This window comes from Henckelia pumila, unplaced genomic scaffold (assembly GCF_033568475.1).
Source record: "Henckelia pumila isolate YLH828 unplaced genomic scaffold, ASM3356847v2 CTG_461:::fragment_3, whole genome shotgun sequence".
NCBI lineage: Eukaryota > Viridiplantae > Streptophyta > Magnoliopsida > Lamiales > Gesneriaceae > Henckelia > Henckelia pumila.
This window is the reverse complement of record NW_027331831.1, coordinates 6,929,858-7,000,817: the sequence shown is the minus strand read 5'-3', so window position 1 is coordinate 7,000,817 and position 70,960 is coordinate 6,929,858. Positions and strand designations below refer to the sequence as shown.

Below are 70,960 nucleotides of genomic sequence, written 5' to 3'. Positions count from 1 at the left end.
TTTTTACTAATGGCTAAACATAGGGAATTAGGGAGGGCAAAAAAGAACGGAGGAGGGAAAAAATAAAAAAAAAGGAAAATAAAAATTACGAATAAACAAAATTTGAGAAATAAGGGGAGGAAGAGTAACACTCTTGTGAGACCGTCTCATCCATGAGACGGATCAACAATATCTATATTTATAATAATAACTAATAAGTAATACTTTTGACATAAAATGTAATATTTTTTAATGGATAACCCATATAAGAGACTCGTCTAAAAAAATGACTCTTGAGATCGTCTCGTAGGAGTTTTTGTCGAGGAGGAATTGAGGAAATGGTGGAGTTTTCCATGTTGTGCTGTTATCTATAGACTGTAGGATACCGTTTGGTTTCATAGATGAAATGTATGAGAGATGAATAGAAGTGTAATAAAAATATGATCAAATATGGATAAGCAATACATAGATATGAACAATATGTTGTTTTGTATGTTTTTAATTTTGTAGGATTGTTGTGTTTATTACTATAGAATCTCTTAATTGTCCTTTTTAATTTCTACTCATCCTCCATTAATACCATGAGTTAGAAGAAATTTTTCATCAAGCTCACATACAATGTTATATCGGGCCATGAAATGACATTGGGTTAACAAAAAAATGAAAAAAAAAAAAATTAAATGAGTAAAAATTTGTGGATCATCTCACTTTCATCCAATGTACCAAACGGTATCTAGAGGATCTGAACCCGAAAGAGTTACTTCATTTGCGGAGACCTGGAAACTCACACGCAACGCTTTAATTTTAGGTGACGAAAATATTATATATGGGAGTGTTATTTATACTTCAAATTTGGTTAATCATAATCCACCTACCTTTTTAAATTCATAAGGTGATCCCATAATATCCTTTATCACTCTAATTAATTTTTGACATAAATAGAATTATAAAAAAACTCCAATAAATACTTTCCATTTTAACAAATATAATTCCATAATATGAAAATTCGTTTTTCTTTCAATTACTTTTTTCTCAATTTAATATCAATAATAATTTTTCCTAATTTGACGTGTATGTAATATATGTAATTATTATACTACATGATATCATATTCAGTATTTGTTTTATATTTTAATATAAAATCACGTCATTTGTGTTCCAGATCTTATTTAACTCTTACTTCGTTTTTTTATTAGCTAATGTGTGTCATAACTTCTCAACTTTTTGATTAAAAAATATTTTTGAAATTATATCCGATTAATTAAATCATAATTTTTATTGAGTTTAAAGTTTTTTTCATTTAATAAATTTTATAATTTCTTTGTCATTTTTATTATTCATTAAATTTAATTTAATTTTTATAATTCTAAAATTATTATTCTATTTTTATTGAAAATTAGAGAAATTATTGCAAAAGAGCTAATAATTTAAATATTAAAATAGATTTAAATAAAATTTATAATATTAAATAATATTGAGGATATTAATATTATCATTTAATAAGTATATATATTATATGGACATAATATTGGCATGTTGTAAAAAATATTTTTGGTTATAGTACATTGGGAAAAAGTAAATGAAATAAATAAAAATCATGTTATGAAATTTAATTAATAAAGTACACGGATATTTTCAAAAAAATTTATTGGTTGTATTTATGGAAAAGAATTGATTAGAAGGAAAAATTGTTTTTTTGGTCCTGTATATTTTTCACTTTGCGATTTCAGTCCTTTATATTTTCAGATTTCAGTTTTAGTCCGCTATCTTTATTTTTTTGGCAATTTTAGTATTTTTTTCCTACGTGGCGCTGATGTGGCACCAATTCAGTGCTGATGTGGAGCTGACGTTTACAGTGCCACGAAATAATTTTTGAATAAAAAGGACCGAAATTGCCAAAAATAAGAACATGCAGGACTAAAACTGAAATATGAAACATAAAGAACCAAAATCGCAAAGTGACAAACATATATGACCAAATTTGCAGTTTTTTCTTGATTAGAATGATAAAGGATATTATGATAATCTTATGAATTTAAAAATTGGGTTGGAGTGTAATTAACAAAATTTGAAGTGTAAATAACATTCTTCATTATATATATCTTTACTATATTATAATTGATTAACCCATTAGAGAAACTAACTTTGGCCATTATAATAGATTTCCAAATTTATCTTTATAATGCTTTCAAACATATTCAATGATTAAGAGGTAAAAATGTAATTTAGGATTCAAAAACTTCTTACCTCTTATTTCCCCACCCCTTACGCCCCCCCCCCCCCACGGATTTATTTAACTAAATAACCTCTGTTTGACCATGATTTGGAAATATAACCTTCTTAAATTTTTCATTTGTTTTGTTTTTGCATTTTCTTTGTATATATTTGAAGGTCATTTTGCAAATTGTTTTTGACAGAAGGTCATAAATCAAAAAATTTGGTTGGCCAAGGTCATTTTTCAAACTATATATATATATCTATGTGTGTGTGTGTGTGTGTGTATAACAGTTTTGATCTCACGCACTCTAGGGTGCGGGGATCCACGTGCACCCATATCCAAAACAACTGCAATTGTCTTGAAATTGGCACGGTAGGATCGTCTCGAAAATGCGAATCCAACTATATATCATATGATACAAATTTCAATCTCGGTAGTCGAAAATGTGAAGATTGTCAGAAATTGCATATTGCACCTAATTTCCGGCCATCTTCACATTTTCGACCACCGATATTGAAATTTATATCATATGATATATCGTTGGATTCACATTTTCGAGACGACCTTACCATGAAAATTTCAAGAAAATTGGAGTTGTTTTGGGCACGGATGCACGAGGATCCCCGCATCCTAAGGTGCGTGGATTAAAACTATATATATATATATATATATATATATATATATAAATTTATCTTTCTCTATATATATAAAGAATCTCACCCTTAAACAACATCTTTTGTTTTACCAAAATTACCTTTTCTCTATTTTTTTAAATTTCAATATTTAAATCGCATTTTAGTCTCTCAATAAGTTTTATAATTATAATTTAGTGCCTCGATAATTTTTATATCACATTAATATAAAAATAATATACAAGCACGCATCGCGTGCACCAACGACTATTATATATAATACACTCCGCCACTCGATCCCCTCGCTAGCTCATTCATATTTAAGCTCTAACGCAATGATAGTTTTTGTAAGGGAATGAAGTTGCACATAAACAGTTTGAGGTGTTGTCACAAGGTGTTGACAATACCTAAAATAACACCTTGAGTAATTTGCAGCGAAAAATAATTAAAGCGTGAATAAAATAAACAAACAACCAAATAAATAGACTCAAATTTTTAAGCAAGAGTATAAAATACTCTTGCAGTGCCTCAGGGCAAAACTTTCACTAGAAAAACAATTCAAAGAGTTTTACAAACCCTAAAACTAGTGATTATTGTAAAATTCAATTTCTCAACACAAGTGAGAAAATAAAAAGTAAAAGTTCTCCTAAAAATTCTATATGAAATAGAATAATGAAAAATGAAATAAAGAGAAAAATCTTGAAGTCAAAACACGTAAGCAGCACAGTACTTCTCCGATCAATGATCTTCAAGCGTTCTACACGGCTTCAAGCAATCATGACCGATACAAGCTTCAGAAAATCTTCAGTTTTCTCTCAACATATGTATGTGAAGCAATTAAGTTAATCTCGATTGGTTCATCCTTCTACTCGGTCGATTGTGCTTAATAAATAAGTCTAGAGAATCCTTCCTTGTAGATGTGTCCTAGTAAATATGGAATCCTAGATCTTGTATCTTTTTTATCAACTCAAATCTACAATACAAAGAGAACAAATCATTTGAGATAAGATAATAAAATATTATGACAAGATTAAGTATATCTCAAATCTAAATATCTTCAAAAACGATTTAAAACTTAAAGCACAAGAAAAGCAAAAAATCATATTTAATCTTTTTAAATTAGAAAAGATTTAAGGAATAAATATTCCTTTCATTCTCCCCCTTTTTGCATTTTTGGACAAACCCCAATTAATTCAAAAACAAATCAACTTAACTCCTCTTGATCAAAACTCCCCCTGAATAGATTCTCCCCCTAAGTATAAGCAGAGGTGTTGTCATAGGATGTTGATAACATCTAGCTACAACACTCCAGATCAATAAACATATATAAAAGGAGAAACAAAAAAAAACATATCAGAGCTAAAATCACAAAAAACAGTTTAGATTAGTAGCAGAGTAAATGAAATGTCTACTACTAATAAATGCGGAAAACTTTTTTTTATAACTAGAAATATTACTATACATATACGCCCATACATATATGTATAACTTTAGAAATAATACTACAAATAAATTATTTTATTAATGACTTAAATAAATAAAAAAACCATTAATAAATAAAAATCCTGACACATGCAATATTAATAAAAATATGTAACCCAAATTTAAAAACCCATGCATTCTGTAATAATCATAATTAAAACTTGAAACATGTTTAAAAAGCCATAATAAAGTATCTAAAAATAATAATAACTCTGCCATGCGACAGTCACGGGGCCACTGTCATGCTCACTCATACGTCCTCGCCACCGGTAGGAGCAACATATGAATCATCGTACTCACCTGCACCATATAAGCGTAGTGAGCCTAGGGGCTCAACATGCCTAAACCTTTTTAACAAAGGTTAAAATAATGCATCACATAATCATACTAATACATATAATCATCATGAATATGCATGCATGCTCGTAAAATAATGCACCATAAATTCTTGCTAGCCATAACTATGATCATCATACATACATCATAACTAATCATACATAGCATAATTGAGCATGTCATAATCATAAAAACTGAGTATGGTCATATCCATGAATGTGACTAATAACTGTGCCGACTGATCAGTCTAAGAACCATCGTACGTGGCGGTGGATAAATCCACCTCTATGCTGATAGTAAACTACCTCTGTGCCAGTGGTAAAACCACTTCTATGCCGGTAGTAGAACTACCTATGTGCCGGTGGTAAACCACCTCTGTGCAGCCACATCACTTCAGTTTTCATAAAAATATTTTTCATGCTCAATTCTTAATCATAAACACATCATAAAATATTTCATGTATGCATGCACTTAAAATATGTCCGTAATATATATTTAATTAATTTTCATAATAAATTACTTATACTTAAAATAAACTTCATGCATAAAAATAATTAAATATATATTCCGAACTTAGTTAATTTTTCATGGGTTGGTCCAGACTGCTGGTCACTCACTCTAAGCCCATTAAACTTAAATAAAAGTCCAATAGAAATAAATTCTTAATTAAATGTCATTATTCATAAATGGGCATAAATAAAAACATTTAAGCCCTTTAACTTAATCTAAGCCCAAAAATCATATTTTAGCCCAAATAACTTAATTAAACTTAACCGGGCCTAAATAAAATATTTAAGCCCATTAACCTAATTAAACCCAATAAAACTCTAGACTGGCCCAAAGATCCACTGACTGACCCAAAAATTCTCATGGGCTCCCAAACTCATAAAAATCATTGGGCTAACTTAAATAAATTATTTAAGTCCAAATAAAATTATTTGGAGGCCCAAATAATTTTTTTATTAATTTAAAAGTCCAAAAGTCAATTAAATAAATAAACACTTAAAAATTAAAATACCCAAGCCCGGCCCACCTAACCCGGACCTGGACCGACCAAACCCGACCCATGACTTTACTGACTCGACCCAAACCCAAAACACCAAGCCCGGCCCGCCTAAAGCCTAGACGCAACCTTAGCCTTTCTTTCCTTAATCCTAACTCACGGTAGCCCTGAGCGATTTTGGAAAAACTGCCCGTGCCGCCTGATCCGGCCACCTTTGGCCGTGAAACTACTGCCATACTTAGCCAACATCCAGACAGTTCTAACCCAACAAATTTTACTTCAAACGGAGCTCTGTAGAAGGAGAACGAACCAAAACAATCTACCCCTAGTTTCTACTCACGCGCAGAACGCGACCAGAAACTTCAGGCCATTCGGCCGCCAATCTCCGGCAACCAACGGCCGAAGGCCCACATGTAATACCTTTTTCTCTGTCTTGCGGTTCTAACCCAACTAGAACCAAGCCTAAAGTCGACCTGTGGACCGAGAACGAGTCATTTTACGCTGACCGCTCAAACTGCGACCTGTTGTGCATCAGAAGCAAAGGGCTTCTGTTCCAGCCCATTACAGCCCCAAACCCTGACCAAATCGACCCTAGGGACCCTAAGGAAACTCCTCTGGAACTGTACCAGCAGCCATGCTTGTTCCATGACAAGAAAACGTGAGAGATGCCACCAAACATGAAAGAAAACGAGTTGCTCCAATATACAATTTAATATCTTGCATGCATCAGAAAAATCGAAGTAAAAACCTTATAAATCTGTCATGAAACATATATACAGCTTATATGGTGAGGAAGGAAAAGATTAAACATGCCTTTTGATTTATTAACGAAGGTAACCGCGTGTACAACTCCGCGACGACGAAACGACGAACAACTTGATAAACTCCAAGGATCGGCTATGGTGCTCTGGAAATCTGCTGTTGGTCAATGGAATGGAGGGGGAAAAGAGAGTGGAGGCGGCTGATAGGGTTTACGTAGTGTAGGGAATGATTTTTGGGATAAAATTTTGGGTAGAAAATAGGTTAATAGATAATATAAATTAATTAGGTAGATAATATAACATAAACATAAAATTTTAAACTTTTAAAAATACATACTAATCTGATATAAAACATAAATCCCGAAATATTAATTTAAGGGAGTTTTAAAAATTAATAAAAGTTATTAAAATGACTTATTTTGCTAAAAATGAACTTTCTAAAATACATAAATAAAATATCATAAATTTTGGGAATAAAATCTTCCAAATAATTATTTATGGCCACTAAAAGTCTTCTAAAATATTTGGGATGTAAAAAAAAAAATACTTTGTCCGTCCACGGTCCCGTCTGCGCAGTCAAATAACTTATTTTCTCAAAATCTAAAAATACAATAATTGCGGGTTAAATGCTAAAAATAAATTTAAATCATGCATATAATTCAAATAATAACACATAAATGTCATTTAACCCAAATATAAATTTTAAATAATTATTTTCCCTAATTATGCATGCGAATTTACGTATAAAAATTTCCGGGTGTTACAGTAAAACAAAAAATTAGCAGCAAAAACAAACAACAAATCTAAAATCAAACTAAACTAAACCAACTAAAGAAATCTAGAATTGATTGCTCTCAGATGAGCCATCAGCTCCAGCTTCTTTTTCTTCTCCAGCTTCACTTTCTTCTCCCCTTTTTTGTTCAGAAGGGCCAGCTCCACTTAGTAGTGACTCGTAGTGAGCCTTCAACCCTTCATAATAGGCAAGATCAGCCTTAACCTGTGCAATCTTCTGCTCAGCATGCAACAATTGAACTTGAACAAATGTAGGATCATTATTCTGAGTAGCAGAGGGGGGGTACAAAAATTTCAGTGGCGGAGGAGGTGTTGGCAACATCTACCACAACACCTGCAGCAACACCTGATTCAGACCAAGGTAGGTCTATCTTTCTGTTTCCTCGTAGCAGAGCAGGTGCTGTGACGCCCGGGGCTAAAGAGGCGAGGAGTGATCGCCGGTGCCAAGAGGTTGCACGGACAATGAGCGGCTCCTGGTAGGCTTCTAGGCGGAGGGAGACATGAATGAACCGATCCTGCCGGAATGAGAGGGCTTCTGAGACTGTGTAGGTATGAGACTGCATAGTTGAAGAGAGTTTAAAAGATTTCATATGTAGTACTCATATCAATAAGGTGTATCTTTTTTTCGGGAGCTCATCATATAAGAACTCCAAAGTTAAGCGTGCTTGACTTGGGGAAATTATAGGATGGGTGACCTCCTGGGAATTTTCTAAGGGTGCGTGTGAGTGAGGACATAAGCACGCTAGAAAGACTCGTCTTGATACAGTTGGTCGTTACAAATGGTATCAGAAACGACCTTTCTTAGTACGGTATGGTTCGGGGACGAACCAAGCGGAAGCTGGTAGGCATGTGACGCCCAAGGCTAGGGAGGCGAGGAGTGATCGCCGGTGCCAAGAGGTTGCACGGAAGGCTTCTAGGCGAAGGGAGATATGAATGAACCGATCCTGTCGGAATGAGAGGGATTCTGAGACTGTGTAAATATGGGACTACATAGTTGAGGAGAGTTTAAAAGATTTCATATGTAGTACTCATATCAAGAAGGTGCATCTTCTTTTCGGAAGCTCATCATATAAAAACTCCAAAGTTAAGCGTGCTTGACTTGGCGAAATTATAGGATGGGTGACCCCCTGGAAAATTTCTCAGGGTGCGTGTAAGTGAGGACATAAGCACGCTGAAAAGACTCGTCTTGATACAGTGGGTCGTTACATATTGATTTCCCTTTATCCTTCTCTTGTGCTGTAAGATTCATCTCAAAAACTTGAAGGATACTAATCAGTTCAGTCATCATCTTTGAGGTGTCTTTTACTTCCTCAAGCGCCCAGATCTTCCCATTGAATCTCTTTGGCAAAGATCGAAGAACCTTGTTTACCATATTCTCACTAGCAATAGGTCCTCCAAGAGCATGCGCCTCTGTAGCTATCTCCCTAAGTTTCTTATCATAACCAGCAATAGTCTAATTCTCATCCATCCTGATATTCTCGAATTTTGCGTTCAGCAATCTCAGTCTTGTTCTTCTCACACTATCAGTTCCTTCACAGTGTTCTTGAAGAGCTTCCCATGCATCCTTAGCAACAGTGCAGTCAGCTATGAGTCCAAACATTCTCACATCCACAGATGAAAAAATTGCATTAAGTGCTTTAGCATTGTAGCTTGAACTTTATGTTTCCTCGATGGTCCAAGTTTCTTCTGGCTTGATAATGTATTCTCCATCTTGATCTAATGTCTTTGGAGGATTTCAACCAGTCAGAATGCATTGCCAAGCACGAACATCCATCGCTTTGATAGTATATCTCATCCTTGTCTTCCACAATGCATAATTCGTGTCATCAAGAACCGGAGGTTTCAAAAACGAGTTCGCAACAGACGATGAGTCCATCTTATTTCCTTTAATGAAATAAACAAACCAGGATCAGTTCTTAGTGTATCAAGAATATGACTCTGATGCCACTTGTAAGGAATGGAGGTTGCACATAAACAGTTTGAGGTGTTGCCACAAAGTGTTGACAATACCTACAATAACACCTTGAGTGATTTGCAATGAAAAATAATTAAAGCATGAATAAAATAAACAAACAACCAAATAAATAGACTCAAATCTTTAAGCAAGAGTATAAAATACTCTTGCAGTGCCTCAGGCAAAACTTTCACTAGAAAAACAATTCAAAGAGTTTTACAAACCCTAAAACTAGTGATCATTGTAAAATTCAATTTCTCAACACAAGTGAGAAAATAAAAAGTAAAAGTTCTCCTAAAAATTCTATATGAAATAGAATAATGAAAAACGAAATAAGGAGAAAAATCTTGAAGCCAAAACACATGAGCAGCACACTTCTCCGATCAATGATCTTCAAGCGTTCTACACGGCTTCAAGCAATCACGACCGATACAAGCTTCAGAAAATCTTCATTTTTCCCTCAACATATGTATGTGAAGCTATTAAGTTAATCTCGATTGGTCCATCCTTCTACTCGGTCGATTGTGCTTAATAAATAAGTCTAGAGAATCCTTCTTTGTAGATGTGTCCTAGTAAATATAAAATCTTAGATCTTGTACCTTTTTTTATCAACTCAAATCTTACAAAATTACCCTCAATTAATCATTCCATAATTTTTAAGACTAATATATCCTTATTTATATATCTATATCTTTTCAATCGATCTCACCATATTTATAGGGTTACATAGAGAATCTTACATTTCCTTTTCAAAAATATTTCTTCAAAAAAAATAGAGTGATAAGAACATCAATAAAATATAATATTTTCATAAATGTAACACGTCATTTGGAAAAAAATATTTTAAATTTTGATTAAAATTTTGTATAAATTTGGAATGCAAAACAATTTCATTGGCATAAACTGTAAAGATAGTAGTTTTTTCACAGCCACGAATCCTATTATTATTTATTTTATTTTTATTGTTATACTCTAACAATCTAAAAATTATTCTTTGATCTCAGATAATATATTTCCAGTGATATAGTTTTTTACTACTCTCTTAGAACTATCAAAGCATCATAAAAATGTAAAAATTATTCTTTGATCCCATACAATATATTACGAGTGATATAGTTTTTCACTACTACCTTAAAACAATCAAATCATCATAAAAAAATAACTATAAAAGCACATAACCAAACTAGAAATATTCTGAAATAACAAAAGGCCCCAATCGAACAGCATAAACCAAAAAACTACTCAAAATGAAAGTTCAAAATCTCTAAAGACTGATTTACTTGAACTAAAACTTTAGTAATTCAACTGGCTTCAGTTCACATTTGAATTTTCTGCGATTAAAATAACAAGATAGATGTCAATACGTAATATTTAAAAATAAATTTTAACATTGTTTTGGATTAAAAAGTGTGTAATTATGTACGTAATATAAGTAGAAAGTAAAACTAAAAATAAAAAATTGCAATATATTTACCGATTTAAAATAGAGTGTTTGGCTCGTCAATAGATTCCATTGCTCCGGCGACTTCATCTTGGCTGTCAAACAAAGAAAAAGATAATGCATAATTTTCAGTGTTTTGTGAGCATGTACGAGTATTATGTCCCAGACCTCTACATGTACCACATTTTCGAGACTTCTAAACTATTTCAAATTTACTAGGATCACGTCTTGTAGAACCATCATTTTTCTTTTCTTTAGTGCTCCGAATGGACGTCCCCTACATGAATGAATTTTTGGTTCTTGAACCATTAGAGAGAGTGGTGCATCCACAAGCTGAGAAATTTGTCTCCGGGTGTTGTCTTTTTGAGTAAGATGCATTGTTTTATATGCACTTTGAAAATCTTTCAACAGACTATCATCATGATCATCCTTAAACTTCAATTCTTCTTCAGAACTTATAAATGACTTTTTTTCTATCCTCCACTGCGGATGAACATTAATAAGTTCCAATTTTCCGTTCATCATACCTCTTATTTGATGTGCACAAGGAAGGCCCATGGTATGCTGAAAATGACCAGTACACTTGGCTGACAATTTCCCAGAAGTAGCCAATTTATGCTGCTATAGAATTTGCTCAAGTGCATGATTAGAAACATTTTCAAGAAGATTCTGAAATAGAGAAATGCAAAAATAATGCGGTACTCGAATTTTTTCATTTTGAAACAGGACCTTGATTTCTTTAATCTGATTTTCAATGGCAAGACATATTTTTTTCTTTTACATCACGAAGGTTACCTATTGAGACTTGGAGGTATTTCTTGAGCAATGAATGAGCACCCTCAGCTCTTGATGTCACATGGTTCCCAAAATGCAAATAGTGTTCAGACCATGCAAAAACAAACCTCTCTTTATAGGGAAGCCAATTGTTTTTAATATAATCAACAACAATCGACTTTTCCTTGTACTGATTTTCAAAGAGATGTCATGCGCTATAAAAACTTGGTTCATCAAGTGAATACACCACATCAGTCCAAGTCGACAAAAACTTGTCAAAATCTTCTTTTTTGTCAAAAAACTTCTTGCATTGGACAAAAAAAAATTTTGTATATGCCATATGCACAAGAGATTTGTTGTTCTTGGAAATACCTTGTTGATAGCATTCATCAATGCTAATTCTCTATCTGTAACAATTACTTTTGGACATTCATCAACTCCTAAAATTTTCTTGAATCTCTCTAATGCCCAAATGTAATCTTCCTATTCCTCCCTCTGCATAAACACAAGACAAGAATAAAATGATGTGTTAAAACTCGATATGCCAATGACATCAAGAAGTGGCATGCTGTATTTGTTGGTCTTGTACGTGCAATCCATAATGAAGACATTCGAGAAATTCTTTGTTAATGCCATTGAGCTCGGGTGTGAGAAAAACAAATGAGACAAGTGATTATCTTTGTCAAACTCGATGTCATAGATAAATCCCCCTTCGCCAAGTTCTTCTACCAAAGCTTCAATCACTGTTCGCCCTTTCAACTCTTCTTTTTTTTTTTTTATCTTGGATCTTGCATTGTACATGGTTCTTGAAATAGCATGAACCATTGGTTTACTTTGTCGTAGTGAAGTAAGAATTTCTCGTGGGGCAGAACCAGCCATTGACATAGTTCTAATCATTTGCATGTCCTCTTTGGAAAATACACATAGGATGACCTGACAAATCAGTTGAAGGCTCGTGATTATGCGATGAATTCTTAATCTCTATTTTCCAAACACCGTCTCTCTTTTTACCCCATATTTCAAATGGACAATCTATAAGGCGAGTTCCTGTGCTCAATCTTTTCCTTTGCTCAGTTGGAAATTGGGTAGGTCGATATTTCCCTCCTCGATCACAACCAATGATGACATAATATTTGGGCTTGGACCTTTTAATGACTGTTATATATCCCTGTTTTAGAGCAGCATTCCGAATACTTTCTTAAAACTCTTCACGTCATGCAAAGGTTTTACCCGATAAAGAGAGCAAAGGATTGTGATCTTCAAGACAATTATTCTCCTCGTTTTGTGTTTCTTTCCCTTCTATCAAAATTTCATGTTCAATCTTATCCATTTGTTGCAAATCTAAATCACCTAAAAAAATTAAATAATAGCAATCGATCTAATCAAATTTTGTAAACAATAATATTCAGAATTTCCAATAAAAAAATATTGAAAGTATTATATGGAGAGCAGCTAGCTGAAAAAATTAATAGAATTTGTTTTTTTACTACAAATTAATTTTTATATTGAAGATTTATCACCATAAATTTTTCAATTCAAAATTTCAGAAAAATCTCAACTAGGAATTACATTGCAAATGCAAGAAATCAATAAACAAAAAAAACTATACTTGAAAATTAAATAATTACCATCCATTGGAGAATGACAATAATCTTCGTTGGAATTTTCTTCGATATTTACTGGAGTTGGTAATTTTATCGTTCGATCAATATCATCACCAAACTCTAAATATTGAATACCATCATTCTTCTCCATTGTTAAGGAAGCAAAAGAAGAAAAAAAAAAGCGTGAACTTTTCTAATAAAGCTAATGAAATAAAATAGGAAATGTGAATAAATTGTAGGATTGATGAGGGCATACTAGTCTTATAAAAATATGGAAAAATTTAAGAAGGGGTAATTTTGTAAGAAAGCACATAACTATCAAAAGTGGAGTGTAATTATAAATTTTTGGAGTGTAAATATCATTTCCCTAAAATATTAGGACAAGATTAAGTATATCTCAAATCTAAATATCTTCAAAAACGATTTAAAACTTAAACCACACTTATTAAACTAGAAAAGATTTAAGGAATAAATATTTATCCCTTTCAGTTTTCTTGGCTAAAATCGTCGTTTCTTGATCTACAAGTGTGTGTAATTGATTTGGGTTTTGATATATCTGCGGGAAATTAATTAAGGGGTGAATATCGGGGAGCTCCCAAAGCGTGAAATATATTTCACGCGTTTTAAACCAATATCTGGCTGGTTTTGGGTTTTGATCGATATATCGATACAACTAACCACAATAAATTCGGTCATTTCACCTAACAGTTAGGGTTTTGATCGATATACCGATCTTTGCATGCAATATATCTGCGGGAAATTAATGAAGGGATGATCGGATTCGGGTGGGAGGATATATACAAGATAGTGGAGGCGATGCTGCCGCTGTACGTGGCGCTTGCTTTGGGCTACATCTCCGTCAAATGGCTGCGAATGTTCAAGAGCAACGAATGCGACGCAATCAACAGATTCAACTGCTATTTCATCATCCCATTCTTCACATTCAACTTCACGTCCGGGGTGGATCCGTACCACTTGAATTTCAGGTTTCTTGGAGCAGATGTGATCGCCAAGGCGATTGCGGGAGTGGGTTTGGCTCTGTGGATTCATTTCTCCAAGATGGATTACTCGTGGATCATAACTTCTTTCTCTCTTTCCAATTTCAACAACACTCTGGTGGTGGGAGTGCCTCTGCTCCAGGCCATGTATGGGGGATTAGGTGAAAACTTGGTGGTGCAATCATGTGTCATCCAATCCCTCCTGTGGCAGCCCATTCTCCTCTTCATGTACGAATTCCGGCGTGCGTGTGGTTCCAAGAATAATATTAGTGACAAGCAGCTGCAAGAAGCCACCCAACCAGTACCACAGTCGTCGTCTAGCAGCACTGTTGCGATTGAAATCGTCGACCAGGATTATGATGATGACAATACGCGGGTTAAATCAGCGGGCGCGGACACGTTAGCGCTATCGTCTACTCGTTTTCTGTCATTTATGAAGAAAATTTGGGTTGGGCTGAGCAAGAATCCAAATAACTATGCTTGTCTTCTTGGCCTCACTTGGGCTCTCTTAGCAAACAGGTACCATCCATATGTACATTTTCTGGCTTGCCTTCTGTGTGTCTCTCTCTATATATATATATACATATGTATAGGTTTGATCTGATACATGTACAGATGGAATCTGAAAATGCCTGGCATAGTGGAAGGATCGATACTCATAATGTCGAAGGCCGGAAGTGGAGTGGCCATGTTTAACATGGGTAAACAACTAGCAAATATATTCGGGCGCGCGCACACACACAAACACACAGTTAAATTTAGTGGTGTCATTTGTACTACTAAGAGCTGCATGAATGAATGTGCATGGCAGGACTGTTCATGGCACTACAAGAAAGTGTACTAGGATGTGGAGTTGGCTTATGCATGTATGGAATGGCTCTGAGGTTTGTGGGTGTACCTATGTCTACTGCTGTTGGATCTCTAGCTTTAGGCTTGCATTCGAATGTGCTTCGAATCGCGATCATTCAAGCAGCATTACCACAGGCTATAAGCTCGTTCGTGTTCGCTCAGGAGTACGATTTGCACGCTAATCTACTCAGCGCGCAGTAAGTATTCCACATATATATATATGCATACTACTCCTTTATGTATCTTTGTCGTCTAAATATTTTGATATATGTTAACTTGTTGATTTTGTTATAATATTGATCGAATGATCTGTGTTGTTTGCAGGGTAATTTTCGGCACAATCATATCCCTTCCGATCTTGATTGTCTACTATCTTACTTTAAATCTTATTCATTGATGTCGTACTAATTAAAGTAAAAAATGTAGGTAAGAACTTGACGTCACTGATTTTTATTTTTTGAAAATAAACGTAAGAGTGTATAATTAATAATTAATACATATTTTGTTGAATTTACATTTTTTAAACCCATTTTCATTGTAGGTAGCTTGAGGTTTGATTAATCTTATGATCCAATAAAACAAAAAATGGAAGAACCGTACCAAAATAATTGATGAAGATTAATAAGATATAAATAAGCATAAGGTTAATAAATAAATGAAAACTGGATTTGAAGGTTAAAATTTGAATTTAATGGGTGAGAATCGCAAGAGATAGGAACATATCTGGTCAAAAAAGGGATGAAATCCTCTGCTACATTTGTTGCTACGTACAAATTTAACTGTGCTATACTTTGTTAAAAACAACGCCGTTTGCACAAATTATTAAAAATTAAATTCATTAAACAACATGGATGAACAAAATATAATTAATCATTGATAAAATGTTCGATTCACCTATTTTTTTCAATTAAAATAGACAATAAATTGTGTCCCAAGCACGATATATGAGTAAAAAAATTTATTGATGATTTTTTTTAATTGAAAAAATAGGTGAATCGAAAATTTTATCAATGATTAATTATATTTTGTTCATCCATATTGTTTAATGAATTTAATTAATAATTTGTGCAAACGGGGTTGTTTTTAGCAAAGTGTAGCACGATTTATAGCACCAAGTGTATCTGTAAACTGATATCAATTGAAATTTAAAAATCTTGAAATAAAATATAGATTGCATACATAAATTTAAATTTAAATTGATCTAGATAAAATCAAAATAGATTTTTTTCGATCTCTTCTCTTTCACTCTTAATTTTCAAAATATAAACCACAAATGTAAATTGGCATCCTAATTTTCAAAATTTAAACCACAAATGTAGATTGAGTGGATTCCGAAAATCAACACAATTTTTGTAAAAAAAAAAATTCTAAAAAATCAATTTAAGCCACTAATTTTTTTTAAAAAAAATGCTTCAAATAAAAATAAAATGTGAGAAGTGTAGATGAGCATACAAAAATTGTTTCACTAAAATAAAAGAATTAGAATATATATATATATATATATATATATATATTACATCTGTGAGTTAAAATTAAACTAATTGAAAGCAAATTAGAGTAGATTTGTTCCTATCGATGCTCAATCATTAATTTCAAATTTCAAACGTGAAATTCAGTTTATTGAATTTTAAGTTTCCAAATTTATGTTGATATTGATAGCAATATAATTATTGTTCACAAAAAATACGTAGTAAACCAATAATTTGATCTAATATGAGTATTTATCATACACTGCATTTAATATAAAAAAGAACACCATATTAAATTATATAACAAATTTTATTCATTACACACGTGTGTGTCTCGGTTGCTAGTTAATATTAAAATTTAATATTTTATTTCCCCTAAGGGTACGTCAGGGAAAGGTACGCCATCAACAATGTTTGAACGAATGCATGGGTGCGAATTGTCTTATGTGATCTTTCATTAATTGAACTAATATTTTCATAATCGGATCGATGATCGAATTGATCTATCTTGAAAAAATGGTTTAATCTATCAGAATTATTTAACCGAACGGTCAGATCGAAAAACCGTTTAAATTATATAATATAATTAATAATATATTTTATTTTAAATTTCAAAAACTTAAAAGATGTATATTAATAAACAAAAATATATATTTATCATAGTTTGAAAAATAAATAACTATAGAAGTATATTCAAAATATTAATTAAAATTATATATATATATATATATATTTAAATTTGTCAGGATCGAGATGCTACTGCTACTAGACGAGTAATGAGCTACTACTATTCTATAGAGGCAGTAGCTAATGCTGCTAGTGAGTTCAGTAGTGTGAGCCAATAAACTCTTCTTTATCTTGAATCTCCGGGAGTCAACCAACAAATATACTTGTGCGGAAAGAGGCCAACTTGAGATTGGACTGCATCATCTGGCTCTATTAGTGCGAGTGTAAAAAGCAATAAATTACACGGTGGATTGTTTTTGGATGTTCGGAGACTCAACTTCTCCTACGTCACCTTTTTTTTGGTTCTGCTAGAAGGTACTACTAAAGACTTTGAGTATTACAATCCTTTGCAACACCCCACCTCAGCTAGGACTTACCCTACTGCCTTAACTGAGACTCCTAGACTCAACAAATCGGTTCTAGACTGATTTTACAAGAGTGTTTTGGTCAGCTCACTCAACTGATTAGTTTAAAAATAATGTACAACTTAACACATAGCACAGTATGATCCTGTCTGATCTGATATGCTTGATGTGTGTGTTTGGTGTTCTTCGGCTTGTGTATGATCTTCTATGTAACTGTTTGAACTCTTCTTGTGTAGATATGAACAATTATAAGTGTTTGTGAGTTCTTGTAAGCCGGATGCATCTCTTCGCATCTTATGGTCTCTATTTAAAGGCACAAGATAACGGTCATCTAGATTCAAATATGTATCAGTTGGATTGGAGCCGTTGTCTTGATTTGAAGCTTTACTGACATGAAGGTACACTGTTATGCGGCTGGTCAGTACGGTGTGTAGTAGTGTACAGAAGTCTTTATCCAATGGTTAAAGACTGGTTCTGCTGGCTACTGGTGAGCGGCTACTAATATGCTTCTGCTCGAGTTCTTCTGTTTTGCTTTATCTTCTCTTCTTCATCTACTGCACTTCTGCTTCTACTGCTTTATTCACTACAAGAAAACACAAAAAGACAACGAATTTTATCCAATGTCGTAGAGGGTTAAAAACTAATGTAACTGATAGTGTTTTTAACGAAACACAAATTTCAAATAATCATTTATATATAATATAATATTAAATTTAAGTTTTAAAATTAAAAAAAACTAATTTTTTCCAAAAAAAAAATAAAAAAAATCTGAAATCCCGTTCTTGGCCGATTCAACCAATTTTGACCGGTTATGAGCGGTTCAACCGTTAAAACGGTTTTTGGCAGTATTTCGGACCGGACTAGTGACCGGTTCCCGATCGAACTGGTCGAACCGGCCGGACCGGTCCGATTTTGAAAATATGAAATTGAACAATCTCGTTTCTAGGAAATTAATCTGCTGATGGCAGAGACATAAAAAATCATGTGAGACGATATTACGGGCCAATTTTATGAGACGAGTCTCTTCGCCAATGAAAAAAAAATTTATATGCCAAAAAAATTGCTTTTTATTATAATACGGGCAGGACTGACCCGTCTAAAAAATAAATATTCATGAAATCGTCTCACAAAAGATCTACTTTTGTGGGGATCGAAAGAAGAAGAGTTGCTCTGATTGTGGAATCATCCCACGATATTCTTAAACTGTACATTGTTTCTCCTTTAACCGATATTTGTCTGACCGAAAAATTAGTAATCTAGCTCAAATGGGCATAGGCGAGTTGGTAAAGCCTGAGGTGATGTGGGAAAAAATTTTCCAGTAGTTGCGGGTTCGATCCTCGTGTGGAGCATATTCTCTGCTGAAATATTGTGGGGGTATGCTCTGGAGATTGTCAATGTTGCTCCCTCCCTCAGGTCTCTGCCGCTCGTGCATATCCCTTGATTTAACCCTACATGATCCAATGGACCTCTGACTCATGTCGGATGGGGTCCCCTTCATAGTCAACCCTTTTAAAAGAAAAATTACTAATCCAACTTATTTATTTTACATGACATAAACAGGTCTAGTTGGCAAAACCCCTTTTGACCGTTCTATTTTGGGGGATCTGGAGATTGAATTTGTTAGATTAGAATTATTAAGGAATAAAAATCAATTTGGCACACAAACTTTGTTGTGTGAACTTTTTTAATGACCTAATTGATATATATTGAACAGACTCGGGCCAAATTGAATAAATTTAATCAGAACGACTAATTTACCCTTTAATCACAAAAAATGACTTATTTACTATATCGTATGCAAAGTCCATGTACCAATAAAATATATAAAAATTAGGGGTGTCAATTCGGGGTGGGTCAGATGGGTTCGGGTCAGGTCGGGCTGGCGAAAGACCCTTAAAAAAAGTTCTCGACCCGAGCCCGAACCCGATCCCGTTCCTGATCCCGATCCCGTATCAACCCGAAAATGGCCAACCCGAACCTGAACTCGGCTAACCCGACTAACTCGATCAATCCGAATCAATTTTTTTATTTTTTTATTTTTTAACAAAATAATTAAATAAAAACCTACAATAATAATAGTAATATTTAATTTAATCACATTAACAAAAACTAAGCTTATATATAATTTAAATTTGAAAGTCTAGTTGTAGAAAATTTAATATATATTTTCAACAAAAAAATAAAAATTATTTAAAAAAATAAAAATTATAAAAAATAAACATTAAATGACGAAAATTTATTATATCAATGTACAATAATTTTTTTTTTGAAAAATACAATGTATAAAAATGTAGCAAATCTTTCTTAATTTATATGAAAATAATGATAATATCGGGTCAACGCGAACCCGATTAATTTTTTCAGATTAGCTTTCGGGTCAACCCAATTCGACCCGAACCAAAAAACTCCAACTTTAACCTGATATTTTTTCGGTCGACTCATATTGGGTTGGCGGATTGGGTTGAGTTTTGACACCACTAATAAAAATCATTCTATATGATGTACTCAACGAGTAATTTTATTACTGAGAGTTAAATTACATTGTCAATTCTTGACAAATTTGATAATTGTATGAATGGGATATAAACATTTACTCGCATCATTTTGAGCTTTTTAACTTCAATTTTGTTCAGATAGTTGTTTTTAACAATATCAACTCTTGTTAGAAGTGTATGTAGATTGAAGACTTGAAGTAACGGAAATGACTGTCGAGGCAAAGAGTATAATTCTCTTTCCGCAAGACGAAGTTGCCCGATTACAATGTGCGAAACCGGTATCAGCAATCATCTCTTATAAGATACAACAATTTTTTTATCAAGCAATCGAAGCACATCAATTACTTAATTTCTGCTAACTCGTATATGCGGAACTTTTAAGTAAACTAGAAAATTGCACGTGCAACGCACGTGACACATTATAATAACTTTATTAATTGTTTGCTTAGCTTTTATAATTAAGTGTTATATATTTTACTATCAATTTCAAACTTTGGTTATAATGATTTGATCTCTAATTAGTTATTGAAGTGAGAACATTATGTCTTTAATTTTTTCTCTTTACGATCGATTTGTGGTATCTAATCGATGCTTTTATGTTTTACACCTTGGATTCAATTTATTTTTTTAATTAATGACTTTAAAACAATAACATATGTTATATATTTGTCGAAAAATGTAAAAAAAAATACATTGATTTTTTATAAACCGTAAGACTGAGCGTTTGCATTTTATTAAAAGCTATATATAGTTGATATATAATTGTGCAATTCAAATATTTTAATATGTGTAACAGTTCAAACACTACATTTTGATTGTTTTACATAGCAAAGAGATAATTATTGTACCCAATAATCTCCTTCCCAATAATTATGCTCGCAATCAATGTGAATCGAAGTCATGACCTTCACTTTGATACATATTGTATGGCCGAATGCTTATTGCATTTTCAATAATTATAGTCATTGGTATTTGGTAACAATACTAATCCAATATTTTAAACTATGTTGTATCTCAAACATCATGTTTCGATTGTTCTTCTCAGTATGAATAGTTATTGCACTTCAACAAAAGTAATATCTGTTAAATAATAATTTTACTTCTATTAATTTGTAAGTTAAAACAGTAATTTATTTGAAAGTTAAAACAATAATTTATTTGAAAGAAAATAATTTTTTTAGTTCCATTAACACATCACATTTTACTTTTTAGTCAATTGATTTGTCAAATTTAAGTTTTAATACACTAACTTTTAATTTTGACTATTTTTAATCCAATTGTTGACGTGACATCTAATAAGTCAAAACTTTTTTAAGTTGCATCATTATTATAATGCCCATGTCAGTATTTTTCGATGCAAAATAAAGCATTTTCCAGTGTCACCACAACAATTAGGTATAAATAGATTAAAATAAAATTTAGTATACAAAAAACAAATTTTGAAAACTTAGTGACCAAAACCTAAAATTTAAGAAGTTAGTGAAAAATAATAATAATTTTTTAATTTAAAAGTTTTAGTTGAAGATAAAATTTGATCTTCTATGAATAAAGTGTATATAAATCATATATATTTTTTACGTCTGATAAAACATGATTTCTATATGACTTGCTTTGATTTTCAAGTTTTTTGCTCATGCATAATACATTCACAAGTTTGTGTATATTTTTTAGCGTATTGAATAACTTTGTTTCGTTAGCTTTGAAAATCAAATTTAATATACATTGAATAATATTTAACATATAAAATAATTAATGTCCTAACAAAAATACAATACAAAATAAATTTTTCTAACATAAACTCTTATGTTAAAGTATTAACAAATTTATGCCAAAAAATTAATTTAGTCGTACAATTATTTATTTAATTAATGATAAACATAATTGTTTCATAATTTTGTCATAATCTTATTTTAAAATAAAAAATATTAATATGTAAATGTCTCTTTTTTTTACCTTTTTCTGAAAAATCATATACATATAATATGCAATAATCAAGGTAAACTTTTTTTATTTTTTCAAATCTTGTAATATTTTTTTCAGTGAACTATCATAGTTAGATTAGTCCTACAATCTAGAATACCAAAATTTTAGTTAGATTACTAAATTAAAAAAAAATAAACGAATTAAAACAATTTGATTGGATAAAATATGAGAATATCTTTCATTTATATGTGAAATATAGTCTCAATTATTTATGATCTGATTTACTTGCCTTGAACCAGATGACTAAATTAATGATTCTATTCATTTTTTTTCGCGAAACTATAATGACCGAAATATTATGTTAAAAAGTTTAGAAGACTAAAACATAGCGATGGTGATAAAAGTTGAAAGTAAGTTTTAAAATTAATATATATTTTTTAGATTAAAATAGCTTTCAATTAATAAAACTTTAACTTTTGAACATGAATTAAATATTAATAATTAATTCACATAAATAAATAAATAGACATAAATTAAATACTCATTGAAAAAGCTACAAAATGACATAAAATAACCTTGAAAATGACAAAAAGTTAGTCATTAAATGAAATAAAATAAATACAAATTAAACTGTAAATTCATAACTAAATAACCACTTTTATATAAATAAATATTATATTATAATGTAGTTCAAACATCAACAAGAAAGTTGGTTATAATTATATATTTTTTAATTTGGACAAAAAAATATCAGTGTTGATTACACTTTTAGTTCAACACTAAAATATTTTTAATCCCAAATTTTTTTTAAAGGATTACAGAGTTAGTTACAACATTATTTTTGTAGTCCCCCTTCTTAAAAAAATGGAATTCCAAATATTTTTGTTAGCTTACCAAATGCAAAAAATAAACTAATTGATTGAATAAAAGAGGGTAATACATTTCTAATAAAGTGAAATAAAATCTCGATTTATGATATGATTTTATTTATTTTTAACAAGTCGATAAAAGTTAATAACTCGATTGAAATTTTTTGTTTTCTAAAAGTTTAACACTAAATTATGTTAAAAATTTAAAAGACTAAAAACATAGCAATTAAGATAAAACTTGAAAGTAAGGTAAAAAAATTAATAAATTTTTTAGATTTATAGACAAATTAAAAATATTGCTTTCAATTGATAAAATTTTCTTTTCGAACATGAATTAAATATTAGCAATTAATTTTATCTACAATAAATACATAGATATATACAAATTAAATACTCATTGAACAAAACTATACAATGAATAAAAAACTTCAAAAACCTTAAAAATGACAAAACTAATTATTAAATTCATAAATAAAGTGCTACTTTTACCTTCGATTCGATAAAAAGTATAAATGTTGTTGATTACACTTTTAGTTTATCACTGAAATATTTTTTTTCCTTAAAGTTTTCTAAGATATTACTTAGTTAGGCATCATTGTTAATTTTATAGTTATTCTTCCTAAAAACAGGAATACAAGAAATTTTAGTTAAATTACCAAATTCCAAAAAAATAAACAAATTGATTGAATAAAGTATGAGATACGTTTCCTATATAAATAGAATACAATATCGATTTATGATTATGATATGATTCTACTTGTTTTGAATCAGATGATTAAAATTAATGATTTGATTTAATTTGTTATTTGTTTAAAAGTTTAATAATCAAAATATTATGTTAGAAGAATGAAGACTAAAAGCATAGCGTTGAAGATAAATGTTGAAACTAATTTCACAAAATAAATAAATTTCTTTGATGTAGAGAAAAAAAAATTTAATATAGCTTTCAATTAATAAAACTTTAATTTTAGGACATAGTTTTTAGGACATGAATAAAATAAATAAATAGTGACATGCAAATTAAATATGCATTGAATAAATTTATTGAATGACCTCAAAAACCTCAAAAAGTTTTGGAAATGACAAAAAAATTAACTATTAAATGAATTAAAATGATGATAAAAATGTAAATTAACAACTAAACTTTAATTTTAGGACATGAATTAAATATTAACAATTAATTTTACCTAGAATAAATAAATAATGACAAATTAAATATGCATTGAATAAATCTATAGAATGACATAAAAAACCTCAAAAAGTTTTGGAAATAACAAAAAATTAATCATTAAATAAATTGTAATGAGGATAAAAATGTAAATTCACAACTAAAGTGACACTTTTATATATATAATAGATAGAAGAGAAATTATGCAGAATATGTATGCTCTAGTTTTTTGTATATTCTATAATGCAAACAGGGGATTGTTTTTATAGACAGTCAAGATTGTGTTCAAACACGACTTTTTGTTGAAGAACGCAATTTTATGTGGAAAACCTCTTATATCGCATACTGATATTGTTCTTATGCACCTTAGAATGGTGTATATATTACCACAACTGTCATTTCATCAAGAGCGAAAAACACGAGAAATGAAGTTCATTTGCATAGCTGCAGCCAAACATAAACCAAAACAAGCAGCTCATAATCGAGTCACAAGACAGAAAACAAAATTGAAAAAAAACTGTAATTCCATCATGTATGAAATAATATCCCGAAAAGATGCATTCATTCCGAGGAAACCACTACCCGGAATCTCAGGCAGCATGGCTCACGCTCCAGCGCAAAACCAGGTGCTGGAGCACGTCCAAGCGCGCTGGAGCGCGAAGTTTTTTGCCTGGCCCTCTTTGCTTGGGCCCAGCGCGCTCGAGTGTGCACTTTCGCATGCTCAAACGCAACCTCTTCTGTCCGAAACGTTTTCCAACTCAATTTTGTGTACCTTTTCATTCAATTTTCCAACAATAGTTTCTATCAATTTTTGGCTGCCCAATTGAGACAGTTTTTTATTTCTTTTTCGTCGCTAGTAACGACGATCTTCATATACATATGCGTCGCAGGTAGCGACGATCTGTATTCTTGATTACGTCGATATTAGCGACAGTTTATTATGGTCCTTCGTCGCTAATAGCAACGGTAATAATGTAAAGTTCCCTCGCTATTAGCGACGGTTTCTGCAGGTACTTAGTCGCTACTAGCGACAGATTTTGTGATTAACCGTCGTTAACTTTGAGACAATATTGATTTTAAACCGTCGCTAATATAGCGACGGTTTAGTTTGTAAGTCGTCGCTAAATTGAAAAATAATATTCAGAAAATATTCTCGAATCAATTGGTTATTTTTATATTAATTTGTTGTCTGATTGTGTTGCATTTATTAACTATATGCACAAAATTTTCATCGACGCACGACATAAAATATGTTTAGTTACAAACACACTACAAGTTTTCTGTCACCTGAATAAATGTTTAATTGTTTTTTCAAACCCTGAACATGGAATTTAAGGGGCATCAGATACTAAGGGGTTTGTGTCTCATCATCATCATCATCATCATCATCATCATCATGGCCATACACCAGGCAATCGTCGTCGGCGGCGGCGTCATTTCCATACGTGCCATACACGTGTGTGAAATGGGCAGCTGGAGCGGATCTTCTTCTTTCCAGTGTCCAAACTCTCTGTGCAGTGGCCTCTGGATACAGACTGGCCGCCTGGGTCCCTACCTCTGCACACCACCAGCTACATGCAGATATATCTGGTTCACATCTGCACATGTCAGGGGTGTGGCCTGAGAGGTTGATGACCTCATCTAAAGCTTGGATCCAATCTAAAAGAGTGTGATTGGCTCTGAGTATAATACAATTGAAGCCATGCATGCATAGACGACAAACTAAAGTTTGGATCCAATCATAAGGAGTGGGATTGGGTCAGGAGGATAATATAGAATCATGAAGTGAGAAGAGGAGCAAAGGATTGGAGAGGAAAGTTGTAGAATCAAAACAAGAATGGAGAAGTGAAATTGGAAGTTCGGTGTGCCGAGGAAGCAAATGGAGCAGGAGCTCGCCCAAAGTGGACGAACCTCAGGAGGGCGAGCCTTGAGGCTCTGGTCTCGCCCTTGTGTCGTGGGTTAACCTAGGAGGGCGAGCTTCAGATGAATCACATGCTTGGTCCCCTATAGGGTATGTGTACTAATTTTTTTTGTAATTAATTAATTTCGTCCTAAGAGGCGTCAATTTAGGGACAACCTGGCCCCGTGCTAAACCAGCCCTGGACGGGACTGGTTCAAACACAATCAAACGGATTTCGGGACGGGGCGAGCCCAGGTCAATGGGTCCGAGGCAGGTCTCGAGTTTGGATGTATCCGCCCCATATATACCGTAATATACTATACTATATTGTATATATATATATATGGAAAAATACTTTTTTTGGTCCATTAACTTGTTCATGTTTTGGTTTTAGTCCATTAACTTTTCCGATGGGGGTTTTGGTACACTAAATTTTTTATTTTCCGTTATTTTTGGTCCAACTGCATAAGTGTCAGCTTCTGATTGGTCCACGTCATCATTTTGGACCAATCAGAAGCTGACACGTATGCAGTTAGACCAAAAATCACTGAAAATAAAAAGTTAATGTACCAAAACCCACATCGAAAAAGTTAATGGACCAAAACCAAAAGGAGGTAAAGTTACTGGACCAAAAAACTTATTTTTCCTATATATATATATCTATATATAATATATTATATTATGTATTTAGTATATATAGAAATTTTCAGTTGTCCAACCAATGATGTTCAACTCGTCACTGACCACTAAAACCCGATATCGTGTTTTAGTTATCCGAAAAATAAAATTAAAAAAAAAACAACTAAAATCCGGTATCGGGTTTTAGTGGTCGGAGACGAGGTGGAAAAATATTGTTGAGCAGCTAAAAAGTTTTCTATATATATATTTAAAATATATATGCAGTAATATATTGTATATATATATATATGTATGAATATATATTATAAATAATATTTTATTTAAGTTTTTTTAAAAAAAAAATTAAATATTAACTGGTTCACGAGTCCAAACCCAATTTGGACCCACCGGGTTTTGAGACGGGGTGGGGCGGGTTCAAAAAAGAGGTGGGAGGGGTCCGGATCTTATTTTTTCTTGGTGGGGGATTTTTTGGGTCTGACTTGAGGGTCGGATGGACTATACTGGGATATCCTCCAGGTCCACTCTAACATTATTTGTTCGGTTTCAGGTTCACTTCGAATTTGAAACTTTGGGCTCGAAGTAGATTCAGATCTCGGAAAAGAATCCTCAAATTTTAGTGAGTATCGATGACAGTAAAATATATTTATCGAGTAGTACTGCTAACCCGCCGTTGTAAAATCTTTTATGCAAATTATACAAAATGTTTTTTTTTTCAATGATAATACAAAACGTTACTATAATAACTATGCAGTAACGTTTAAAATTAAACTTTTTAATATATCTCCTGAATTAATTAGCATTTTTCATGTGATTTGTTTATTCATAGACCCGCAATTATTGGCACTAAAGATACCGCAGGATTTTATAACCGTATGCGTTTGCATTGAGGGAATAGTGGTGGGCAACTCATTTTCTTGATCGTTTACTGGCCGATCGATTCTTTCTATTCTTTTTTTTCTTTTCCCAACCATTTTTCTCTCTTTCTCAGTGGCTGCAATTTATTGGATTACGATAATGATTCAACATTTTTTCAGTTGCAACCGTGGATCATTTGTAGATGAAAAGCCATCACGTGTTTGTTGTTATTGTAGTTATATGCATTATTAGGCGCAGTAAATTTCTTGGCTAATGCATGATTGTAGTATTTTTGACCTCTTCGACACAAATTGTACGTATAATTTGGAAGATGACGAGTTTCTCCGATCTTGTAAGTCGGTTTTTCCTTTGTTTCAGATCCGTTATTGTATGAATGCATTCAGATTCACTGCATGCACATAAATGTATATGTCAAGTTTGTGACGAATGTGGGTGTTGGAATGGATTGAATGTTTTTGGGATTCATTCAACCGAATTTATGATCTTTTAAATTTGGACAATAGTTTTCTGGGATTCATGTTAAGGAGTGATGATGATTACAGGAGAGCAAATTTAGAAACTTTTTAGTGAATCTGATATTATTGTCTTGCCAGCCGCCAATATGCAGATATCAAAAGGAGAGGAGAACCTGTATCTACACCCTCTTTCCCATAGCTTCTCTACTGTTTCTTGCACTGTTTTCATGCTTATGGCTTGCACAAGACAATCAGCAGGTATGAGTTAATGCGTTAAGAGCACCGGCAAATATATATTTCCCGATTTTTCGGAATTGGCTTGGTTAAAACTATCTGAGCTATGATGCAGAAACTAATAGAATCGAACTCACAACAGAGAAGTGAGCCTGAGAGTAGAAGAAGCTGTGAGGTATCTGTTTTCTTATCTCAAATCTTGATCGAATAAATTTTTGTTCTTTGATTACGATTAAACCAAAAATAAAATATAATTTTAATGCATGTGTCGTAGGATGAACGCAGTTGCACGCCACCTGGAAGCGAATCATTGCCTAAAGGGATAGTAGTCAAAACATCTAACTTGGAAAGACGACCACTATGGGGTTCTCCAGAGGTATTAACCAACTGGAACTAAATTTAGAGTTTTATCCTTTATATTGTGAGGCACTACTATATTCTTTTGGCCTTGTGCAACAAGCAGAAGAGGAGTTCATCGATGAGTTTGTTCGCTGTTCCTGTTGGAATAAAGCAGAAGATAAATGTAGATAAGCTGGTTCAAAAGGTAAATAATGGTCTGTATCTTCTATCTATCAATACATCAGCATAATCATAATACATAGAATCTCAAAATTGCAGTTCCTAGCAAGCAATTTTGATGTGATGCTTTTCCATTATGATGGCATGGTTGATATGTGGAAGGATTTTCTATGGAGCAATCAGGTCATACATGTATCTGTTGATAACCAAACTAAATGGTAAGCCTAGAAATTTTTGCCACTCGCAAATGTGCACGAATGTACTGGGTGCTATGCATCTACACCTGTATATAACCTAAGGGAGTTTATCCGTCCACACGCAAAGTAACAGATATATCTATGGAGGGTCTCAACTGGCCAGTATCCATGAACCAATCAGGACACATGAAATAAAAGGACATGGTGGGCACGGAGTTTGACATAGTTGTTGGGCACCATAAAAGAACTCTATATATATATATATATGTAATGTATATATATATATATATATATATATATATATTACTTTGAGAAAAGTTTTAAGCTGCCCAACAATTCCTGCCCACCTCGTCCTCGACCACTGTACCGGGTTTTAGTTGTTTTTATTTTTTATTTTTCGCATCACTAGAACACGGTACCGGGTTTTAGTGGTCTGAAACGAGTTGAGCATCATTGGTTGGGCAGCTAAAAATTTCTATTTATTTTGATTCGCAATCCTGGATTTTTGGAGATGGATGATAACTCTAAAGAGCATGTCATTGACTAGGTGGTTTGCTAAGAGGTTCTTGCATCCGGATATAGTAGCAGCTTATGATTATATTTTCTTGTGGGACGAAGACTTAGGAGTTGATAACTTCCACCCTGCACAGTATGCAAAATCCATATCTATTCAAGACTTACTTTTCACATATTACTAGTATTAGTTTTGAAATCTAGGCATTGGGTGTGCAGATATTTATCAATTGTTAGAGATGAAGGATTAGAGATATCACAACCAGCACTTGAAATAGGGGAATCTGAGGTGCATCACCTTATAACTGCACGATGGAAGAGATCAAAACTACACAGGTTTGTTCATGCCTATTTCGCTTAATAGCATATAATAAGCATTCTAAAATCTATGGAAAAAAGTGAATGAAACCATTTTTATAAGAAGACAAATGCAGGTACTATATACAGCTAAATAAATGATAGTGCAGGAGGACTTACAAAGTTGGTGGTAAGGAAACTCAATGTGATGATAACAGCACTCATCCTCCATGCACAGGGTACAACAAATTCAGAGTCACGCACACGCACACACATATGGAATACAAGAATTTTAATAGAGATTGATATGATACTGTTTTCAGATGGATAGAAGTTATGGCCCCCGTGTTCTCCAAGAATTCATGGCGTTGTGTATGGCATATGATCCAGGTATCATATATATACATATATAACTGAAATGAAATTATCATACAGATTTAATCCCTATTGGTTCTGTTACAGAATGACTTGATACATGCCTGGGGACTTGACATGCAGCTCGGTTATTGCGCACAGGCAATTAACTCTCCTCATAGCTTATACAAATATTCACACAAGTATCCATAATGCATGTATAAACACCGTATTGATCCTCAGGGAGATAGGACAAAAACCATAGGAGTTGTGGATGCTGAATACATAGTTCACTATGGCTTCCCAACACTAGGAGAAGAAGAGGTATTTAGTTGCATTGCAATTTGCATGCATGATAAGAATTTGTAATGAACTTTAATTCGATGATTGATGCAGCATACACAGGGAAGTTCGAGCGCAGAAAAAATAAACAAGAGAGTTGAGGTGAGAAGACAGTCGTATAATGAGTACAAGGTATTCAAAAGGCGATGGGAGAAAGCAGCAAAGGAGGATCAGTGTTGGATAGATCCATATCCACATCAAACTCATTAAATTGCCCATCCAATAGCTAGCTATTATTTGCCAATTTTTTGCTATTCAACTACCAACCACAACCTTAATTCATAGTAGTAGGGTTAATTGGTGTAGCTGTCACGTGTAAAGCAAACCAACCATTCTTATACCATTACTAATTAACACACAAATATTTTGTTGGACTTCTACTTTTAAGAAACCGAAATTAAGATGCCAAATTGCCAGTGCTTTAGTTTCTTCTCGAAAAATTAAAACGAATGGCCCATGGACCACCCTCAAAGATAGCAGCAATAGCAATAACAATAGCAATAGCAATAGCAATAGCAATAGCAATAGCAATAGCAATAGCAATAGCACTCCAACAATCTATTCATGTTCTAAAGAAACACAACACACCATCCTGTAAGTAACCTTCATCTACACAATTACTGCTAAATCATAAAACAACAATATACATTAAATGAAAATTATCCTCTTCTGTGTTTCGCTAAACAAGGATGGAATAATAGAAATTTCATGGATCTTTTCCCAGCTCCTAAATCCTCCTATGTCCCTCATTTAATTCCTACCTATAAACCCCACATCTCTTTTCATCCTTTTTCCACAAACAAAATTCAAGGGAATCGAAACTAGATATGGCATCCCAAGCAATTACAAGTCTTGGGAGTGAAAGAACAGTAGCCAAAAGGCCTGTTTGGGATGTTGCAATTGATAGCATAGCAACATGGAGATGCCAAACAGTATCTTTTCACTGTACCCGTACCTCCTCCACAGCAAGTGCACAATGCACAAACCTCAAAGCTTCCGGCCAGATTTCTCCGGCTCATCCTCAACTCTTCCTTCCCTTCTGGCACCATCTCCGTCCCCACATTCGAGCCAGTCGTGAACCCATTTGCCTGCAAATCCACAAGTCTTGGATTTGTAATCAAGACGCAATTTTTAACAAGAATATTGATGGGATCTGCGCGTGTCATAACAAATAGTACACTGATAAAAATACTCACAAGGGGTGAAAATATAACTCCACCGAGACTAAAGGCGAGCAACAAAAGGAACAGTGGCCAAAAAATCCCACTCCCACTTGCGCTCATCTCTTATTGTTTCTTGCTTATGGAGAGGATGAGAGATTGCAAGGAAAAAGGTTGTATTAGCGTAGATTAGGTATGAGCGCCAAATAAATGATAAGGATACCACAAAAAAGGGTGGGGTTTATATTTAATGGCCATTCAAGTTCCAACTGAGACAAAAGAAGACGTCACTTTCGGGAAATGGACTTGAACTTGGTTCCATATTTCTGCTGGCACCATTTTCAATTTGTCAAACATTTCACACCATATATTTCTTGTACCAACACCGTCGCAAATGTATAAATTTATTTGTTTTTTTACATCGATTAAACATAAGAAAAAACAAAATTTACGAACAAACTTTTAATTTTAACAAGAAATGCAGATGGTTCGTAACTTGTGGCATTTCAAATAGGAGTATTTTACAACTCGGTTTGATTATCATAGCAATTTGTTTCGGTACAATACAACTGGCTTGATAAATTCAGCAAACGAGTTAAAACAATAAAATGATAAATAACAAGACGAGTGACCCAAAAAAAGAAAACAATAATTAGTTGGTTATTTCAAGATATAAACGAGTTAAAACAATAAAATAATAAATAACAAGACGAGTGACCCAAAAAAAAAAAACAATAATTAGTTATTTCAAGATATTTTGTTAGGTATTGGTAATTTTATTGAATTGATTTATTTCAAACAAGAATCATAATAGTTGTACAAGAATCATTCCCAAAAAAAATAATTAAAAATTTAATTAAAAATAATAATACTGCACTCTTTAATAAGACTTCCCTAGGCCCTTGTTTACAATTCAACCCAGAAATTCACGAACATATGGACCACAAAAGATTCATAATATGTTGATTTCCACTTCAGCCATTCGCCCCCTACTTCCCACATGTGTGTGTGCTCGCGCGCTCCGTGAATTCATGCTTTCCGGCTTTCAAATACTTAAAATTAGGTCTTAACTGCATCAGCCAGAAATATTTTTTGTCCCTTCTTTGGATGCATTGCTGAAAGTCTGCATGCTTTCTTTCCCTTTTCCTTTTATGTTGACCTGCATATCAGTGCATTCCTACTTCCATGCTTATTTTCTGTTCCAATGTTGAGCGATCGCGTTGGTTGGTTTTGCTCAGATGCTCCATTCAATCCTATAAACATAAATTAACTTCATCAGCATTTACAAGATGAAGTAACAAAACTCAAGTTCCACTGCCTAAATTTATAAATATTAGAAATTTACAAAACTTTTCAAGTTTATTACATGGTATCGATACAAAAAAGACTCAAAGTCAAGCCAACATAAGACACAATTCCACGTGCAAAATTTACAAACATGATGAACGATTGTCCAAGCATGCGATAAGCCGAGCATCAAGATTAGACCCTGTATCTTGTGAAGTATGTACTGCCAGATTAAAAAGCTAATACTGTCCCACCAAAGTTTTAGATACAGTTTTGACAGCACATTAGCACCATTTGCTCCATTGTCATCATTGGCAGCTTACTGCTTTTGTTCCAGTTCTAAAAATGAAGAGAAGATCGGCTGCAAGCAACATCCCATTCTGCAAGTTTAGTTCGCAGTTAGCAAGCCAGTGTGGGTCTGCTCCATCGAATTTATCTTATCTGGCTAATGATAACCAACAGATGATAAACAAACAAGCATGGATAACTGTTTGAATTTTCTACATACGAACTTAATCTTGCAGTTACATTTCTTTAGCAATTTTTCCATCAGATTCCGCCCGACAACACTATATTAATGCGTGCACAAGTGCATGTGAGATGTCCATATTTAGACCTCATTCCAATTTCACCTTAAAAATTATGAACTGCCTATGAAGTAAATGTGGATTAAGAGGCAGAAAAAAGGTTTCTTCTATCTTCACACGACTCTTGTACAGTATAATTGCCTCCATCTCAAGGGCGAAAAGGTATTTCAATCATGCACTTCTATATGACGGTTCTGTAGTTGTCAGAGTATCGTGCAAGAGCATATTCTTAAAAAATTAAAATAAATTTTCATTTCATCCATAATTTAATTTCTGCCTTGGTGATGAAAATGGTGAAATAAAATGCTGCGTAAAAGTGTTGAAAGAGGTGTTGCTCTGACATGTTCATTCAGCATTGTTGAGCCTCTATGGTGTTGATGTTTCTTTATTTGACAAAACACTGTTCAAATATTCCCAGTCAAGGTCGTTAGTATCACTTTCAGGCTCATCTCTCAGCCACGAGTTCTTTGTTTTGGCAGGCAAGAAATGGTCTGAGTTAATACAAAAATCTTACTCTGTTCAGATACTCGTATCTATCAAAATTCAAATCCATTTAATATGAGAGAATATAAAGAATCCAATTGATCCCCAGCAAGGGTGGCATTCCTTTAAATTGGCACATGCAAGGTAGAAACAATATTCCTTTGTGATGCTTATGTACAGGAGATACAGAAGACCAGAAAAGGCAAGTACTAGGGAAATAAATTCATTTGTCTTGGTTTCGAAAAATACCTGTTACAATTGCTTTTGCTGGCATTTCCGGCGAGCATACTGATTGTCAATGAGAGACGAGAACAAACAAAAATTTATAATGTAAGCTTCAACTGTTCTCAGATTCAACAGTAGATGCAAGCCAAATCAACTAATGATGTTTCCTAGGGAATTGGAAATAGAGATGAGCTTCAGTGGTTTCAGAAATTGTAGCCAACTAGAAAAAAACAAACTGTTACCCAGAAAATCATCCCTGAATTACTTACTGTCTGCAAGCCCGTTCTAACACGTCATACATTTCCATTCTGCAATAATAGATCACTTATCTACGTATATAAGTTGTGATTGATGTTTAACCTAAAGTCTAAGCATTCAAATTCCGCTGTAAACAAAACTATTTGTTCATCAGGTAGCATTCTCTCAGTTTTATTTCCACAGCAAGCTTCAAATCACTAAAGAATTTTCCTTAGATGTTGTAATCACTCAATCTCGTTTCAGACAAATTTCTGTCACGTAATCAGTAACATTTCAAGAAAAATCACTACTTGATCTACATTATCATTATATTTAAGCATCCAATTCAAGTGTACTCCTCCCAAAGAACCATGATCAGAAAATGGAAAATAGTGTCACAGTTCTAGGTTACATTCAATTGTCTGGTTCAAGATCCCAAATACATAAATAATGAGAATCATTTCTGGTTTAGTTGGATGCAAAGGAGTCAATTTCGGCAGTTTGACTCCCGGCACTTCACTACCCAATATGCCTTATAAACAAAGAACTTGTAAAAGAACCAACCTAGAAATAAAGCAAATCCATTTAGAAGATCAGACCAAAATGCTAATAGCACAAATCACTTAACTGATATGTCATAGCGAATTATGTTAAACTCAAAACAGATTGAGCAATAGCCATGGCACAATCTTTGAAGAATCTCCTCCCTCCAGACACCTAATAGCAAAAGTGAAGCAGCAAAACTGATAGTAGCGATACATGGATGGTATAGGTGTGATGCTCATTAATTTTGGCAATTCTGATCATTACCATGATCACAGGTGATGCAAGCATCAGATGCTAGACAGGTAGGAAATAACCATGGTCATTATAAATGTTCGAATGAGAAATAATTCAGGTACGTTTGAGAAGAAATATGTTGAGCCAGATGTATCCAATTGCAAAAACTAAAGTTCGGAAGATTGTCATAGTGGTTAAAAGAAGAAAGAAATATGGCTGTCAGAAAGATGTTCATTATTGACTTGAACAAATGTGACAATAGTTGCAGATTTATACAATGCACCGTTTAAATGTTAGTCTATCTTTTCAACTGACTCTATCCTCAGCAGAGAAGATTGACACAGAATTAAAATCTGTACATCTCCAAGACTCCAACCATGGAAATGAATTTACAGCAAATTCTTATTCATCTTCCAAATGATTAGAAAGGTGATAATTTAATCGCATTTGGAAGTGTTAAATCACTCGGAGTCAATGTTATTATCACCAGATGGTTTCTGTCTTGCCTCCACTAACCCATCTGTAGCTAAACTTAATGCAACAGCTCCAGTCGAAGCCAAAAAACGGCGAACGGCTGGGGGGTCAGTCGATGATGATGCGGCCGTGTTGTATGCAAAAGCCCTCATTGGGTGGTCAAACTTGCAGCTTGGACCAAACTTGCATATTCCATATCGAGAATAGAAGACACAGAGAGGCTCCCCCTAAAACCAACAAACAAGGAATAAAAGATGTGACAACAACTGCTTAATGAATTTCAATAAACAGTTCAAAATTGGTTTTGCACCAAACAAAGGCCAATTATCAAGTCTCTTTCACTGTTTTCGGTAGTTAATTTAATTTAGTCTATCGATTTATTCTTCATTCATTTTTATTTTTACAATCTCTCTTTTAAAGGACACGGAACGCATGAAAATACTCGCAGTAAACATAGTGTGGTATCATATTATCAACAAACATCCCTAAGAGTCATCAATATGTGGAAAAAGGTACAAATGACGGTCAAAATTCAAATCTGCATCTTTTGTCACCATTTTCTTCAATCATCAGCTGTTATTCTGCAGCAATCGCTACCCTTTTCTTGCATCATCATATAAATTCAACACATTTTCGGTATGGTTTAGAGATTTTATAACATAAAACAATCTCTTTCCTAAAAATAGAACAACTGCATTTTCGTTCTATATCTGAATTTCTTCCCGTACTTCCTCACCCACACCCTACTAGACCGAACAACGGAACAATAAATGAATTAAAAGAGAAGGAAACAATATGACATTGAGAGCCCATTGCCGGGCCAAAATTGGGTGTATGTGATCATAAGGGGGCTCCAATCCGATGGATAAGAAAAGACAAGGAATAGAAATAAACTAAAATGGGAGAAAACGTTTGAGATGCAACAGTAAAACTATAAAAAATTAAGATTCTCGTCACCTGCTAACATGGTACAACTATTTAATTTTTAAATGAACGAAGCAATTTTATATATGTTAAGGTGGGTGAATGTGAAAAGTTGAAGCTTTGAGATATTGCTTTTCTTTAGGGGTATGGATCACCAGTACCGCTTTTAGTTTCCTGTTGCTAGGATTATTATCATGTGATTCAGAATCTTGAGGTGGTTTCACTTCTCTCTATTCCCCGTTCATTCACAATCAAAGTGAAACAGACATTAGCAGGATCAAATTATATGCAAAAAAAGTACTGCACATCCCAGAAATTCGTTCATCATGTCAAAAATTGATTCATCTTGACTTACAGGCCGTAAAGGAAGTCCAAGTGGACTCAAGACACAATCAGGAACAGGGACAAATCTTTCCCTAGGATGGTGAAATTTACATACAGCACCGAATTTGCAGTCTCCTGTTTTCATATAGAACTGGCATTCAGGCTGACCCAATCTCTCAGGGAACACATTATCTCTCTGAAATGCATATTGCCCCAATTGTAGAGTGCCCGAACGAAATTGGGATCCTGATATTACAGCTTCGCCCTGGGTTGATGCCCCATCAGCAAAACTGCTTCCTGCAGTTGGTCGTTGATTTTCTGAAGGTGACACTGAGCCCAACTGACCCTACAGAAAGAAATAACTAGTAAAATTCAACATTTCAATATCTTGTATTTTGCATAACTTGGGTTAAATGCAAACCATGATAAATCTGTGCTAATCAATGGTGATAGAACTTAGCAATTAAAGAAATAAAAGGAAAATACATGTGAAATACAGTCACCAATTTAATCACCAGTATAATCTATTCAAGAAAAGTACATGGTAAATGTGTATTTTTCAATAAACAGCCCAACTGCAACAAAAATTTTCTGGAGTAGAGCTGGCAAACTTATTACCAACATAGTTCAGACTTGATTGAAATACCTTTATTGCACATTCTACCATAAAGAGAAATTCTATCAAACATTAATGCAAAAAAATAATAATGCATAGAGATATATTATACTGATGTTTAAATGACTATAATGTATATTCAGTTACCAATAACTATATCATTATTAATAATAATAACAATAACAACAAAAAACAATAACGGAAGAGTCAAGAAGTGAGCTTTTAAATGATATTGTACAAACTTAAAAACTCATGAAATTTGAACTCGAAGTGAGCAGCTTGTGAGAAAGTCTGGCTCATCTTAATATGCCCGATAAAAGCTAACAAAAAAAAAAAGCTTTTAGCAGTATTAAAGACAGTTGAGAAAAATAGCTAGATAAGCAAAACCATAATTAAAAGAAAGATTAACAAGCTGAATGCAAACTCTAATACTTCACACAATTATAAAGGTCATATATGTAGCGACAATACTTAATCATTTGCTTATATTTCAAAAAATAGATGGGCAAAGTATGCACATAATTATGCAAGCAAAATGAAGAAACAAAATGCATTAGAAAAATTACGGTGTATAAGTTCCATCCTGGTACAGATACAACTCCCTGAGGCACAACCATAGGTGTATAACTTGAAGGGTTTTGCCACCGTGAACTGGGAATAAAAGAAGCTCTCGACAAGGGAAATGACAGCTGGCCAGCAGTCGGAGAATGAATAGGAGGATATACAGAAGAACCACGTAGAGAGACCATCATGTTAGATGGCTGCGGATGGTGGAATTTACAAGTGCTCCCAAATTTGCAATGTCCATTTCTCATAAAATATGCACATTCAATTTCATTCTGCATGAAAACGACAAAAGGGGAAAGTCAACAAATTATACCGTCATCAAACCACTAAACCACGCCCGATAATCCAATTTACAATCTATAATTACTTCATATACACTTCACACACACACACACACACGTGTATAATTGTATAACTATTTATGAGGATGTATACCTACATACATACATCCAAATATAGATGAAACAATCATATTTTCCCATACCTCAGCCTAAAATATTTTGAAGATCGTTGTACCCATACCTGTATCGTGTCATATCCATGTCCCTATGTCCTATATCTTTGCAATATATGTAGTCGTCATGCTTTATAATAATTCATCTTTCATTTTATTTCTTTAGTTTTTTTTGTGAATGTTGCATCATGCTCATTTTCCACGGCTCAAAAGCAAAGCATACTAACCATTCAAAAACAATAAAAGTATCTATTTTAATAAATCTACACTGCTAAGAGTTTGATTTTCCCATCGAGTAATGTGCACAATATGCTTCAACAAGAGCGAAAAAAATATATATTTCACCGAAGGAAGAAAAAAACAACACCAGGTGCCAAGCAGGTGGACTAATGCCCCTTAAGTTTTATTTAAGCAGCTAAGCCTTTTTACCCAATATCAAAGTCCCGAGAGTTCTATTCCTGCAGCATTCTAATTTCTTAAGAAGAAATGAATTCTCCTTCAACACTTTGCCATGAATCAAAATATGTTGCCTAATGGTAGAAATCCCCAATCACAAGATAACACAACGGAAAGAGCAAAACAGTGCGAGGAAAAACATAGATTTTTAACAAAGATGTTTAATCTGAAATTTTCCATCACTCAGTCTTAATGCTGAAAAACAAATTGCTTGATTTATTAGTTTAGCATGTCAACCATTTTTCAACAAGTATCCTAATTGAAAAAATGCATGATTAATGGTTTTGCATGCTTAATGAACAAAATACAATAAGAGATTAGCAAAATATGATAAGAGTTTAAAGGTGGTCCTGAAGAAACACATCATTCCATGCATGTTTTGTACTATATCACTGGTCACCTGAAGGGAGCACATGAAGACATTAGATCTACAGAGAAAGAAAATGGTTGATTCATGCTTAATGAACAATATCGGATTTTGTGGCCAAGCGAAAGGATGTGAGCAAAAGAAACTGGTCCAAAGAACAGCCATAGATAGTAGAGCATGAGTTTTAAAATTTTAATTCTAAGGGAATTGAATTCCGAGGACAGGAAGCTGTTGTATCTACGCACAACTATTTCAACAGTAGAGGCAGATTTCTGGAAGTGTTCAAAATAGCACAGGGGGGATTCAAGCAGCGTATAATCGTTCCCAGTGGTCGTGCAGAGGGTGGCTGGATTAAACTGGCTAATCATCTACGATTCTTTTTTCAAAGGGAGAATGTAAATGCTTCGGCTCATGTCAGAGGTAGAAAGGGGGTTGAGACATCTAAGCAACGAGACACCAAGAATCTGGAGATCATGGAATCGCGAGATCTACTGGCTAATGAGAATATCCGCCCCTGCTCAGTCAAGGATTGGCAGAAAGCTATCATTATTACTAAGGCACGGGTCAACATATCTTGGGAGGCGGTGGTTTCTGTTTTAAGTAAGGCCGTTAAGAGGAGGATAGAGATATTCCCGTTTCAAGCCAATAAGGCAGCATGGTGGCCCAGCAATGCAGAAGAGGCGTCTTATTTTGTGGGGTTGAAGAAAGGCTATTTCGACAAAGGGGTGACGCTGTTCTTTGAAGGATGGAGAACGGAGGTCAATAGGGAAGTAGAGATGTTTGCTTGTTGCAATAGCTGGGTGAGGATCTTCGGACTGCCTTGGGACTTATGGTCGAGTGAACTGTTCAAGAGCCTGGGGGAGCAGTGCGGGGGGCTTACTGGATATTAGCCAAGACACTATCTTGCTTCGAGATTTGTCGGCCGCTAAAATTAAGGTGGTCGGGCCACAAGGAGGATTCATCAACGGTTTTGTGCAAATATCGACACCTCAAGGCCTTATGATGGTGCGACTTGAAGTGGTATCGGTCAACCCAGCAGCTTATGATTACTATGAAAAGCGCTCTTACGCTCAAGTAGTGACGAACGGATCTAAAGGGACACTAGGACGAGGAGCAGGGAAGGAAGCAGTGGGAAAAGGAAAGGACTTCTTTTCGGGATTTGGTGGTGAGAGAGGATCGAAAAAGATTGAACCAGTGCATCCAGTAGATAAGTTAAAGGGGCAGGCTATTGTTAAAAATCAAAATAGTGAAGAGGAGGAGATAGCTGAAAATACTACAGACAAGGGGATTCCTCATCGAATCTCAACAGAAGCAGAAGGCAGCGGCGATAGATCGTGGGGGTCAGAACCTATTCTAGGAGGTTGCCAAGTTAAAATACTCAAAAGGTTATGTCCAAAAATGGTGGGCGAGTTTCAGAGAAGAATAATACAGCCCTTGAGGGAGTTTGAAGAGGTTAGGACAGAGACAACTCCTAAAGAGGCTGGCAAAGTGTTGGAGAGACCTTCACCTCCACGTTTCGAGATTGTGTATTCAAGAAGACGAGCCTAAGCTGCAGTGATCAGAAACACGGGGAATAGCGAAGGCAACTGGTACATAGACCCGTTGGGAAATGGTTTACAAGGCAATACCAGTAATTGCACTGGGATAATAGAGGATGAATTTCTTCAAGAAACAGGGGGTGATTTGTCATCGGAGGATTCTGACTCGTTCCAAACTGATAGCTCAGTGGTAGGTGATTCTCTTGTCAATTCCCCGACAAACTCATGTCTCGAGGACATTAGGGGCATCTTTGCATCATATCCAGGTTCATATTCTAATCCTTCACAGGGACACGTGAGCGATTCTGAGCCCAAGTCGGAATCGATGGCTATTCCAGTCAATTCCATCCCTTTTAACCTTTCAAATCATTTGTTCCTTTCTGATGGGAGAGGGGTAGGTGCAGGGGGGGTAGAACCATGCCCGAGGGTGATTGATAAGCCAGTACTGTCGGAGGAGCGGGCGGGAATGGAGGAGGCTGTGGTGTCAGTGGCTGTTAAGGAGGGCTTAATTAACGATTGTCTTGCTAGATTGGAGGTGAGAAGAGTTAGCTTTGGAAATCTAGAGGCTGTGGTATTACCTTAAGAAAGTTCAAGGAGTGGTTTACATAGGGTGTTACAGTTGATCAATGCGGATTTTTTCATGGAACATTAGAGGGGGAGGATCGAGTAGTATGAGAGGGTTGATCAGAACAATCCTTCGTAGAGAGAAACCGGATATAGTGGTCCTTTTGGAAACTGAAAGGCAGCGGGTGGACAGGAGATACATAGCGAGCCTCTGGAAATCCAGATTTATAGAATGGGTGGAGTTACCAGCGTGGGGCAGATCTGGAGGCATTTTGGTGGTTTGGGACCCTCGGACTGTTGTGGTAAAGGATAATCTGATTGGGGAGTTCTCGGTCTCTATTGAAATAGAAAAGGATTCTAACACAACGTGGTGGTTTTTGGCAGTCTACGGTCCGTGTGGACCAAGAGCTCGACAGAATTTCTGGGATGAATTAGCAGGTTTGAAGGTGATTTGCGGGCCATTATGGTGTGTAGGAGGAGATTTCAATGTGGTCAGAACTTTGAGTGAGAAATTGAATAGTAGCACTTTAACCAGCAGCATGAGATGCTTTGATGCTTTGATTAATGAGCTAGAGCTGTACGACCCTCCGTTGTTGAATGCAAAATTCACATGGTCAAATATGCGGGCTTCACCCATCTGGTGCAGGTTGGACAGATTCCTGTTCTCGGGAGGATGGAAGGAGGCGTTCGGGTGCGGCAGACAATCAGTGCTACCGAGAATTACTTTTGATCACTTTCCTTTGATTTTGAATACATCGAAGGAAGAGTGGGGGCCTACGCCTTTTAGATTTGAAAATGTTTGGCTTAAGCATAAGAACTTCAAGGAGGAATTCTTCAAATGGTGGTCGAGTCAAAATCCTCAAGGCTGGGAAGGATATAAATTTATGAGCAAATTGAAGGGAACGAAAGTGGAGGTTAAGAGATGGAATGTACAGAGTTTTGGGAACTTGGATAGGAGGAGATATGAGCTGGAGAATAAGATTCAAGCGCTAGACGTTCAAGAGTGGGAAGGAACGGGATCAGATACCTTGGTGGAGGACAGAAGAGTTTTCAGAACTGAGCTAGAAGAGTTAGTATGTAGGAAACTGCAAATGGAAGCTCAGAAGGCAAAGGTAAAATGGTTAAAGGAAGGGGACTGCAACTCAAAATTCTTCCATTCGTTACTAAGTCAAAGGAGAAGCAGGACATGTATAGAGAGTCTGTAACTGGAAGACGGAACTGTAAGCACAAATAAAGGGATTATCAGTTCGGCAATTATAGACTTCTTCACTAAACTTTATAGCGAATCAGAGAGAGGGGGATGGGGTGTTGAGGGGGTGGAATGGAGCACAATTGACAGAGATTCTATAGAGCAGCTCGAGCTACCTTTTTCCGAGGATGAAATTAAAATAGCAGTGTTTGAGTGTGAAGGATCGAAAGCCCCGGGACCGGATGGTTTCTCAATGGAAATGTATAAGGAGTGTTGGCATACGATCAAGGAAGATTTGATGAGGGTGTTTAAGGAATTCTATGAGGGAGGTATTGTGAACGGAGTAACGAATGAGACTTATATTTGTTTGGTACCAAAAAAGAAAGAATCATTGCGCATTAAGGATTTTAGACCGATTAGCCTAGTCACTAATCTTTACAAGATAATCGCTAAGGTACTAGCCTCGCGTCTCAAGAAGGTGCTACAGATCGCCATTGCACATTCACAGAGCGCTTTCATTGAAGGTCGTCAAATCTTGGATTGTTGCTTGATAGCGAATGAAGCGGTGGAAGAATTCAGATTGAAGAAGAAGAGAGGTTGGGTATTCAAGGCGGACTTTGAGAAAGCCTATGATAACGTTAATTGGCGATTCTTGGATTTTGTTCTCCATAAGAAAGGGTTTGGGAATAGATGGAGAAAATGGATTAAAAGATGTCTCAGCAATGTATGTTATTCAGTTTTTGTTAACGGGAGACCAACTTTAAGGGGAGAAAGGGTTACGACAGAGAGACCCTTTATCTCCGTTCCTGTTTAACTTGGTGGCGGATGTTTTGGGAAGGGAAAGATTGATTGACAAGGCAAAGTCTTTCGATATCTTTAGAGGCCCAGATAGGGAGGGATAGAATTGAGGTCTCTCACATTCAATTTGCCGATGATGCTCTGTTTTTTGCGCATAATGAGAATCATGTGAGAATGCTGATGGATATCTTGTTCATTTTCTGTGATATGTCCGGATTAAAGATTAACAAGGAGAAAAGTGCACTGTTGAGCTGTAATTGTGAGAAAGAAGTGGAGGAAGGGTTGGCTAGGGAGATTGGTTGTGGGGTGGAATCTTGGCCCATTCAATACCTTGGAGTACCATTGGGAGGGAACCCATTAAGGGTTTCATTCTGGGAACCAGTGAAATTCAAGATGTCTAAAAGGCTAGCTAGTTGGAAGAAAGCTTTCCTCTCGAGAGGCGGCAGACTCACGCTGATTTCGGCGGTCATGAATGCCCTTTCCTTGTATTTTATATCGCTGTTTAGGATTCCACGAGGCGTTGCAGAGGAGATGGAGAAAATTATGCGGAACTTTTTGTGGGATGGATCGGATGGGGAGACCCATTGTCATCTGGTAGGATGGGATAAAGTTTGTAAACCAAAAGATAGAGGAGGCTTGGGAATAGGTAATCTTTGCCTTCGAAACAAGGCTTTGCTAGGTAAATGGTGGTGGCGATTTTCGACGGAGGGGGACACTTTTTGGAAGAAAATTATAGCGAGCAAATACGGAGTTTAAGATAACGGTTGGGATGCGGGATTGGCTAGACACAACACTTTTAGAAGTCCGTGGAAATTCATATCGAGGACATATCTGGCCTTCAGTCACTCTGTGAGGGCTATGGTTTTAGGGGGGATAGATTTAGATTTTGGGAAGATTGCTGGGTGGGTAATTCTAGTTTTAAGGATCTTTTTCCTAACCTCTTTCAGATTTCTAGGGAGAAGAATAGACAGATTTTTTTTTTCCTTTGTCGAGATCCATCTGTTTCTTCTAACTCTATATCCTGGAATTTGCATTTTCAACGCGATTTGAGGGATGATGAGTTGGGCCAGCTAGGTAATCTGCTGGAAGTTTTGAGGGGGGTTAACTTAATAGAGGGAGCGGAGGATGTGAGGAAATGGGTGTGGGACAGCTCAGGCGTATTTTCAGTAAAGTCTTTCTACGAGTCCTTCTTTCCAGAGGAGCGATTCCCTAGCTTCTCTCTTTTTCACCCTATCTGGAAAGCCCCTGTTCCGACAAAGGTTCAGGTTTTCTCATGGACAGCTGCGTTGGGAAGATTACCTACCTGTGATTTGATTCAAAAGAGGCTCCCGAATATCTCCCTTAGCCCGAACTGGTGTGTGCTATGCAAACAGGGGGGAGAGACTCGGGATCACATGGTTATTCATTGCCCGTTCTCTGGCTCCTTGTGGAACCTTGTTCTCAAGGAATTGGGATTTTCTTGGGTAATCCCGAACTCAACAAAAGACCTTTATGCAACAGATTTAGGAGCTCGACTTGGAGAGAAAGGGAAAGTTTTTTGGTTAATAGTGGTTCATTGCGTGTGCTGGTCGTCATGGCTGGAGAGGAACAGAAGAATTTTTGAAGATAGTGAAGAATCAGTGAAGGAAATTTGGGACAAGATCAAATTGAAAGTATCCATGTGGGCCCACAAGGGTTCTAAATTTCAATCTTTGGCTATTTTAGACTTATATAGGGATTGAAAATTGGCTTTGATTTAGTTTGATAACTGTGGTTGTTTGCATTGGATAATAGTTAGCTTCTGTGGACCACTAGCCCACTTTTTGTAAATCTTCTAATCTAATTTTATATATAACATTATAGTTTCCTATCAAAAAAAAAAATATTGGCGGCGTAAGAACCACTAGGTTCATCGTGTCAATTGTAAATGATTACAATTTAGTTCAACACGTGAAGTTACAGTACATGTAAAATGTGAACCTTCCATGGTAAATTTCCTTTTTATTTACACAAAGTATCTAAAAATATAATTATGTTTTAAGTAACAAGATAATAGTTTTGTTGGGAGGCTACTTAGAAATGGTAAATAATAATAATAATAATAATAATAAAAATAAATAAATAAAAATAAAATAAAATAAAATAAAATAAAAAGCTTTCGAAAGCAGAATTGTATAACTTTCTCATTGATAATAATATCAATCATTGTTTTGCTGAATTGATAGAAAAATACATTAATTTGTTCAACAAGCATTCAATGGTCCTTGCAACTAATTGTAATTTTTAAGAGTTTATTATGGTAAAAAATAATTGAAGAAAAAACCAAAAGTCATACTGTAATCTTTCACATTTTATTAATAGTTGCCAGAGCCAAGAAGTGGGTAAAATTTTCTTGAAAATTTCATGTCTGTCTATGAATTTAAATGGTGGAAGTAAAATAGTTACTAGACTGTGTCATGGTTTACTTTGTTATAACAACATTGGGTATCAATTTGGTTTTAAAAAATTAAGACAGATAGATGAATGCTATATCACACATTTATTCTTAAAGATTCTGCACATGCAATGTCCATGCCATTATCTACTATCACTTATATAAAAAAAAATACGAGAAGACTAATGTAATAAAACATCAATTGAATATATAGTGACATTCCAAACAGATAAAATTCAGCCTCATCTTATCATTAATTTAGTGCAAATCAGCCAACTACAATGTACAAGAAATGAATGCAAAATTGTAAGAATTTTGAAACAGAATGTCATGAAATTAGTAAAAATGACTGAGAGGGAGATAAAGCGTCCAAACCGGCCGAATTGGATAACCCAGAGCATTTAGAGCAACTCTACCAGCAATCCCAGCCTTATCTCTAGGATGATCAAATTTGCACGTGGATCCAAATTTGCATGTTCCCGTTTTTAGGTAATACTAGAGAAGAGTTCAAAATATACAAACAAATATATTATAAGATATTTTTTCAGAAACAAATAGTGCACTAATGTTCAAATTATGTTGAAGTAACATACACGGCAAAGAGAAAATATAAAACACAGAGAAAATATTGAAAAAAGCACTTAAACCATGAAGGATAATCTCATTAGAACAGGATGTAAATCGATATTTTGAAATTAATTTAGTGGCCAAAGCTTCTAAAACATAAACAGTGACAATTTTTTTAAGCCTTTGTCCAGTATTTTTTCCCAGTAGCAGCTTCCTGAAAATGAATGGGGTGTTCAGTCCGAGAAGGATAATGAATGGCCAGAAAATTACCTAGAAAACATGCTTCCACAAACAAAGAAGATAGAAATAGATGCATACCTGACATTCCGATTGCCCTATTCTTTCTGGATACTCGCCTCTCATCCTTGCAGTAGCAATAGCCTGCAGAAAAAGTGATCAGGTCACGGGATACAGCAGTATTTTGAACAATATGTAGAAGGCAGTCTAATAAACCACCTAAACCCCTGGAAAATACGCAAGTGGACTCGACTTAGGTTGGTAATTTCATTGGTTGATTGCAGGTTAATAGCATATAGCACGTGCAAAGAAATACTCATTTTTCATTGGCTATTTGAGGCCAACGTACCCTGCCAAACAACTCAAAGGCCAACTTCTAACTTCCAACAATGCAAAATGAATGGGTAGGTCTTATTTTATCCCTCACCTTAACAGCTTTCTCTTATATTGTCAAGTCCTTCATCTAAAGTACAGAAATAGCCGCTAACAAGAGAATCTCCCACAATTTGAGGGTACTCAACAACCATAGATTCAAAGTAAAATTAATAACCATAACGTGGGTCAAGAGAAATTGAGAAACAGCAGCGAGGCACAGAATGTAGAATTACATGGCAGCTCACAACAAAGATATTTGAGATGAACAGTATTTCAGCAAGCAAAGTCAACTCTGTCCATATACTAGGTCAACCATTTACCAGCCTGTCAAAACTAATATCAGTATTCCATACCAGTTTCCGGTTGGGCGGGTGGTTAAATCGACATGTTGCCCCAAATCTGCAGAGCCCTGTTCGAATGTAGTATGAACAATCTGATTCGTCTTCACGCACAGGATAAGATCCAGGCTCCATCTGTTCCCTTGATCTCGGATTCATTTGCCACAAAGCATCTGAAAAATCATGTTCTGGTTTGAAACTCTCACTCAAGGAACCTCTTCTAAACATATATTTCTCGTGGATCAAGTTAATTTAGTGTTTTATTTGCAAAAGTGCTTCCTTTCACATAAGTGGCAGAACACAAGTATTCAGCAATCTAACTTCTAACTTTCGCTGACTAGTCAAAATGAAATGTTATGACTAGAAGCACAAGAAATTTGTGTTGCTGAGGTCTCCCAGTGAGAAATAACAAATTCTCATTAAACATAAAGTATAGATGAGATTTCAATCACATGGACTGTGATTAGTGATTACCAATATTAAGACCTCTTTTTCCCCTTCCGATCTCACTTGACATTTCAGCATGTTAGAAAACTAGAAATATTCACAATTTCCTTGATTTTTTTTCACCTGCTTTTATCACATGTTATCTTCAAAAGTTGTTGATGCTGCTTGAATGTGATATATTAAAGCTGAAGGAATGAATAAAAACAAGGTGACTAACAGTGTCACAAGGCATCAAAACTGATAAGAAAATGATTCTTGAGCAATATCAATAGCAAAATGGAGCCTGATCAAACCCCAAACACCAAAAAATACACCCTCTCAAACATTATTAAAAATAAAAATAAAAAAAATAGAGAAAAAAGATAGCTTCACTTCCACTCTACACTTGTTCCCAAAATATAAGCTGATGTCAGTTTGAAAGTCCAGAGCATATTTTTGAACTACAACATATTCAATAATGCAACAAAAACTCTCGCAATTAGTTGTTGAAGTCCATGAATCAACTTGGAAACTATTGTATTTAAAACATTCTCACCGCATTCTTAACCGAGAAAACTAAAAAGGCCTAAATCTCTGATAAGTCGAATAAATCGCTTCTCAAATCACGAAATAATTTTGTAATAAATAAAATAAATGTGGGTAGCTCCGTTACTTTCTCCAAATTCGGAATCGGGCCTATATTGAAAGCAGAAAAATAACAACTTTGAATCAATACAGCACTTTTTTTCATGTAAAGCGTCCATTTCACCCATGCAAACAATGTATAAAAGACCGAGAAACAAATGTGGTGGAAACTGGTATGAAACAAACTTGATAAACTACTTCCAAGCAACGATCGAGCAAACACAAGTAGAAAGGAGGTTCTTACACACACGAAGCAATAACCCTGTCATCATCAAACAAGAAAACAAAGCTACAGCTAACCAGTAACCAACATGGATCATTTCGGAACCGAGAAGGATAAAAATGAATCTACCTCAAGGATCACAAAACCGCCAACGAGTCGATAAACTAAGGTACCCAGAACGAATAAAAGAAAGAAACCTTGATTTTGGGGATGGAGGTGGAGGGAGGCGGAAGACGAGGAAGCCACGGCGGTGACTGATACCCGCGACATTGGAATCAAACACCCATACGGCACACCATTTCGATCCTCAAAATCTGTCGAAAAAGATTCCTTCTTCTCATCTCAGATCATCTCATAGCAGAAGGAGTTTGGAGAAAGAATCAGCGTTGAGATACAGAGAGTGGAAAGAAATGGAGAAGAGAGTGTCGGGGTGGGGTAAGGGTGGGGTGGGCTATAGCTTTAGCATGCTTTCCTCTCCACATAAACATTAACATAAAATAACAAAAAATATTATATTATTATAATATAATATAATGAATGGAAAAATCAACCAACCATTCGCCACCATGGAGGGAGCAAATATATTTTGGGAAATTTATTGTCCATTTCTTTTTTTATTTAAATTCAACATGTTATCATAAAATTTCGACGAGATAAGATTTTGGATATGAAACGTAGTAAAAAATTTTGGATAGTTTTTTTTGTTGAAACGGGTCCACTCAATCGAGTACAAAGTAATATTATTAATATAAAAAATAATTTTTTTATGAATCGAGTTAATTAGAAAATCATTATCGTAAACTAAATTTTGAAATGGTGTTACAAGAGTTTTTCTGATAATTTTTGTAGCAATAATAGAACAAATATTGAAAAAGTTGTGCTTAGAGTATTTTACGGGTTTAAGAATTTTGTCGAGTGATTAAGACTCTTGATAAAGCGGCAACCTTAAATATTGAATGCTAAGTCTATTAATGGTAGAACTATGTGTAATTCAATTGATTTATATAAAACTGTTATTCACATTGGGCATGACAATTTTGTGCATCATTGATTTAAACTTTCTCGATGGTACTGATCTAATTGTAGATTTAGTCATGTTAGCGTCATATCATCATTGAGATTTAAGCTATTAGATACACGATTAAGATATTGTCTCATAGTTAGCATCTCATTACTTTTGTCATACTTTTAATCTAGATTTTCATCCATATTTCATGCATAGTTCCAGAGTAAGCATCGTTTATTCTAACTTTTTAGAATGCTAGCTAAGTGTCACTTTTCTAGATAACCATATATATTATATCTTTAGCATTATTCATGTTGTGTATCCGTTTATCAAAAATAACACTTAAATGGGGATTGCAATAAATCGACCTTTTTAGCATTGTATTATTTCACTCGTAGGTTAAATACTTCACATTGGAATCCGGCCTGCCTATCTTAGATCGATTCTTCCATCTCGTTCCTAATTCATATATGGAGAAATAATACACTGACTAAATAGTTCAAATAAAAAGAACAGAAAAAGATATTTACTAAATCGTATATTATTTTATCTATCAAAATTTTAAACAATGAATAAATATTTTTGAGAAAGTCAAAATTTTAAGAAAAATTGCTGTTTGATCCTATATTCGAGCGGTATCAATAATAAAGTTGAAATGATTGGGATTTTTTTCTTTAATCATGTCAAGTATTATCTAAGGAATATTTGATTCACGTCATGAATTAAATTTTAATAGTTGATATTGCATAATAATAGCAAATTTTACTTGGTACAAGTACATCATAAAAATTAATGCCCAGTGTATCTCACTTCAGGAGCAGACATTGCCCCCAGCGCACCGATGCGCCTCGGTGCGCAGTGTCTTAAAGAACTAAGATCAATTCAAGTATTCAACTAATATGCTGATCCAAAACAAGCATGAGAATAACACTATGTCCAAGAATATGATGTTGTACCTCATCCCTCATATTAGTACACAATTTTATGAGAACTGAGAAGTCGGTCAAATATCTTCAACCACCAGCTAGAGCAGAATTCAGTCACTTTCCTCATTATCGTCTGCAAGTAGAAATGAGAAAATGTGAGAAGCTTTTAATTCGTTTATGTTATTTGGAAAGAACGCTGTACAATCGATTACTGCTTATGACATCAATCGACTTTAACCGAGGATTATATTTGTGCAAAGTGGTCTTAATGGAAATTGGTTTGGCTTTCCCTTTCTTAGTAGAAACTATTGGACCATAAATTAGAAAGGTAAAAAATCAATTTATGTCAATCTAGTTTACCTGCATTAAATTCATCACTTTCTTCTTCTTCTTCATCGTCTTCATCTTCTGCCTCTTCATTGTCTTCATCTTCGTCTTCGTCTTCTTCTTCATCCTTCTCTTCCTCAACAGTCTGCTCATCCTCTGCCTTCTCCTCTACCTCTTCCTGTTCCTTCTTGTTCTCCACTTCCTCCTTATTCTCATCATTCTGCTCTTTCTTAATTTTTTCTTTGTTTTTAATATCTTTAGGGCCAACCTTGTCACCCTTGGCACGTGTTTCGAATTTAGGAGACACAAAACTGAATGTTGACCTTCTTCGCGTACTCGATATGATGTTGCTCATGTCAATACCTTCAAGTTCTCTGGCTGTTTCCTTTCTCTTTTTACAATCTTTGATTTCTGAAAGCATGAATTTAGTGGCAACATTAAACAGGAAGCGCGACAAAGGATAGCCACAGGGAAGATGATCAACAACTGAATCCAATATTCAGATAATGTGTTGTGCATGGACGATGAAGAAATTTAGTGCCGCCCGCAATTGTAAAACCAAACATGCTAATTTGACCTATTGATATTCAATTGACTATGGTACCTTATGAACCGCGAGTAGCTTTAAAATCTGTTCTGACAGTGATCAGAGTCAAGTTTCATAGGCTAGCTGATTTCCAAAGCTTAATCATTTTCATACTTCCAATCAATAAAAAATAAGGAAACATCATCTTCTAGTAACTGATTAATACACCCTGACACTAGACCGCACAATTTTAACTGTTCAGCAGGCAGGCAGTACACTGAACTAACTTGGAAGCCAAGTACAGATTGAGCATCCTTGCTATAACAGTACTAACTAGTTGGCCACTTCAACTAATTGAATAACATGAATGGGCACTGCAGAAGATTTAAGCACCCATCTCTGGTTCGATGATGACTGTTTTAGTCAATCAGTTATCAGTAAAAGAAAATATAAGATTACTCATATGTGCTCGTAAGAAACCCAAAATGTTTCACCATGCACATTGGCCTTCAGAAAAGCTGGCTTCTAAATGACATTTGCATGAGCTGATGACCACATATAAGTGAAAATTGGGAACCAATTATTACCTTTCTCACTGGGATCCTTAGATAGACCTTCTTTTAAGAGTATCCCTTCCAACTCCTTCACTATAAAGGCCTCTCGTTTTTCATCCGACACTTGCTTAACTTTCTTGTAAATTGAAGGAGCAACACTGATTCCCATTAAGAAATGATAAGGTGCCATGTCAGTGGGCGTCCAGGTCAATAATACCAGGGGGGATTTGTTAAGGTCAAGGAAAAGAGCCAAAGCGGTTCCGGCACAAACCTCATTCCACAAGCTTTGATTACTGATTTCAGATGCTCCACTTTTCTACCGTATCCAAGAGCTGGTTTTTCTTTCCTCTGTTCATCAAACAAAATGTTCAAGTCAAAGACAAATCTGCATAAAATCAATTTATACAGACACATATATCAGATTTTGGAGGTGTTGGAGTAGGAATGGAATAGCAGTACTGGTTTTTCAACAGATAATTTAGATTGACCATCTTCAGACACATTTCCAGCATCATCTGACTCGCTGTCTTCCTCTTTTTGCTTCTTTGCAAGCTTGTTCTGCTTCGTGCTGGAGACATCAAAATCACCCTCCGTGGACCTTTTACGTTTCTTCACCTCTTCCAGCTTTATATTTTTTCTATGAGCAGCTTCCTTTCTTGATTTTACTTTATCTTCCATACTATCACTTTCACCACGTAAAGCGTCAAACCCTTCTTTGCTGCTGGTCTTTTCTGATTTTTTACTTAGAGAACTCTTGGAATTTATCTTCACATCTTTTGCAGCTTTAGCTGCTTTGGGTGAATTAAGCACCTGTATTGCAAAAAGAAAAATAAAAGTTATATGTAGCCATTTAAAGAGAATCAGGGCTCACCCAAACATGTTTTAACCTGATCTATTTGTTGACTTATATACTTTTTAAAAGGGTCGAGAGTGTTTTTATCAAGTCCAAGGTCCTCTTCTAGAAGTCGACGAACACCAACCAAAGTTATAGTCCTGAAAAATATAGGAATAAACATATCAAATAATCGATCATGAGCAACAGAAATGCAACCAAATTTATAAATCGTATTGATAGGATCATGGTTCACAAGGCAAGTGTCAGTGATAGAACTTAAACTAATTAGAACTGAGCAAAATAGTTATGAAACGAAAATTCTCACTCAGAGTTTGCTAGAAAATGATCGGTTCTTTCCCAAATGGCTTTCTTAATCGTGCTCTCACTTAAAGAAGATGACTGAGAACCAGATTCAGATTTTGGGGACAAGACACCCATTATAGGGGAGTCTTCCATCATTTCCTTGTCATCATGAGTAGATTTTGTTGATTCTTTCTTTGTCTCGGGCTGCTTAGGCAATAGTGCTGCTTCTTTATCATTTAAATGGTTGTCTTTGTCCATATCAGATGCTGTCTTAGAGTCACAATTATCAGCATCATCCATTTGCTGCTACTAGGAACAGAATATCGAAACTTGTTAAAATGCTTGTTGATTTCAAAGTTGGAGTTACTAAACAGATTCTCTGTTTTTCAACATAAAACTGTTAGAAGCTAATAAGCTTTGAAGCTTTCAGGTTAGAACATTCATCTGTAAGGATATACATTCAAAATCAGAAGTTACACGGACAATAATACCACAGGAACAGAAATTGGAGCCTGGAGGTATTCACCAGGCAGTCCAAAAACAACTCTAGTGGACGCCTACCGCCATGAACAGCTAAAGTAAGCACTAATCAGTTTTCAACATCCACTATTATGTTATATATTCAGAAAAGATGAACCGTGAGGTTTGAAGGATATGGATCTTGTTCTTTCCTCTGTTTTTATCTCTTATATTACTTACTTCAGAGTTGGTCCCAACTGAGGGGTTGCCATTGCACTATAAGGACGATATGATGTTTTTTTTTCCAATTAGAGGAGGCTGGAATTTATTCATGAAGATCTCTTACGCTTTCATTTATCATAAAATGGTATGACAAATTTTGTATCTTGAAGAGAGACTCAAATACTGGAAAGGGGCAGCTTGATAATATTGCAAAAAAATAAATGAGGTAATGATTCACCTTTTCCAAACATTGGCGAATGAATCTCTTGTGCGCATCCAGAGCAAATTTCTCAAGCCCCATGTCCTTCTCTAACAACCTCCTCACACTTTCCAACGTCGGCGAACTGCAATTCGTGCACCCACCAAAAAAAAGCAAAACCAATAACAAAAATCAACTTAATAACAACAGCTTGTGCTGTATCTTGCATATAATTTCATACATACTCGGCTTGGTCTTTGAAATGCTGAAGTCGAGATCGCACGGCATGCTCTATCCGCACTTCAATTCCCGGCTCTTCTTCCGTTTCCGCCATTGTTACTCGCTGAAGATTACTGTAAATGTAGAATTTTTTTTCAAAAAATAGCGGTAGGGTATAGTGGTGAAGCTGGGGGGTGTACGTGCTTCTATGGGAGGAAGACAAGTGAATTGATTCAAGTAGATAGTTTTATTGGGGAGGAGTTGAAATTTTTTAAATACAAACTCTGGTTTTCCCAAAACCCTAGTTAATTATCTTCTTTACTTTTTATAGATTTCATAATTAATTTAATATAAATATATCTCTACAAAAAAAAATATATATATATATATAATGTTTTAAAAAGCGCTAGGCATATATATATATATATACAATGTTTTAAAAAGCGTTAGGCGGTAGGCAGGCGGCGACCCACCGCCTAGCGCCTAGCCGCCTAGGTGTGGGGTCTACGTGGTTTTTTTAAAAAATCTAAATAATAAATAACTTGAAATATTCATGAGTTTACTATAAAATATAATTTTTATGTGTTATGTTTTTCAGTTTTTGTACAAAAATCTTATAAAATTTTAATAATAATAATAACAACAACAACATAAATATTAATAGATATCACGTCTTCATATGTAATATAAAAGCGCTTCTTCTTTCTTTCTGTGTATGTTTCTCGTTTCGCGTCTCTCTTTTAGTTTTTGATTTTTAATTTTTTTTAATAAAAAAATAGTAACAACCTAGGCGGATTTCTGCCCGCCTAGGTGGCTTGGGCGCTGCCTAGGCGGGAGATTAAGCGAACAACTCCTAGAAGCATAGCCTAGCAAAAAAGCGGGCGGTGAGCAACCACCTAGCGCTCAGGAGACGGCTAGGCGGGTTTAGGCGACGCCTTTTAGAACACTGTATATATATATATCATCCCAAATGTTTTTTCGGTTCCATATATTTATTTATTTGTGTTTTTTGTTTGTCTATGATCGCTGATGTGACATTGATTTGTATAGTCCACGTCAGTATTCCCAATTAACAAAAAAATTAAAATTACCAAAAATAAAAGTTACATGACCAAAACTATAATTTGATAACATATAAAATCAAATCACAAAATTACAAAACCAAATCTACAGTTTTCCCTAAAGTTAATTTAATTTTGTCAATCCTTTCCAATTTTTTTTAATTAACGTGATTTAGAAATATACATTTTAATAAACTCAGCACATAAAAAAGAGTTCGTCCGTCAAAAGTCCGGTTCTTTCGCAAACGAATTTCAGAATCAACAATGTACAACTGGGTCTGTGCCCCAATCCATCCGTATTTCAATCATAAAATTGCTCTCTTCCACTCACAATTTACATTTTAGAAAATAGAGTTCATGTGAATCAAATCGAGCTGGATTATCATACTACTCATAGCTCGATTTTGAATCAAACTCGACTTATGAAATTATGGAGTTACTTCGTGTCTGTATTTGAAGTTCAGATTTACATTCCTTACTTATTAAATTTGAAAGTTAATTCAATTTCTGAATTTTTTTCATTTCGGTGTTTCATATCATGACCGTAGTTTCCAAATATCAATGTTAACATTGTCATTTTAAAATTTTAACAGTTCCTAAATTATTTGTTAATTAGAAGTACAAGAATCAAACAAAAATTGGATGAAAAAGATTTTGTTTCCCTCTCGAATAAAAACATGTGCAGATATCTTCCACTCCAACCTCGTAAAAAATGGCTGTCTTCAGATGATGCATCATGGCAACTATCTCTTGCGCCTTTATTTGAAAGATGCCCACATTGAGTCCGCCACGAAGTTGTTCGACGAAATTCCTGAGAGAGATGTTAGAACCTGGACTATTCTCATATCTGAATTATCTCGATATGGGTATCACAGGGCTGCTCTGGAACACTTCAATGACATGCAGATAGAGGGAATTGTTTCTCCCAATATCTTCACTTTGTCTAGTGTTATCAAGTGTTGTGTATGTGTTGGTGATAATGGGGTCCGAATGGGGAAAGCGATCCACGGTTGGATAATCAGAAATTTGATTGACGTGGACCTCCCTTTGAACAATGCAATTCTTGATCTTTATGCTAAGTTTGGTAGGTTTGCTTGTGTAAAAAAATTCTTTGAACTGATGGACGATAAAGATCCCATTTCTTGGAACATAGTGATGTCTGCTCATTTAAGCAATTGTGAGATGGAGGAATCTCTTGATTTTTTCAAGAGATTGCCTTTCAAGAGTGTTTCGAGTTGGAACACTATCCTTAATGGACTTTTACAAAATGGTTTTGCGGGAGATGCATTGGAACTTCTCTATGAGATGGCTAGAGTTGGACCCAATTTTGATAAAGTCACCTTTTCTATATCATTGATTTTGGCATCTTCATTAAAGAACTTGAAACTGGGTAGACAGATTCACTGTCGTATACTTCGGATTGGAATAAATGAAGATTCATATGCCACCACTTCACTTATTGATATGTACTGTAAGTGCAGGGAAATGGAGAAGGCTTCTGTGGTTTTTGGTGAATTGCAGAGTAGATGTTCTGAGGGCTTTCATGATGATAAAAAGGCTCAAACCGTTTCTTGGAGTACAATGATTGCTGGATACGTTCAACGTGGTATGATTAAAAATGCCTTGGTGTGCTTTAGCTCCATCGTTCATGGGCAACTTGAGGTAGATTTGTCTACTCTCACTACCATTCTTACTGTCTGTGCTGAAACTGCCCTATTGGAGCTTGGCCAGCAGATTCATGCTCGTACATACGAATTAGGACATGGAAACGACATCATCTTGTGTTCATCTTTGATTGACATGTATGCAAAATGTGGAAAATTGAACGATTCTTGCTCAGTTTTCAGAGAAACTCAAACTCAGAACATTGTGCTATGGAGTGTAATGATACAAAGTTTTGCCAACCATGGGTGGGGAAGAGAAGCTATTCAGCTTTTCGAGTTGATGCAAAGTGAGGGGATTCAGCCTAATGCAGTGAGTTTTGTAGGACTTCTTACAGCATGCAGCCATGCGGGTTTGATAGTAGAAGGTTGCAAGTATTTCAGAATGATGATAGAAGTCTTCCATATTCAGCCTGAGATTGAACATTTTGCTTGCATGGTAGATCTCCTGGGCCGAGGGGGTCACTTGAAAGAGATTAAAGATTTTGTTTATCACACAGGAATTTCTCATTTGCAGGAAGTTTGGAAAGCATATTTATCGTCTTGCTGGATTCATAAAAACGCTGAGATGGCTAATTGGGTTTCGAAGAAACTGTTTGAGCTGGAGCCCCATGAAGGTGATCCTTATCATTTGTTATCAAATACTTTTTCAGCCAACCATGTTTGGGACGAGGCCGCTCAGTTAAGGAATTTGATGCATGAAAGGGAGGTTAAAAAATGTCCCGGCCAATCTTGGATCTAGACGTAGAGCAAAAGTTAAGCTTTCCGGAGCAGGTGGCGAGTCAAGTTCAGATGCTGAGGTTCGTTGCATATTAGGGGATAGAGACTGCAGTACGAGTTTTCAATGTTTAGGCATTCCTCCCTCTGCTTCCAAGGAAATAGATATGAGGTGGTTTCTTTTTAATTTGTCGCATATCCCCTCCATGAAAAAGACTAGCCACCAAGTTTTTTGGTACAACCAAAATCCGGAAATCGGTTGCTATTTTGAAATGTAGAGATCAGCGAATTTCTCGTGGTGACATACTCTGATGCAATTGAAAGACTTTAGCTCCTCAATCCTCATATCTCTACGGCATGCAGCAAGCTAGAAACATAAAAGGGCAGGTGGCAGTTCAACTAAACAGACATGTAATTTATCACTTGTTAGTCCAATAGCTCATATTACAGAAAATCGTGTGGTAAATGTTTTACACACTAATCGATCGATGATCAGATTTTTTTTTTTATTACATACAGGAGACGGGGGAGGACTCGAACATGACAAGCTTGGTTTACATGTTTATAATTTTTAAATTATCAAAAAAATCAAAACAAAATTTCATTTGTCAAAATATCATAATACATTAAAAACAAAATCCCGCGACATAATACCAAAATCGATGTAATACATTCCAGAGAAACCGAGACTATAAAGTCCACCGTTACCTTTACATCGTTTGTCTTGCCTTTTCCTTCAACCAAGCCCCATCAAATATGAGTTTAGTTGTTACATTTTGTATACAACCCAAAATCTGAGAGAATAGGCATGTCCCGTCTGAAGCTAATATGTTTAAAATTTCGAAGAAATCAAGAAACAGAATACCCAACACACTTTTATTGCCTCTACTCAAGTGTAGAAAACAAACTTCTTAAATGCCTCCCCGTTGAGGCACAAGTCATCTGGTTTGATCCAAGTACCTCAGGTCATGATAAATTAGAACAAAAAAGTAAGAATGCTTCGCCTTCGATGACTCGTTCGTCGAAACTACTTTCACCTTGGCTTCTGATAGGCTATCGGTCAGGTTTCCCACTGGCACCTTCTGTAGCTTTCTTGTCTTTTTGTTTTTCTCTCTTCTTCTTGTTTTTCAATGCATTCTTGCTCATCTCCCTAAGTTGACAAACAGAGGATATTCAGCAATAAATCTAAAGGCTTCCCAAGATAGAAAAAAAAATTCCACGGGGACTTACCCAGAAGGGGTTCCTCCAAACAGCTGCATCAAAGAAAATACTTAAATCAGTTTTAAATATAATGACAAACAAAAATTCGCATGCATACATTCTAATTACCAAATCTGGGAATTCGGGCCATAAAGAGGTCATGTACGTATTATTACTTCGGAGGATTGATAAACAAAAAACAGTAAGTAGTTCAAAGTCAGTTGCAGCAATCAACCGAAGCCAAAAATCGCTAGTACAACAATCATAAACAAGAGATTGTATGTACTGTCCAAAGAGGCCAAGACATTAGCAAAGGAGAACATGTTGGCTGCAGACTTGTAAATTCTCAAATGATATTGAAGGATAATACCCAGTGATATTTTCCCAAACTTGAAAAAACTTCTGAGATAAGACAATTTCCAGCTCTCCGAATTTATTGTGAGTTTACTCAAAAAATAATACTGAGTAAACTAATACTCCTAGAAGTAAAGGTATGCAATGCAGAAACACCGTAAATGTTGAATACAGAAAGGAATAATTTCAGTGTTGGTAGACTATATCCAGATTTAAACGGAACTCTGTCGATGATATTGTCAAGGTCGTAGCAAAAACGCAAATCCAAGTCTATCCAGATTTAAACGGGACTCTGTCGATCATATTGTCAAGGTCGTAGCCAAAACGCAAATCCAAGTCTACGGACTATGATGCTCAATTGGTGGAAATCGGTAACTTGATTAGTCCTGGATTTCTATTGCAAGTCCATTCAAATGCATCCCTAACATCTGTGGAAAAAATCATATAGACGAATTTCTTGAGTTATTATTATTTTTCCAGCTATTTCATTAGACTAAAACACAAATAAACACTCCAACAAGAGACTCAACTCCATACGAAATTAATTAATTTTCCTGGAAAAGACGTTCCTCTCCAAACTGAAGCTTTATGGAACTTGATATTAGCTGTACCTCGTGATTACAGTCTTAAATTCATGTAATTCCACAAACCAACCAGTACTCCACTGTGAGATCTTTGTCTTGCATAGGAGTGATCCATAGCTAGGAATTTTCACTAGTAGCCAAGAACCCAACCAAAAACACCAGCAATAAATCTGTTTAAGTGAACCAATTAATTTCATGGGTGTTATGTGGACATTTGGACCAATGTATTTATTTGGTTTCAAACTTTCAATAGGTCACCCAATCACTCATTTCGATTTTAGTATTATTAAGTTACAAAAATACTCCATCTCCACCATCACCAACCCTGAGCCCCAAAATCAGAAGGCTTCCTCCCCACATGCACTCTTCTGTGTATTACCCCGCTGTGTCCACATTTATCGAATATATGCGAGCTCACATAATTATTAAATTTATTCCACGTGTTTACTAACAGCATGTATAAGGCGCGCAAGCGCATGCATGTTTGTAGGTGATTTTGTCTTTTTGATTATTCATCTGTTTGTGGATATACATAATTCTTGTAAATGTGAGTACACAGTTACATATAAGTTGCTTGAATGTGCATATATAGTTGTCATTACATGATGCAGATTAGAAATATACACACATTAATACTCCATGTAACTACATGGATTGTATCAGTGTCATATGTATCGTAGGTAATTTGCATGTATAGAAGGCAGTGCATCAATACCGCTACATGATAAGTACATATGCCATGTGCATATACATACAACACACAACATGATCTAGATCTATGGTATGTTTATTTATGTTGTATTCATGCATGCATGCATATACATGAGTATGTGCATGTATGCAATTTTACCTATGTGCGCACGTACACAGGTTGTGCTTGTGCAACAAATTAAAAGTTAAATATAAAATAGGAGAAGCTGAAACATGGGTTGATGGGTGTAGTGTAACCACCATTTTCTATCCATCCATAAAGATCCCATTTACTGAATGGGTCTGCGTATTTGGGAACTTTCGTCAACCTTTCAGTGATCTCCAGTATGCTTGGTGGTCTTTAGTTGATTAGCACGGTAGTAAATTATATTTTTCCTAAAATTGAAACAAGCAGTACCTCAGCTTGAACTGCAGCCGCAGCTTTAGCATGAGGTGGGCGATAAGCAGCGGGCTTATGTACGGGAGGGTTGGCAGCAGCAGAAGGTCTTGAGGACGCCTGACCTGCTTTTGAACCTTGTCCTGAGAGCAATCACATATCAACACAAATGTTTCATTAAAAACACAAAATATGCAGTATTGTGTAGCATGATTAAAATGAAAAACCTTGTTTTGCCGTGTCTTCCATTTTCAAAGAATCAAGAGCCTTCAAAGTTTCTGCAATGTCACCGAATTTATCAGGAGACTCTGGTTTCCACTCTGCCTGTGTTGATATAGAGCACAACATGTGAGATGACAGGGTATTTAATTTCAATGCAGGGCAGCTGTGAAAGGTGCTTACCTGGAATAGCTTGTCAAACATCCTCTTGAAATACAATGATCCATTGTGGTGAAAGATTTTGATGCTTCAAAAAAACAATGTAATGGAGAAACGTACAGATTAAGGATTTTTTTTTAAAGTTAAATGCACGTAAATAACACTCACAAAAACCATCTAGACCTGATACCTACAATCTAATGGTTAATCCAATACAGATAAAGACAAAATCATCCCAAACACCTACATTCTAAATGTGGCAACTCCAAACTGATTGCTAGAGTAGTTGACTTTCAAATATGTGGCCCAAGGTTATAGCTTTCTGAGGAAAATAAGTATATTTGTATTGCAAATGCTTCAATGGTGATAGATGAGTACATTAATACTCGAAAGATTTTGGCATGCAGTTTTAGTTGTACCCAATGCAGTAACATAACAAATAAAAAAATGTCAACTTTGACTGGTCATCACCGATTGCCATGTTAGAGTGTTTCTTTGTCTATTTCATGACTGATAAAACAAAATAGCATGAGAACCATATGCTACATGTTTACAATCATTCACATGTGAAAGTCATAACTAAATTGAGGACATATATTAATCGAATTCAGTGGCTCGTAACAGAAATGCCAAGTTTGCCAATGTAAGCTTTTAACTACAGATGTTCTTTGAAGAAACTTATATTCAGTTACTAAAACATATGAAGGAATAGAAGAAGAATAGCAAAACTAGAACCATACCCATTGTCAACCTGTAGCCTTGGAGCTGTTGTGGCAGTCATAAAAAACCGTCCATCTGGAGACCATTCACTTGTCACTGATAATTCAGCTTTTGTAGTTCCCAACCTCTTCTTTTCCGAATAATCCCAAAAAGCCTGAACAGGAAATTCAATTGGCTTGATCATAAAACACAGGAAACAGTATAAGTAAAAGAAATCAGGAACAGTTACATGGAAAGCTTTAGAATGGAAGCATTTACGAACAACTGAATAGTTTCATGGAAAACTATAACTTAACAAAACATACTGTTGCAGCTAAAATTTGCATCCAAAAATCAGCATTTTGGCAAGTAGGGAAAACCTAAAAACGCATCACATAAGGCTGAGGGTGCACCAAGGGTCATATTATAAAAAAAATTATATTAAAGATTTCATAGCCAAGGTCTTTGAGGAACTGCACAATCTTTATATATAGGTCCACCAACTGCACCCACTTGGTCAATGTTAGCTATAATTTTCATTACCTAACCCAACCTCACCAGGATTTACTGTTAGACTTCTAAGTTCAGGTAGGAACTAGGAAATGACATTTATAATCCTCAAATTTCCAAGCTGGCGACTGCAGCAACCCAGCTAGCATAGGTGGTGAAGGTAGCTAAGGTGACAACTAGGATATATCTTCATGTACCTAATAATTTCACATCTAAACTACTATATAATCTGCAAAATCTTCAAATCAAATGTAACCTACCACAACCCCTATCACCACAACTATAACCCAGTCCATGCTTCCACTTTGGCAGTCCCCTTCTTTCTTTTCTGAATTGATAATCATTTATTTCTTTGTTGTAAATGAGTGTTTATTTTTGGAAATAGAGTATTTACCTTAAATATTAGTAAGAAAGAGGAAGATTGAAGGGGAAATTGGAGAAGTTGGTGAAGCTACAGAAGAAAATGCACAGTGAAAGTGGAATTTATGAAAGAAATATGCTTAAGTTGAATATCTTATGTAAATAATATCTTCAAATTATAATTTCAATCTCAATCTCAGTTGGCAAAACCAAACATGATATTATATATAATACTAGAAGAATAAAGAAATAATTCAATCTTTTAATCATTATCTCTTTTCAGCCAAACCTACATAATATCATTTATCTATAACTATTCCTCGTTTTATCCAGTCATTTTAATTATAATAGCATAACTTATTGCTAGCATATCTATTATTTCAACCAAGTGTAACCTTACACAATAATCAAGTATGGTATGCTCACCATCATGATCTGGTGTTCAGTTACACTGCCAGAGATGAAACTAATTCAAAAAAATAAAATAAATAAATAACAGAATCAGTTAAGTACTACGACATAATAGTTGTGCATATTCGATTTTGAAAACTGAGTTTTATATATATACACACACACACACACACATATATATATATATATAAGGTATCAGAACAGAATTCTGGTAACTTCAAAACAGCAGAAGGATGAAAAGACGAGGTAGAATTTCAAGAGATCTCATCAAACAATGAAAAAAGAAAATCACTGAAAGAGCATACCATATCACCAGGTAAATTCCCAAAGCCTGCCAGACATACAACTATATACAAGTTTTAAGGGAACATGAGAAAAGGAAATATTGATTTAGGAAAATAGAGAGCAGTAAGTGAAAATGAATACCATTTATTAATTAAGGATACGCTTTCCCTTTGGATTCCATCTGATAGTATTGTAAGGGCCGGTACCCAGCTCCAGTAAAGGATTGCATTTCTTGTCAAATATAGTTGCCATTGCAGGCATAACTGAACTTTAGTCAAGAAAGTGAAAATTTCTAATATAGAAATCCGTGCTTGATTTGCTAGATTTCTTAGAACTTACTGCAAACATATTTACAAATCCCAGTTTACTTCTTTGTTGTTAATTGAGGGCAGGGCTATACCCTGCAATAGCTAGCAACCATTTCACATGTCTGGGAAGCATATGGAATTTGTGAAACTATAGTGGCATTGCACTTCTATAAGGATGGTATTTTCAGTGCCTTGCTTCTGCAATTTGTCTGGCTTTATATTAGTTCAAGACCATAAGCACACAAGAAGGATGGGAAAAAAGGAAAATTAATGTAATCTCACAAGGGACAAGTCAATAACCAAAAGTAAATGTCATCACTTAACTCTTTTTGTGTTGCTTCCTCTTCTCCGCAAGGGGAAAACACAAGTTCAATCCAGCCAAAGAAGAATAAGGATACATCCATATACAACTGCAAACTCATTACCAGTATATGACCATTGAACATCATGCACAGGGCCTTCCTTGCCTGACAATTAATTGATGCCAAATATGAGCTATACTAGAACAAGAATATATGGCTCTTTGAATTTTCTGGCCAAAGAATGTAAAGACATAGATGAAACATACGAAGTGGCACTAGTCCTTCATGAGTTCCATCTGTCGTCAAATAACTCAACTTTGATTCTCCATAGTAACTCTGATTGGTTTTATCAACATCTGACTGCACAACTACTAAAAGCCCAGTGGAACCACAGTTCCAGTTCAGTTGCACTGATGAGCATCTGAAAAAACTTCGTCGAGCGACAGGTTGATTTTGTACCTCCTTCGCACAAGTAAATATTTGTATATTGGCTGGCATTCCCTGCAGAAACAGTAAGCAGCTAAGATGTGTGCTACCTTCATCACTAAAATGTGTGCTACCCTGGAATGTTATAATTAAACATTAAACAATAAATTAAAAAAAGCACTATAATCCATTGTGTCCTTCAAAATTCACAATCTTCCCATGCTTGTGAGCACTGATAACCCTTTAACTACTTAATCATCAGCAATTTGGACAGCATCCTCTAAAGGATTCACCACAAATAGCACCCTAAAAACTACAGTTCATCAAAGTTTATGCTAAGGAATTCCTTCAAGGAACTTGTGCTTCGATTTTTAAAACATGAAAGTGAAATACAAAGCATAAATGACTATTTAGTCCATGAAATTCAGGTGCTACACACAAAAAGCATTGCATACACCAGTTCAACATCGAAGGAATTAACTAAAAGAATATAAAAATATAAAAATGGACAAAAGCAATCAACTGGTTTACTCTGATTAAGAGTCAGAAGTCATAAAATGAAAACCTTTGATTCTGGAACAAATGCTGCCACATACAATCCAGGAGTCCTAGAAAGTTCAAATGCAGCTATTCCAGGCACTCTAACCCGATGAATAATCCCCTTAGAGAAATCAGTAGGGTCAAAGAATTGAACTTCATTTGTTGCCAAACGAGATGCAACAGCTTCGTCAGAGCTGAAGCAAATAGAGGGCCTGATAAAACCAAGTACCAAATGAGCAACCATTCAATCTTCCCCTAGTCAAATTGTAAGATAGTTCATACTATATGAATTACCATGTTGCCTTTGTCATGTTCTTCTGGAACATCTGATAAATTGATTCACCAGTATCTATCTTCCACACAATCAAGTTCTTATCCTGTGGCGACGTAGCTTTCTGAAAGGTCTGAAGATAAGTTCCACGTGGAGATATGCTGGAAGCAACAACGTTCGGGACTTGCAAAGATCTTATCTCTTTCATGCTTTTGCAATCGTATATGCTGATAAGAGAGTCTGATCGCATAACCGTGAGTTTTGATCCATCCTCACTGAACTTTGAACTGGTGCACAACACTTTATCATGCTTGATGCTAGGTTGCCCATTGATAAATGGAGGTCCATTCCAAATTGAAAAACCCTCTGGATCTCTTACTAATATGTCTAATGCCTTTGAATGGTCGGCAACTTCCATAAGGAGTAAATACAATTCTCTGCAATATATGGCGATTAACTATTCATAATTGAAAAACCCTCTGGATATCTTACTAATATTTCTAATGCCTATTTCGTGATCGAATTTCAAAATACTTCGTTAACCTTAGGTAATTGAATAATACATCAATGCACTTCACACTAAATAAATCCAAATTCAGTCTACAGCTGATTAAAACTACAAACAGCTCAAGCATAACAAATTTAATCCAAAAATAAGAAAACTTTCAGAGCTCAATTCATCTGAACCAAGTCTGAACAACCCATTAGTCTGTTCTCATTTCATACATCTGATTTTCCAAATCCTTCATGACTTAAAATCAAAAAGTGCACGAGCTCAAAAACTTATCTTGCAGACTTCAGATGACGAATAGCATATAATGCATCAATTTACAATATATAACGCATTTACCGCCTACGAAGACAAGCTCGCCGTCCTGATAGCTTCGCACCGTTGAACTGGACGGCCAATATCAACGGGGTTAGGGTTTCCAGGAATGAAGCAGCCCAGAAGAATAGGGAGGGAGAGGAATTCTCGTTTCTCCTTTATAGGATGTTAATTAATTAATCCAATTACTTATTTTCAATTAAAAATAATTCTTAAATATATAAAATCAGAAATTACATTTTTTTTATTTTTAAAATAATTAATTAAAAAAAAAAACCCATCATGTAAAAAGGATTTGTGTGGCAATGGTGGTAGAAGCACCGTTGCTGCGTCCATTTTCTCGGCATGGCGACAACCTCGAACGACTTGAAGGAGATTAAGCTGAATCCCATCGAAGCAACTCCGGAGTCCTTCCATGAATTCGGGCAAGTGGTCGAAGCCTTGCCGGACGGCGACGAGTTCGGACCCCAAGACGCGCAGCTCGACCTCTCCCGTGGGATACCGAGGTCTTCCCGAACTAGATTATGACTTTATTTATATTACATCGTCACTTTAGAAATTAGAGTTTTGATATCTAAACTACATTCAATTGGGAAACGGGTAATGTCGTTACTGAAGTGAGTTAAATTTGCTGAAAGTGTTTGGATTTCATGTGGGACGGTATCAAATTATGTGATTGCGGATTTCTTGTTCATTTGTGATTTTGCTGTTATTGATTATGATGAGATTATCTGATTTTTATTGAGTAATATTTTGTTCACCTTTGTCTAAAGATTTGTTCTTGCGAATATAAGCCATGCAACTTTGCTGTATAAGTCAGCCGTTAATTCATGTCGAATGATGTGCTGCTTTTGATTCTAGTCAACTTCTTCTAGTTTTTTTCTTTGCTCTAGTTCTGCTTGGCCTACTAAATTATACACTTTGGTATAAATGATGGTTAAATATCATTTGTTGCATTTTTACCAGGCTGTATATCATGCATCTAGAAGACAGGCCTCTAAAATTTTCCTCGATTACACACCACGCCGGAGTGACCCAGTGCCTTGGTTCAATTGGTGGTCATTCATGGTATCTTGGAGTTGCAAAGCCATCTCTTGTTGGTCCAGGTGAAATCAAGGGCGTCGTTGGAGCAGACATTTTGCAATCACGTTGTGGTCATTTCTATGTCCCTCCTGCTGTCGATGATGTGCGAGTTTTTAAAATATCAGGTCCCAAGTTTTTGAAGCTTAATAAGGGTACATGGCATGCTGGCCCATTATTCCTGCACAAAACAATGGACTTCTATAATCTGGAATTGAGCAATACAAATGTGAGCATTTCTTGCTTTTAACTCCAGTGCTGTAATTACTGATTCTTGTTTGACATTGTTAGTGCTAACTTTCTTAAGTTGTTTCGAAAGTTGTATAAATGGGGACAGTATTCTGTAAAGGTAAGTTAATTTAACAATAAAAACTAGGATTGATGGACCATAAGGCATGAAAAAATTATCAACAGTGCTCGTGCTCAAAGAACGTATTATCGCAATTCATTTACTTGATCACCTGTCAGTTTTTTGGAAACATTGATTTTGCTCTGAGGAACTATTATGGAAAAAATAAACTGAAACATTCTGCTACATAAGGCTGCCTTGAGTTAAGTTGACAAAGGTACTAATTTTAGATTATCCAAAATTTTCTGACTAATACATTGAAATTATTATTATCAATCTATTAATCTGATCATCAAATTTAAATTCATTCGCTTAGATTCTTATCACTGAATTGCTATCTCTGATTCGAGTTTTAGTGTTCTGGGCCTTCTGGCAGACAACATTATAAGTTCCTCTGGGGTACTGTTGTTTGTGAGAATATTTAGCAATGCCATTGTTTGAAGTTATAGAGCTTCACATTGGCTGAAGCTCAAACATAGTCAGATCCACATAAGATGCTTGATGCTTCTATTTTATCTTTATCTTGTAACTATCCTAGGCTTGTTCCTCATTTTCAATTGGAATCATTTTCTCTAATTTCTTTTGGTTAAAAAGGGTTTTGTGTATACTTTCAAGTTGGCTTGGAATCCGTATCTTTGCTTCCCTGGAAGTCAGCCATTTTATAGATGTGATGCAGATACACTTGGGGGGTTTTTAAAAATTTTCATTATACTGACCAATCTGATTTTCCGGCTTTTAGTTATAGTAATCTTGTTAATTATTCAGCATGTTTAAAGAGATAAACCAATGTTTGACAGGTTATTAACCTAGTATTGACACTTGCTAGAACTTACTGAGTTTTTTCTTCATGCCACTGTTTGGAAACACCCGCTCACGGTAATGACTAATTATGTCTTTTTGTTCTGTGCAGGTGGTAGATCATACAACACATTATTTTGGAAAGAAGAGCAATGTTGTTTTTGTGATAGATGAGTAGCAATATTATTACGTTGGTCAGTTTAAGCTAGATGGAGGATTTAAAAAATTATATATTTTCTTTTCTGCTGATACTTGAGAGGAGCCTGCTGAAAGGTTGTGATCTATGTGACCGAGATTATGTATCTTTTCACTTTTACTTGTGCAATGTTACTTTGTGGCGTTATAATCCATGTTATGGTTAGATATAATGATTCTTATTTGGGAGGAATATTCTAGAGTCATTATGTTGTCAATATGTTGTGGACATACTTGGATGAACACCATCACTTAGGAGTCTTCATGAGCAGATATTAATGTTGATACTGGATTCAACTAATATCATTTCCTTCCTTTGATTGAGGACATGGAAGCAAATATCTTATTTGTAACTGCTAGTTTTAATCCCCACAGAACATCAAAACACTCCATTTTACCCCCAATACATGTTTGTCTTCAGACACTGCAATTCTTGGGTTCTTCACCTTTGTATGACTCAGGTTTCTCTTGATAGATCCAACCATATTGCTGCATGTAAGGATTGGCTGTGGTCTTTAGAGGGTAGCCAGCAATTGTATCCTCCCACACATTTCCATCCGCCAAATCCTGAACAACTTCCCACACACAACTATTGCACTTGAAACCAGAACCAAAACTGATCATCCAAACTTTGTCCCCTTTCCTTAACCTCTTGTTTGCCTCCATGTACCCCAACACATACCAGAGGCTGCTTGCTGACGTGTTTCCAAATCGATGAAGCGTCATTTTAGATGGCTCCACATCATTATCAGTTAGCCCCAAACCCTTCCTAATTTCTTCGATCACAGCCGTCCCGCCGGGATGTATACAGAAATGATCTATTCCGGCTTTAAGATTCAGAACGGCTGCTCTTTTCATATATTTCAATGCTGCATACCTGATAAGCTCTGTTAATGGCATAACTTTTGGTGCTAATACCGCTATATTCTTGGTAAAAGCCCGAGCCGCAACCTTCGGGAGGTTCTTACCAAGAAAAAATCCAAGTGTCCCTTGATCATCCTCCTTTTGCATGCAGCAGGTGTGTGCTTCATCACTAGCTCCCAAATGAGTACGAACCAGGCAGTTCAACCTCATTTTTGCTCGATCTTTAAAAGCTCTGTTGTTTGTCAGGAGAATTGAGCTTCCTCCGCAGCGGAACAAGCAGTTGGTGAGAATCATCGACTTGTCTTTCCCAGAATACCAGTTTGGAGCTATGGACTCAGAAGTCACCACAACAGCGAAAGCATTCTTTTTTGACTTGAAAAAGTTCTCCACAAGATTGATGGAAATGAGGCTTGCACTGCATCCCATGCCGGTGAGATTGAAAGTTTTTACATCATGCCTCATTTTATAACGGTTTATGATTCTCGATGTCAGAGAAGGGATTGGAGCAAGTAAAGCTACGTTCACGACAAGTAGGTCGATTTCTCGTGGCGAAACATTCGTCTTCTGAAACAGCTGGTCTAGTGTCTGGATGAAGAACTCATCCATCTCAAGAATCCCATCACGAAGAGTCGGGGAATTTTCTCGTCCCTCGATGATGTTTCTTGGGCCGTAAGTGTCTTCTCCTATCCCTGAATTCACAATGGCACGCAAGAGGAACTGGTGCTCTTGGAGGCCAAGTTTTTTGTTTCGAGTAATGATGTCGCCGCAGAATTTTGTGCTGATTTTTCTGTCATTTGAAGGTTTGTGGCACTCGAAATGCAGAAGGTAGCAACATTGATCTCTTGTTTGAGCAGCAAGCTCGTACAGAATGAAAAGGAAAACCAGAAGAGAAAAAATGCTCAAGCTTATCATCAGTGCTTCCATTCTCTTTTCTATTAGTATATGCGAGTGGTAACATCTATCTATATATACACATAAACACACACCTACACATGTGTGTGTGCGTGTGTGTGTGTGTGTCCCGAGCCTTTTTTTTTTTTTTAACTGAAAAAAGGCAGTAGAGTCCAAGGTTGGTGGTACGAATAGTGGTTGAATTTTAGTTCTGATTAACAAGTGAATTGTGTGGTTTTGCATGGGACGTGGTTATTGTTAGATGTCCTACATCAGTTAGATTAAGTTTTTGAGGTTGCATATATGGACGATTGTATACATGAACTTGAGCAATCTGATTTCCTATATCGGTTGAATTAAATTTTGGGTAATGATACATGTACACGAAAGGTTACACATTGTACTTAAAATTACATAACTATCCTTAATGTATTTTGGAAAGAGTTTTTTCAAATAAAGTGGATGGATAATTTTGTAATTTTATGTATATTGTGTAACCCAACGTGTAATTCTTCGTTTAATGTAACATTTTCCTTAAATTTTTTATAATTGTTTTATATGGACTTACAATTTTTTTCTTTTTAAAAAGAAAAAAAAACAAAATTAAGAAGATTGATTTGAATACAGAACACTTTTTTATAATTAAAAGTCGAAAGCAATTCTATGCACACGTATAAAAACGAAAATAAATTTAATTAAATTCCAATTCCAAATAAATAAATGTGAGCATCCTCAGCCTTTATGTCCTGTTCCCGAGAAGAGTAAATATAGTTTGGAGGGTTCTCAACTGAATAAGTTTGTACCCTTCT

General features: G+C 35.1%; 7 protein-coding genes across 16 annotated transcripts; 4 read left to right on the top strand and 3 right to left on the bottom strand.

The window, feature by feature from the left end:
* Window positions 1–13,740: 13,740 nt before the first annotated feature.
* LOC140872351 (auxin efflux carrier component 5-like) lies at window positions 13,741–15,265 on the top strand. Its single transcript, XM_073275171.1, has 4 exons — window positions 13,741–14,493; window positions 14,590–14,675; window positions 14,786–15,020; window positions 15,148–15,265. The coding sequence occupies exons 1-4, from the start codon at window positions 13,748–13,750 to the stop codon at window positions 15,218–15,220; spliced, it is 1,140 nt and encodes a 379-aa protein (XP_073131272.1). The 5' UTR covers window positions 13,741–13,747; the 3' UTR covers window positions 15,221–15,265.
* Window positions 15,266–27,354: 12,089 nt separating this feature from the next.
* On the top strand, window positions 27,355–30,984 carry LOC140871643 (uncharacterized). Of its 2 annotated transcripts, none has more exons than XM_073274251.1 (13): window positions 27,355–27,584; window positions 27,847–27,966; window positions 28,058–28,117; window positions 28,217–28,318; window positions 28,406–28,486; window positions 28,561–28,679; window positions 29,206–29,307; window positions 29,391–29,507; window positions 29,639–29,707; window positions 29,792–29,840; window positions 29,931–29,984; window positions 30,066–30,146; window positions 30,219–30,984. In XM_073274251.1, the coding sequence occupies exons 1-13, from the start codon at window positions 27,510–27,512 to the stop codon at window positions 30,372–30,374; spliced, it is 1,185 nt and encodes a 394-aa protein (XP_073130352.1). In that variant the 5' UTR covers window positions 27,355–27,509; the 3' UTR covers window positions 30,375–30,984. The 2 variants fall into 2 exon arrangements, with proteins under 2 accessions (XP_073130352.1, XP_073130351.1); XM_073274250.1 differs by having other exon boundaries at window positions 29,792–29,858.
* Window positions 30,985–32,101: 1,117 nt separating this feature from the next.
* LOC140871258 (zinc finger CCCH domain-containing protein ZFN-like) lies at window positions 32,102–54,304 on the bottom strand. 8 transcript variants are annotated; one of them, XM_073273682.1, is made up of 13 exons: window positions 54,021–54,304; window positions 53,815–53,920; window positions 52,918–53,198; window positions 52,645–52,750; window positions 52,217–52,567; window positions 52,029–52,105; window positions 51,791–51,915; window positions 47,140–47,297; window positions 46,493–46,555; window positions 45,983–46,102; window positions 37,828–38,100; window positions 36,677–36,991; window positions 32,102–35,624 (listed from the first exon to the last, which is right to left on the bottom strand). In XM_073273682.1, the coding sequence occupies exons 1-13, from the start codon at window positions 54,107–54,109 to the stop codon at window positions 35,385–35,387; spliced, it is 2,304 nt and encodes a 767-aa protein (XP_073129783.1). In that variant the 5' UTR covers window positions 54,110–54,304; the 3' UTR covers window positions 32,102–35,384. The 8 variants fall into 8 exon arrangements, 2 of the variants coding, with proteins under 2 accessions (XP_073129783.1, XP_073129782.1); XR_012147669.1 differs by lacking the exons at window positions 51,791–51,915; window positions 52,029–52,105; window positions 52,217–52,567; ... (2 more) ...; window positions 53,815–53,920; window positions 54,021–54,304 and adding an exon at window positions 48,616–48,864 and having other exon boundaries at window positions 32,102–32,991; window positions 33,931–33,969; window positions 34,772–35,624; XR_012147668.1 differs by lacking the exons at window positions 51,791–51,915; window positions 52,029–52,105; window positions 52,217–52,567; ... (2 more) ...; window positions 53,815–53,920; window positions 54,021–54,304 and adding an exon at window positions 48,616–48,864 and having other exon boundaries at window positions 32,102–32,577; window positions 32,691–35,624.
* Window positions 54,305–55,287: 983 nt separating this feature from the next.
* Window positions 55,288–57,772, top strand: LOC140872167 (putative pentatricopeptide repeat-containing protein At3g23330). The gene has a single exon (XM_073274950.1). It carries the CDS (start codon window positions 55,698–55,700, stop codon window positions 57,456–57,458), a length of 1,761 nt encoding a protein of 586 aa, XP_073131051.1. The 5' UTR covers window positions 55,288–55,697; the 3' UTR covers window positions 57,459–57,772.
* A 309-nt stretch (window positions 57,773–58,081) lies between these two features.
* Window positions 58,082–66,149, bottom strand: LOC140871885 (eukaryotic translation initiation factor 2A). 2 transcript variants are annotated; one of them, XM_073274625.1, is made up of 13 exons: window positions 65,999–66,148; window positions 65,172–65,585; window positions 64,903–65,089; window positions 64,178–64,412; window positions 64,008–64,076; window positions 63,463–63,564; window positions 63,322–63,362; window positions 61,777–61,910; window positions 61,061–61,124; window positions 60,886–60,982; window positions 60,680–60,801; window positions 58,664–58,686; window positions 58,082–58,583 (listed from the first exon to the last, which is right to left on the bottom strand). In XM_073274625.1, the coding sequence occupies exons 2-13, from the start codon at window positions 65,564–65,566 to the stop codon at window positions 58,487–58,489; spliced, it is 1,566 nt and encodes a 521-aa protein (XP_073130726.1). In that variant the 5' UTR covers window positions 65,567–65,585; window positions 65,999–66,148; the 3' UTR covers window positions 58,082–58,486. The 2 variants fall into 2 exon arrangements, with proteins under 2 accessions (XP_073130726.1, XP_073130727.1); XM_073274626.1 differs by lacking the exons at window positions 58,082–58,583; window positions 58,664–58,686 and adding an exon at window positions 58,693–59,415 and having other exon boundaries at window positions 65,999–66,149.
* Window positions 66,150–66,218: 69 nt separating this feature from the next.
* On the top strand, window positions 66,219–68,545 carry LOC140871886 (uncharacterized). Its single transcript, XM_073274627.1, has 3 exons — window positions 66,219–66,480; window positions 66,941–67,283; window positions 68,314–68,545. The coding sequence occupies exons 1-3, from the start codon at window positions 66,320–66,322 to the stop codon at window positions 68,377–68,379; spliced, it is 570 nt and encodes a 189-aa protein (XP_073130728.1). The 5' UTR covers window positions 66,219–66,319; the 3' UTR covers window positions 68,380–68,545.
* A 179-nt stretch (window positions 68,546–68,724) lies between these two features.
* Window positions 68,725–70,475, bottom strand: LOC140871884 (3-ketoacyl-CoA synthase 12-like). Its single transcript, XM_073274623.1, has one exon. It carries the CDS (start codon window positions 70,392–70,394, stop codon window positions 68,814–68,816), a length of 1,581 nt encoding a protein of 526 aa, XP_073130724.1. The 5' UTR covers window positions 70,395–70,475; the 3' UTR covers window positions 68,725–68,813.
* Between the last annotated feature and the right edge of the window lie 485 nt (window positions 70,476–70,960).

Bases quoted from the DNA above. Each gene is read 5' to 3' on its own strand.
- LOC140871885 (XM_073274625.1), bottom strand. From the start codon at position 65,566: ATGGAAGTTGCCGACCATTCAAAGGCATTAGACATATTAGTAAGAGAT. The intron at 65,090-65,171 runs GTAATTCATATA...TGGTTTTATCAG, and splicing joins AACATGACAAAGGCAACATG to GCCCTCTATTTGCTTCAGCT. The intron at 63,363-63,462 runs GTATCCTTAATT...ACTTGTATATAG, and splicing joins ATGGAATCCAAAGGGAAAGC to TTGTATGTCTGGCAGGCTTT.
- LOC140871643 (XM_073274250.1), top strand. From the start codon at position 27,510: ATGATTGTAGTATTTTTGACCTCTTCGACACAAATTGTACGTATAATT. The intron at 27,585-27,846 runs GTAAGTCGGTTT...TTGTCTTGCCAG, and splicing joins TGACGAGTTTCTCCGATCTT to CCGCCAATATGCAGATATCA. The intron at 28,118-28,216 runs GTATCTGTTTTC...CATGTGTCGTAG, and splicing joins AGAGTAGAAGAAGCTGTGAG to GATGAACGCAGTTGCACGCC.
- LOC140871884 (XM_073274623.1), bottom strand. From the start codon at position 70,394: ATGCAAAACCACACAATTCACTTGTTAATCAGAACTAAAATTCAACCA.
- LOC140871886 (XM_073274627.1), top strand. From the start codon at position 66,320: ATGGCGACAACCTCGAACGACTTGAAGGAGATTAAGCTGAATCCCATC. The intron at 66,481-66,940 runs GTCTTCCCGAAC...CATTTTTACCAG, and splicing joins CTCTCCCGTGGGATACCGAG to GCTGTATATCATGCATCTAG. The intron at 67,284-68,313 runs GTGAGCATTTCT...TGTTCTGTGCAG, and splicing joins TGGAATTGAGCAATACAAAT to GTGGTAGATCATACAACACA.
- LOC140871258 (XM_073273682.1), bottom strand. From the start codon at position 54,109: ATGGCGGAAACGGAAGAAGAGCCGGGAATTGAAGTGCGGATAGAGCAT. The intron at 51,916-52,028 runs GTTTGTGCCGGA...AATGGGAATCAG, and splicing joins ATCAAAGCTTGTGGAATGAG to TGTTGCTCCTTCAATTTACA. The intron at 46,103-46,492 runs GTATGCATCTAT...ACTCTTCTCTAG, and splicing joins TAGGGCAATCGGAATGTCAG to TATTACCTAAAAACGGGAAC.
- LOC140872351 (XM_073275171.1), top strand. From the start codon at position 13,748: ATGATCGGATTCGGGTGGGAGGATATATACAAGATAGTGGAGGCGATG. The intron at 14,494-14,589 runs GTACCATCCATA...ATACATGTACAG, and splicing joins TGGGCTCTCTTAGCAAACAG to ATGGAATCTGAAAATGCCTG. The intron at 14,676-14,785 runs GTAAACAACTAG...TGTGCATGGCAG, and splicing joins AGTGGCCATGTTTAACATGG to GACTGTTCATGGCACTACAA.
- LOC140872167 (XM_073274950.1), top strand. From the start codon at position 55,698: ATGAAAAAGATTTTGTTTCCCTCTCGAATAAAAACATGTGCAGATATC.